The sequence below is a fragment of the Biomphalaria glabrata genome, chromosome 4 (assembly GCF_947242115.1).
Source record: "Biomphalaria glabrata chromosome 4, xgBioGlab47.1, whole genome shotgun sequence".
In the NCBI taxonomy this organism is placed as follows: Eukaryota; Metazoa; Mollusca; class Gastropoda; family Planorbidae; genus Biomphalaria; species Biomphalaria glabrata.
Genome location: NC_074714.1, coordinates 15,799,658 through 15,871,746, shown reverse-complemented (window position 1 = coordinate 15,871,746; position 72,089 = coordinate 15,799,658). Strand labels below are relative to the sequence as shown.

Sequence of the window (72,089 nt, the reverse complement as noted above, 5' to 3'; positions counted from 1 at the left end):
ATCTAGTTAAATTTTATTGCGTAAGATCAGGACATTACGATATAGTGACATGTAATTTCATAGACTAGGTAAGTAAGACGCATTCCATATACTTAAAAACAGGTAGGTTTAGGCCTGAAGCGGAAAGTTTTGGCAACGGACATTTTGGCGCTAGATATTGTAGATATAACATCATCATTATCTTTCCTTTGCTTTCTTCGTGGAACATAGGGCCTCAGTAAAAACACGCCCTTCTCCACGGTCTCTTGCTAGTTTTTTAAAGGCTTCCCAGCTCTTCCTGTCCTCTCGGCTTCATCTAGTACACTGCGTCGCCATGTTCTTTTTGGTCTTCCTCTACGTCTTGTTCCCTGGGGGTTCCACTCTAAGGCATGTCTAGCTCTGTTGTTGTTATCTTTTCAAACGGTGTGACCAATTCATCTCCACTTTCTAGGATCTGCACCTCTATATTTTTTCTGTCCACATAGCTCCCACAGCTTGGTGTTTTCTATTTGTCGTACCAGCGTATTTTTAGGACATTTCTCAGACATTTATTGATGAAGGTCTGTACTTTGTTGTTGCTGCTGCAGTTAATTGTAGACATATAAATTACTTTAATTACGTTTTTCCAAAGTTTACTGCATGCTTAAGTTTTGTTTGTGTATTTCTGATTCTTGTGTACATTTTATGTGTCAACCTATAGGGTTGAAAATTATAGCTTGCAAAACCATTATATCGTGATCTCATGTCCAAATTGTTTTTTATAAGTTTATAATAAATTTAATGCCATTCATTACAAATTCATTAAAAGACTTTTATTTTGTGTGTGTGTGTGGACGGAAGGAGTTTTATTCATAGTCCCTTCATTGTGTTCTCGAGTTACAAATTTGTCGTCTTAATTTGTTTTAATTATACCTGAACTATTTAAAAGTATTTTTTTTAGTGAATGTTTTGCTCTTTTTATATATTCAGGTCTTTTGTTTTCGTGACTGTTACCTACCAGATTGAGTTTGGTCTTTTGCTTACATTGTAGCCTATCTGCCAGCGGCGACGGCAATTACGGAGGACGATAGTGGCTTTTTTTTTTTTACATAAATCCGCAATTCTTTGTTATTTTTTTCCCGCTAAACAAACATTTATACAAACAAAAGTTTAATAGAGAATGTAAATTTATAAGATTTAACAATGTAGAATTTTTTTGTGTGCAATTATAGAGGTCGCCGTGCGTGTGTGTGTCTGTGTGTGTGTGTTAGAAAAAAAAAAAAGAGAGAGAGAGAGAGAGAGAGAGAGAGAGAGTATGTATTTCATCACATTGCTCTACACAGCCTATTGTATATTAAGCAAATTTTAATGGCCTAATTGGAAGCACAATTATATTGTTACGTATTTCTGATTTTCTGGCTAAATGTACTAGGCACACAAATAAAAGAAACACTGCAAAGAACTTGACGACTCAACTTTCAGCTTTATATAACTTTATTGAATTATAACTATAACAATTCGTCACTGTAACATGTAGCGTATACGTCTTACATCGACTGTATCGACTGTAACGGCTCAAGTCCACTCTCTTCTACTGTCGACGACTGTACTGACTCTTTTCACATGAACTCTCTGGTTTATAAAGAGTCCCTAATCGCTTGTCTATTGTTGCAAAAACACTGCTAGTACCCTCTGGAACAACATGGGAGGAAACATCACATCCTGTTGTTGTTTATACATGTCGATTCCAGAGGATGCCTGCTGCAGTGTCATCTCGCCGAGGTCACACGTAGTGACCTCTAACTGTCACTGTTCATTTGTCACAATGCCCCCCTTCGTAAATCTGTTCGTCCTCTGGGACAACACGTGAGGCACGTCCCATCCTGACATTGTTTACATGCATAGATTCCAGATAACACTCGGTGCTGTGTCATCTCGCCGGGGTCACACATAGTGACCTCTACCTGTCACTGTTCATTCGTAACAATATTTTTTAAAGACTTATTATTGTAAAAGTTCTAATATATGGGAAAATAACATTGTTTTCTTAAAGAGTTATTAAATTTAACAATATTCCAAATGTTAGATGTTAGGGGAACTGGGTGTCATAATTGGTACTGGCATTTGTACGCAATCAGTCCCACTGATTGTGTAAGCTTGATAACATCGAAACTAAGCATGCTTGCATGTATTTACGTAGCATGATCTACAATTAGTGAGCTAGGCCAAATACATAATTGGTGCAGTCAGCCGTTATCCGCCGGGGGGGGGGGAAGGGGGTCTATTTAAGCTTTCGTCTTCTGCGCTGGTCTTCGGCCAGTGCTTTTCTTTGGGCCTCAGATGTGTGTCCCGACATTAGATGAATATAGTATTTCAGATTTGCTTGCAAAGATGGATCCTCTTACTTGTATTCAATAATTCTCTTATATAATCTAGATTGAAAGTCTCATTATTATGAGCAGTCAAAAGTCTTCTATTCTATACACAATTTCTACACTTGTTGCAATTATAAAGCTACATTTATGAATTTATGAATCATTTTTGTTTTTGTTTTTTAAATCTTAAGCTAACTTATCTTTAATAGTAAATAAATTAGTACGCATAAAAGTATTGCAAGTTTCTTCTAATAAATTTCTAGCATTCTAAACATTATTATATTACCATTATTTCGTTACCACCATTAAAATGTGACATACTCTACATTTATATGCTTTGTAAAGCAAAAGTAAGTAATATCTTCTCCATCTAAAAGTCAGTGGGATATTTCCTTTGCCTTTGTTGGGATGTGCCTTTAATCTTTACTATAGAGTAGAAAGTAAGGCGTATGTATGTATGTATAATACAAATAGAAATCAAAACCGTGTCACCAATCTTGATAAAACTTGGCAAAAATGTTCCTTGGGTACCAACGTGGACCGTAGTGTATGTATTGTAGCCTTAAAACAAACTTAAGACCCTCAAGAAAAATGGTTTTCCAACTCTATGAAAGCATTATAACTTCATCGATCTAGGCTATGTTTACTATATTTACATGAAAAGATCGAAAGGATCTAGATCTACATCTTATTTTAGAAACTACACTTTGCGCAGATAGTCTTTTACTTTAACACATGAAAATACAATATATAATCTATTGATTTCATTATTTAATAAAATTAACCTTCAAATTTGTGTTTCAAAAGCATTTTTTACATACATTTTTTTCTTATATCTGCGAATTTAGAATTCCTGATGAACATTCTTTCATTAGACATTACAGAAATGTTACACATCTCTCTATTCCTAGGTCTAAAAGTCTATTTCAACTCTAAGATGATGGAACTTCTCTTCGCAAAGATAGTTTTTTAATTAAACACATCAACATTTTAATTATAGTCCATTTATTTCATATTTTAATCAAATTAACATTCAAATTTGTTTTTCTAAAGCATTGTTACATAGATCTCATTCGCTCGCCAATGTTTTCATAAAAAATTGAATTCAGGTTAATTAGCTATTTTTAGCTCCATTCATAATATTTTGTTTATTCATGAATTCATGCATTCGCTTTACTTATAACATTATTATTTTCTTTAATTGTTTCTAATGTACTATATCAGTGACTACATCAGCAATACGCAAGTTAGGACCCGCGGGCAGCGGGTAATATCTGTCTAGTGTATATATATATATATATATATATATTTGTGAATGTGTCTTTAAATTCTCTTACAACTAAATCTTTCTCCCATTTAATCCTATTAACTAAATGTTGCTATAGCATTATCAAAAACACATAAGACAAACAAAGCTAGTTTCAGGGTCTCACAACAAGTAAAGTAAAACTTTCCCAGAAATTATTCATAGTTAATGCGTTCATTTGGTTGTCCTTTGCTTCCTGCTGCAGACACGTGGAACTTCTCAACCATCACTCACGTGCTTATATCGCCCAAGAAACGAACTGCTAAAGCTTTGATCTTTTGATGTCAATGTCTTTTGTTACTTTTGAAGAAGAACATTTCTTACGACACATAATTTTTACAGTTTTTTTTTTATGAGGGGTGTGTTTAATAGTAATCAAGAGTCAATGTTTCTGAATCTCACAGAGTCGTTGTTAAGTTGTACGTGACGCTTATTGCCTACATCATTTTCCATCGTAAAAAACCATAGTCAACCATGAAGTGTCATCATCTATCTATCAAGCTGTAGTGAGCATGTGCTATTCACCATAACTGAGTTTTACCAGCACAAAAAAAAACGACAATCAAATCGTGAAACTGTGCATTAGGATTCTGTTGTTGGTATTTATTAAAACATTGTGAAATCGCTAGTGAGACTAGCAGATTTATACAATATAAGCAGATTAATGGATCTTATAATTAAAGTGATCATGAAAATTAAATATATTAAACAAAAATAATTGCAGTTGGAGTTAATAAAATTAGCATAAAATTTGTCAATATTCATCTATAAGTCGTATTTTTTCCACATTTATTATTGATATTTTTTCCATTTCTTGAAATAGTATTACATTACCACGTGACCGAGCCTCGCTCGGCTGAATAATTTCTTAAGGAAGGATATATACCTGAAGTCATTTTGGAAACATTTTTGTAATTACAAAAATGAACGATCGGGTAAAGACTAACAATCTGATGAGTTGCTTTGTGTTCTGTTAGTTCTAAATGTAATAGTTTATACATGGCGATTAGAATAGAAAGTCCATTTACACCAATAACACTGTAGAAAAACAACAGCATCTACACTGCATCTTTTGCATAAAACTATTGACCTGTTATTGGTTTGGAAGAAAATCTTTGCAGTGTAAAGTTTCAAATGTTTACGTTTAGACATTTAATATTGTAATTAATATATTAATTATGGCTATAGTGCGAATTATCAAGGGATGCAAAATCTCTGTTATAGGGTAAAACACGCAATTTGTAACAAAGTAAAATGGAGCATTTGTTCCTAAGAGACTTAAGAACATTGCGTTAGTATTCAAAAGAAGCGTTTCCTTGGGAAATCTCTGTTAAGTCAACCACCTTTCAGCTCACTAAAAAAGATTGCTTCTAGCATATGTTCGTTGTCCATACTGGATACGAGCCCTGCCCAGCGTGACTGTCGGACTTTAAGAAGTTCATACTGACATTGGCAAGAACATCGCTGTTTGTAGTGCAGTCTTGCCACCGTATGTCCATGCTGGTGTTCAAACATCTTGGATGAAAGCTTTCAAGAAGTTTTAGTTGCTTAGTCTTAGCCTTGGATGGAAACTTGGTGGACACTGATCTCAAAAATGACTCTAACGATTTTCCTAGACATTTGACAGTTGCTGTTCATCGTTGGGAAAAAAATTGCTAGCACGTTGTCTACACTAGGAAAAATATAGTTTGACCAGACATTCAAATCATTCCTAAATTTAAATTTGTCTAGAGAGTGAGAAAATGTGTATCTTGAACTAACTTAACGTCTTCGACTATTTCGGCATGTAGACATTCTTCATTTTAATAAATTAATGTTCAGGGACATTTTGCGCCTCGTCATCTAAGTGTTGTCTTAAAAAAATATTTGTAAATGTTTTTTCATGTTCTTAATTTACACCAACTAGAATGAACTACACTGCTTATTACACCCAATATTTTTTTATCATGATTTTTAGGAGGCCCTGTGTCCATCTAACTCTAATGGCTACCTGGCATTAATTGGGGAAAATAAAGGCGATTGGTCGCTGTGCTGGTTACATGACACCCTCGTTAACTATCGGCCATAGAAACAGATTGCTTTTACATCATCTTCTCAGTAGATCCCGAGTCTCAATGGGGAACTTTATTTTTAAAACTTTAGTTTTCAACTCTTTTATCGTATTAAAGTACGCTAGATAGAAGAGCTAGTAATCTAGATTTATTAGTATTGAAAGGTCACATTGTTGCGCCTATGAATTCCCATATCCTGGTCAGACATTGTCATTTATTTGCGACAGTGAATGTGTGTGTGCTGTTTGTGTGGCTGAAATGGGGAGGGGGGGTTAAGTACAGTAACATGTAATTTTACATGGTAACACATGCGATTGTCTGCTTAAAAAAGGTCTAGGGCACAACTAAAGCAAACGTTGTTTAATTGGGTCATAAAAGTAAAAAGTAAAGTTCCCCTTTCAGACATTGTGGTCTATAGGGCAGATGATGTAAAGCTCATCTGTTTTTGTGGCCCACGGTTAGCGAGGGTGTCATGTGGCCAGCACAACGACCAATCGTCTTTACTTTTCCCCAACTAATATCAGGTACCTATTATAGCTGGGTGGACCCAGAGGCGCCAAGGATCCCGAAATTAAAAATCACAGTCTACATCAGGATTCTAACCCGGGACCCTCGGTTCGGAGGCCAAGCGCTTTAACGCTCAGCCACCGCGACTCCTATTGGGTCATGGGAACTTTATAAGAGTTAAATTAAAAAATATATAAAGAACTATTCAGTATAACGTTAAGATAAATTTAACATAACATATTGGAAAGCTAGGATGTTAACACAAATACACTTATACTGTGTGTTATTTCATATCAAATCAACATAGTGACAATGTGATGTAATAAACGAAAATGGTTGCAATTAAAGGATATATTATTTGCATAAAAATATACCAATATACATCTTTTTGTCTAGCCGACCTTTTTTCTCTACGGATATACTATAAGGTAAAGAATGTAAACAAAGTATATCGTTTGATATGAAGTGAGAATAGTAGCCCTTTGTTGTTTTAGTTGATGTTTACAAAGTAGGCCATTGAAGCTATGTACACAGGGTAGGTCACATTAGTATATATAAGCAGCGTGGGTCATTGTTGTTGATGTATGGAGGGCAGGTCATTTAGTTGATGTAAGTATTGTAGCTCATTGTAGTTTTGTAAGCAGCGTAGGTCAGTTAAGTTATTTAAGCATTGTAGCTCATTGTAGTTATGTAAGCTGCGTAGGTCAGTTAAGTTATATAAGCATTGTAGCTCATTGTAGTTATGTAAGCAGCGTAGGTCAGTTACGTTATATAAATATTGTAGCTCAATGTAGTTATGTAAGCAGCGTAGGTCAGTTAAGTTATATAAACATTGTAGCTCATTGTAGTTATGTAAGCAGCGTAGGTCAGTTAAGTTATATAAACATTGTAGCTCATTGTAATTATGTAAGCAGCGTAGGTCAGTTTAGTTATAATAAGTAATGTAGATCATTGTAGTTATGTAAGCATCGTAGGTCAGTTAAGTTATATAAGTCTTTTAGCTCATTGTAGTTATGTAAGCAGCGTAGGTCAGTTAAGTTATTTAAGCATTGTAGCTCATTGTAGTTATGTAAGCAGCGCAGGTCAGTTAAGTTATATAAGCATTGTAGCTCATTGTAGTTATGTAAGAAGCGTAGGTCAGTTAAGTTATATAAGTCTTTTAGCTCATTGTAGTTATGTAAGCAGCGTAGGTCAGTTAAGTTATTTAAGCATTGTAGCTCATTGTAGTTATGTAAGCAGCGCAGGTCAGTTAAGTTATATAAGCATTGTAGCTCATTGTAGTTATGTAAGAAGCGTAGGTCAGTTTCGTTATATAAATATTGTAGCTCAATGTAGTTATGTAAGCAGCGTAGGTCAGTTAAGTTATATAAACATTGTAGCTCATTGTAGTTATGTAAGCAGCGTAGGTCAGTTAAGTTATAAAAACATTGTAGCTCATTGTAATTATGTAAGTAGCGTAGGTTAGTTTAGTTATAATAAGTAATGTAGATCATTGTAGTTATGTAAGCAGCGTAGGTCAGTTAATTTATATAAGTCTTTTAGCTCATTGTAGTTATGTAAGCAGCGTAGGTCAGTTAAGTTATATAAGCATTGTAGCTCATTGTAGTTATGTAAGCTGCGTAGGTCAGTTAAGTTATATAAGCATTGTAGCTCATTGTAGTTATGTAAGCAGCGTAGGTCAGTTAAGTTATATAAGCATTGTAGCTCATTGTAGTTATGTAAGCAGCGTAGGTCAGTTAAGTTATATAAGCATTGTAGCTCATTGTAGTTATGTAAGCAACGTAGGTCAGTTAAGTTATATATGCATTGTAGCTCATTGTAGTTATGTAAGCAGCGTAGGTCAGTTAAGTTATATAAGCATTGTAGCTCATTGTAGTTATGTAAGCAGCGTAGGTCAGTTAAGTTATATACGCATTGTAGCTCATTGTAGTTATGTAAGCAGCGTAGGTCAGTTAAGTTATATAAGTATTTTAGCTCATTGTAAATATGTAAGCAGCGTAGGTCAGTTTAGTTATATAATCATTGTAGCTGATTGTAGTTATGTAAGCAGCGTAGGTCAGTTAAGTTATATATGCATTGTAGCTCATTGTAGTTATGTAAGAAGCGTAGGTCAGTTAAGTTATATAAGCATTGTAGCTCATTGTAGTTATGTAAGCAGCGTAGGTCAGTTAAGTTATATAAGCATTGTAGCTCATTGTAGTTATGTAAGCAGCGTAGGTCAGTTAAGTTATATAAGCATTGTAGCTTATTGTAGTTATGTAAGCAGCGTAGGTCAGTTAAGTTATATAAGCATTGTAGCTCATTGTAGTTTTGTAAGCAGCGTAGGTCAGTTAAGTTATGTACGCATTGTAGCTCATTGTAGTTATGTAAGCAGCGTAGGTCAGTTAAGTTATATAAGTATTTTAGCTCATTGTAGTTATGTACGCATCGTAGGTCAGTTAAGTTATATAAGCATTGTAGCTCATTGTAGTTATGTAAGCAGCGTAGGTCAGTTAAGTTATAAAAACATTGTAGCTCATTGTAATTATGTAAGTAGCGTAGGTTAGTTTAGTTATAATAAGTAATGTAGATCATTGTAGTTATGTAAGCAGCGTAGGTCAGTTAATTTATATAAGTCTTTTAGCTCATTGTAGTTATGTAAGCAGCGTAGGTCAGTTAAGTTATATAAGCATTGTAGCTCATTGTAGTTATGTAAGCTGCGTAGGTCAGTTAAGTTATATAAGCATTGTAGCTCATTGTAGTTATGTAAGCAGCGTAGGTCAGTTAAGTTATATAAGCATTGTAGCTCATTGTAGTTATGTAAGCAGCGTAGGTCAGTTAAGTTATAAAAACATTGTAGCTCATTGTAATTATGTAAGTAGCGTAGGTTAGTTTAGTTATAATAAGTAATGTAGATCATTGTAGTTATGTAAGCAGCGTAGGTCAGTTAATTTATATAAGTCTTTTAGCTCATTGTAGTTATGTAAGCAGCGTAGGTCAGTTAAGTTATATAAGTCTTTTAGCTCATTGTAGTTATGTAAGCAGCGTAGGTCAGTTAAGTTATATAAGCATTGTAGCTCATTGTAGTTATGTAAGCTGCGTAGGTCAGTTAAGTTATATAAGCATTGTAGCTCATTGTAGTTATGTAAGCAGCGTAGGTCAGTTAAGTTATATAAGCATTGTAGCTCATTGTAGTTATGTAAGCAGCGTAGGTCAGTTAAGTTATATAAGCATTGTAGCTCATTGTAGTTATGTAAGCAACGTAGGTCAGTTAAGTTATATATGCATTGTAGCTCATTGTAGTTATGTAAGCAGCGTAGGTCAGTTAAGTTATATAAGCATTGTAGCTCATTGTAGTTATGTAAGCAGCGTAGGTCAGTTAAGTTATATACGCATTGTAGCTCATTGTAGTTATGTAAGCAGCGTAGGTCAGTTAAGTTATATAAGTATTTTAGCTCATTGTAAATATGTAAGCAGCGTAGGTCAGTTTAGTTATATAATCATTGTAGCTGATTGTAGTTATGTAAGCAGCGTAGGTCAGTTAAGTTATATATGCATTGTAGCTCATTGTAGTTATGTAAGAAGCGTAGGTCAGTTAAGTTATATAAGCATTGTAGCTCATTGTAGTTATGTAAGCAGCGTAGGTCAGTTAAGTTATATAAGCATTGTAGCTCATTGTAGTTATGTAAGCAGCGTAGGTCAGTTAAGTTATATAAGCATTGTAGCTTATTGTAGTTATGTAAGCAGCGTAGGTCAGTTAAGTTATATAAGCATTGTAGCTCATTGTAGTTTTGTAAGCAGCGTAGGTCAGTTAAGTTATGTACGCATTGTAGCTCATTGTAGTTATGTAAGCAGCGTAGGTCAGTTAAGTTATATAAGTATTTTAGCTCATTGTAGTTATGTACGCATCGTAGGTCAGTTAAGTTATATAAGCATTGTAGCTCATTGTAGTTATGTAAGCAGCGTAGGTCAGTTACGTTATATAAATATTGTAGCTCAATGTAGTAATGTAAGCAGCGTAGGTCAGTTAAGTTATATAAACATTGTAGCTCATTGTAGTTATGTAAGCAGCGTAGGTCAGTTAAGTTATATAAACATTGTAGCTCATTGTAATTATGTAAGCAGCGTAGGTCAGTTTAGTTATAATAAGTAATGTAGATCATTGTAGTTATGTAAGCATCGTAGGTCAGTTAAGTTATATAAGTTTTTTAGCTCATTGTAGTTATGTAAGCGGCGTAGGTCAGTTAAGTTATTTAAGCATTGTAGCTCATTGTAGTTATGTAAGCAGCGTAGTTCAGTTAAGTTATATAAGCATTTTAGCTCATTGTAGTTATGTTAGCTGCGTAGGTCAGTTAAGTTATATAAGCATTGTAGCTCATTGTAGTTATGTAAGCAACGTAGGTCAGTTAAGTTATATATGCACTGTAGCTCATTGTAGTTATGTAAGCAGCGTAGGTCAGTTAAGTTATATTAGCATTGTAGCTCATTGTAGTTATGTAAGCAGCGTAGGTCATTTAAGTTATATACGCATTGTAGCTCATTGTAGTTATGTAAGCAGCGTAGGTCAGTTAAGTTATATAAATATTTTAGCTCATTGTAGTTATGTAAGCAGCGTAGGTCAGTTAAGTTATATAATCATTGTAGCTGATTGTAGTTATGTAAGCAGCGTAGGTCAGTTAAGTTATATAAGCATTGTAGCTCATTGTAGTTATGTAAGAAGCGTAGGTCAGTTAAGTTATATAAGTATTTTAGCTCATTGTAGTTATGTAAGCAGCGTAGGTCAGTTAAGTTATATAAGCATTGTAGCTCATTGTAGTTATGTAAGCAGCGTAGGTCAGTTAAGTTATATAAGCATTGTAGCTCATTGTAGTTACGTAAGCAGCGTAGGTCAGTTAAGTTATATAAGCATTGTAGCTCATTGTAGTTATGTAAGCAACGTAGGTCAGTTAAGTTATATATGCATTGTAGCTCATTGTAGTTATGTAAGCAGCGTAGGTCAGTTAAGTTATATAAGCATTGTAGCTTATTGTAATTATGCAATCAGCGTAGGTCAGTTTAGTTATAATAAGTAATGTAGATCATTGTAGTTTATATAAGCAGATATCTCATTAGCTTGACAATTGAATCATTACCCTCATATTTACCTTGACTCTTCGTCGAAGGGGTGCTATGATAGTTCACGTGACCAAATCCCTCCACTTTTGACGGTCAGCCGTTGAACTTAGCATGATATCAAGAGAGACCTGTCCGTTTTTTTACAGTGTCCAGAAAACTGTTCTTTGTGCTCCCTCCACTGGACACATTTGAAACTGAAACTTATTGGACTGGCTATTTCCTTCCATCTTGTACTTGTTACTTGTTCAATAAAACAGCACACAACAAAGAAAAAATTGTGCAGGTTGTTAATGTGTCTTTTCATGATTCTTTTACTTAGTCAAATATGGCTTTAAATATTATATGCTTATATTCAAACCAACGATATACCTGAGCTGAATAAGATTGACGAATATTATTGAAACGTATACAAATAATTGAAGCTCTTATAGTCTTATTAGCTAAATTATACATTACACGCTTACTTTAGTTTTTAAACATTATTACTTCATGTGAAGAGGACATGCCCAGCATAATTAATTACCCCAACGATAAATGCAATGTTAATTAATCTCCTGTTACGTGTCGTAACGTTGAGAAAAAGGATTGGTTACGAGAGGTTTCCGGATGTAGCATTTCCAGGTAAACAAACACAAAAAATAGTATGCAAATTCGAATGTACAATAAAAAGGAGTTTTCTTAAGTCTTTTCTGATACCATATTGAATACATACATGTTATTTTTGAACTCCACTAAAAAGAAATGTTAAAAGCCCTTGGTAAGTTTATTTGTCAAAAGATTTACTGAATTATATAAATTTTTTATGTATGAAATTTCAACATTATTTATCAATGTATTTATTACACACTACTACACAGACTGTACTACTTCTTAGCCTACTTTTATAAACGAATCCATGGGCTATAGGTGCTTTGCTCTAACCTATGTGAACAATTTAACTCTTTGTAACAGAAAAGTACAGTATATATTTTGGGGCACTTTTTAACACTAAATAAAAGTTTCTAAGCTCTTTTGCTAGTAACAAAAGTAACATTTTGGCAACATTGTTTCGTTGATCTAATTTCTTCCGAAATCACCCCCCCCCCTTTACACCATCTTTCCCTCTGCAAACGTTATTTTATGTTTAGGTTGCCTCACCCCCCACTTTTATCGATATTTTTTTTTCTGTTACTATATTACTATATCGTATAGTTTAAATAATGTAAACCTAATCGAAAAATCAAATTATAAGCAAAGTAGAGATTTCTGTGTTTAAAATGTGTTGCCAAAATGCCCATTATTGGAACACTATACCACAGTTCACCTTGATACACTTACTGATAATAATAAAATAACTTGGCTAAAGTTATGAACAAAAAAAAAGGTGATGTTAGTGTCAATACACCAAAGACATTTCAATTCTTGGAAAACTTGGGTGAAAATAGTTGAAAAATCATTGACGTTATCATAACTACAGACTTCCTTATATGTTCAAGTTATATATATATATATATATATATATATATATATATATATATATATATATATATATATATATATATATATATATATATATATATATATATATATATATATATACAGTTTTTTTTTTCTAACCTGCTTGCAACTGATCTATTTTTTACCCTCTCTCTCTTTTTCCTTCTCTTGTTCTCTCTCTTTTCCATTTCTCTCTTTTTCACCTTCTCTATCAATTTCTCCTTCTCCCCCTCACTCTCTCTTGCGCGTTCTCCCTCCTTTGTTCTCTCTTTCTCCTTCTCTTTCTTTGTCTTTCTCTCTTTCCCTTCTCTTGTTTTCTCTCTTTCCCCCTTTCTCTCTCTCTCTCTCTCTCTCTTTCATGCGCATCCTACTTTGTTTAGTTCTTTATGTATTCACGTTCGCACTTCAGCATGAAGGTTTAAATCTCAATCCTTATCTAATTCTGAAAATGTTACAGACTAACATTTTTTTGTGTAAGGAAGTCTTTAGGCCCTTTATTTTGTTGTTGACCACAGACATTTTTAGGTAATTTCACTTACAACTCAAATAGATCTAATATTTTTAATTTATTTATTACTCCAATTTATCTAATAGCAAAGAAATTGAACTTAATTATAATTTTATAGTCGTTTATCAAATTTGTTCATTTTTCGTCTGATAATTTATAATGTAAAGATCTGATTTATATATATTTTTTTCTACTGTGTACATTCTCATTACAATTTTTAAAAATTCAGGTTTGGATGTGAATGTTTGGCGCACTTGACGACATCGACCATGAAGACTTCTTTAGCAGCATTGTTTAGTGTTTTAATGTTCACAACATTGGTAAACGCAGGTATTATAAATGACATGTAAATGAATGTTAATAGGCCTATTGTGACATTCTTATAAAATTTAAAGAAAAGAAAATCTTATATATTCTTATATAATGTATAGAAATAAATGAATACATATTTCAATATTTATCTAGTAAAAAAACATTATTTAAACATTCGTATAAATTAGATATTAGAAATACGTATTTGCCAAATAAAACGGCAGAATTTCACCAGAGCGTTCCTTTGTTCTGTTGACGTGTTCTTTTGACCTAATCTTGCCAACTGCAAGAGGGTTTGGAGAACATGAAGATAATCTTTCGATTCCACAAGATCCTCAATTATCACATAAACTTTAATATCGCCGACAAAAATAGTAGCATCGAACCCAACTAAAGCCTAATCAACTACTTACCTTTAATTTTAAAAGGGGTAATAACGGTAGAACGCCGCAAACAGCAAGACATCGCACAAAACGTCTGTGCCTCTAACATTAAAACGATCATCTAGCAGGAGTCAAGGACGCTCTTTTTTTTTTTCGGAAACAAACGACGAAAACTTTCTGGTGCTCTATGTGCAGAGAATGGCGGTAGGAGTCAACAAAAGACAATACCGAGGTGGGCAGTAGTTAAAAAATTCCATTTTACTTAGCTTATAGATGATATCAAATGTTAAGTGGCAGATATCAACTAAAAACACTGCGGCACTGTCAAATAACTCATATCTAGATTGAAAGTTTCTTAGTGAACTAAGTCTCCCCTTTCAGACCTTGTGATCTGTGAAGCAGATGATGTATAGGTCATCTGTTTCTATGACCCACGGTAAATGAGGGTGTCGTGTGGCCAGTACAACGACCAACCGCCTTTACTTTTTCCAAACTAATGTCAGGTACACATTAGAGCTTGTTGGACACTAATTCGACCTAAACATCCCGAAAGAAAAAAAAATCTCAGTCTTCACCAGGATTCGAGATAAACTTTACATTTTTATTTTTCTTATTTTCAAACTAGAATCATGCGAACAGACCTAATTAAACATAGAAGAATAAACCTGTTTTTCATTAGTTTTACTTTCAAATAACATAATAATGTAAACAAGAAATTGTTTTACTTTCAGTTTATTATTATAAAGTACCCGACTGTGTGGTAGATTTTATACAGAAAGTTAAGACTGGTCAAAACTTCTGTCTGTAAGTATAAATGTGACACTTTCGAGGTCTGAACAGCTGTTCAACTCTTATTAATCTTTATTTTTACACTTTCAACAAATAAAGACTATATACAATTTAAAAAGGAAAATGACTTTCATAAGTTAATGTTTTCTCTACTATTAAATCTATGAGCTGTCTTTAAGTTGAAAAGCATATACGATCAACATAAAATACTGTCACTCTACTCTGTGTTACATGGAAAATGTGGGAAAATAGTCACACTACACAGTGTTACATTGATTGTGTGGGAGAATATAGTCACACTACACAGTGTTACATTGATTGTGTGGGAGAATATAGTCACACTACACTGTGTTACACTGATTGTGTGGGAAAATAGAGTCACACTACACTGTGTAACATTGATTGTGTGGTAAAATAGAGTCACACTACACTGTGTTACATTGATTGTGAGGTAAAATAGAGTCACACTACACTGTGTTACACTGATTGTGTGGGAAAATAGAGTCACACTACACTGTGTAACATTGATCGTGTGGTAAAATAGAGTCACACTACACTGTGTTACATTGATTGTGAGGTAAAATAGAGTCACACTACACTGTGTTACATTGATTGTGAGGTAAAATAGAGTCACACTACACTGTCTTACACTGATTGTGTGGTAAAATAGAGTCACACTACACTGTGTTACATTGATTGTGTGGTAAAATAGAGTCACACTACACTGTGTTACACTGATTGTGTGGGAAAATAGAGTCACACTACACTGTGTAACATTGATTGTGTGGTAAAATAGAGTCACACTACACTGTGTTACATTGATTGTGAGGTAAAATAGAGTCACACTACACTGTGTTACATTGATTGTGAGGTAAAATAGAGTCACACTACACTGTCTTACACTGATTGTGTGGTAAAATAGAGTCACACTACACTGTGTTACACTGATTATGAGTTAAAATAGAGTCACACTACACTGTGTTACATTGATTGTGAGGTAAAATAGAGTCACACTACACTGTGTTACATTGATTGTGTTGGAGAAGAATCACACTACACTGTGTTACATTGATTGTTAGGGAGAATAGAGTCACACTACACTGTGTTACATTGATTGTGTGGTAAAATCGAATGACACTACACTGTGTTACATTGATTGTGAGGTAAAATAGAGTCACACTACACTGTGTTACATTGATTGTGTTGGAGAAGAATCACACTACACTGTGTTACACTGATTGTGGGAGAATAGAGTCACACTACACTGTGTTACATTGATTGTGTGGGAGAATAGAGTCACACTACACTGTGTTACATTGATTGTTCGGGAGAATAGAGTCACACTACACTGTGTTACAATGATTGTGTGGGAGAATAGAGTCACACTACACTGTGTTACATTGATTGTTCGGGAGAATAGAGTCACACTACACTGTGTTACATTGATTGTGTGGTAAAATCGAATCACATTACACTGTGTTACATTGATTGTGTGGTAAAATAGAGTCACACTACACTGTGTTACATTGATTGTGTGGGAGAATAGAGTCACACTCCACTGTAATACATTGATTGTGTGGTAAAATAGAGTCACACTCCACTGTGTTACATTGATTGTGTGGTAAAATAGAGTCACACTAAACTGTTACATGAATTGTGTGGGAGAAGAGAGTAACACTAAAGTGTGTTGACAAGGGCTGTGTGGGGGGAGACGTATCACACCTTTTATTATTAGATTGTCTGTGTGTTAGAGCATTGAGAAGAAAGCTTGTTACTTTGAATAATCTTGCTGAAATTATTTCATTGCATTTCAGTGCAGCCAGGACGTATTCAAATTGTTCAGTGGAAAGTCTACACTTACCAGCTTATGACAGTGAATGGGTTTATGATGAAATTCTTCAGAAGTGGAGAAGCATGGGGGTTAACTGCTGTAAGGCAAATTTTACATTATACACTTGACACTCCATACTGTGCATTATAAACTTTTCTTAATACGCTTTTTATTATTTGCTTTACACATGTACACTGTAGCTACATTGGTATCTATCACTTGTTACACTTTTGTTAGACAACGTAGGCATGTTTGTATTGGTTGAATGAATTCTGATGTAACCATTACAAAGACAGGTTATAAATAGGAGTGGAACAGCTGATTAAGGACAAAGTGGAAGTCGGAGACAGAAAGACAGAAAGTCGAATGTTTATTGTAGTTTGGAAGTGCATTGAAGTTAGAGATTGAGAGACAGAATGATTTATTTCCCTTGTTGGTATCAAACAAAATAATTAATTAGCAGTAATTAATTGACTAATCAGTAAATTTCTTTATCGATTAATGTCTTGCTACGCCAATGAATAATTGTGCAAAATTTCAACTTGATCCAAGAATGACTATAGGAGAAATAACGTGTACGTACTTTTTATCAGACAGACAGTCAGACAGACAGAGTTGATATAAGCTTTGAATGGTGAAGCTCTTTTAAGTTTTATTCCAGTTCAGTTATTATAAAATAATACAGTATTTTTATATGGTCTGTCTGAAGCTACACATAGAAGATTGCGTAAACAACAACTCTCAATTACTCCATTTTTTATAATCATGTTTTTTTTTTTGTAATATTATATTTTATGCATCATATATTAAAATCATATTATAGGCCGACACATTCAATAATTAATTTTAGGGAGTATCAAAGAAAATAACAATAAGACGTAATCTACGTAGATTATTTGTTACTAGTCGACCCGCGGCGTAAGATACGCCGATATTTTGCAGGGCTGGCCTTAGGCCACTACAACCTATGCATTCGCAGTGTGCCCCACACTTTCCTAGAACCCGAACTTATTCTAGGTGTATAAATTATTAAATCAAACCATTCTATAACTTATAACAGATTTCCCGCGGAATTCTGACTTACCAGGAGTTCTGGAATTCTCCTGAAATTATTAAAATCTTTTGTAAACTCATACAAATCTCATGAAATATATAGACAAAAAATGGCATTTTGGGGTGTCATTCATTATGGAATCCTAAGCGCGGAAAAAGAACGGCATTATGCAATACCCGTAATTGTGGAATCTGGTGAAAGAAGCTTCTAGTACCTTAAACTAATGAAGAATAGCCTGAGGTCAAAAATTCTCGTAGATAGATTGAAACATTTGGTAATTCTTGCTATTGAGCGTGATCTATGTAGGAAACAGAATTTTTATGATATACTGTATGACTTCGCTACACGCAAAGTAGTTCTGCACGTAGTAGAAAATGAATAAAATACAAAGACGAATTTATTTTCTAATCCAAACTCTTAATTTCCACTTATTATTCGTATCCCTACCCAATCTTGGCGCCGCGAAATCCGTTTCGCATAGGGCTCATAACGGTTGAGTTCGGCCCTGCTAATTACTGACGGGGGAATACAGAGTAAATTACTTGTTCTCCTCCCCCACCATCTTTTTTTTTCGCCGTTAAAACTACCTGTGGTAGAAATAAAAAGTGTGATCTTTTCATGACTTCTTGGTCACAACAGTTAAGTCCGGCCCTGCTATTTTGTGACGGGTGAATACTCCTTGTTCTCCCCCCCCCCTCTTTTTTTTTGTAGGGTAACTCTAGTCCGACTTGCAGAAATAAAAGAGCTATATTTCTTTTACTTTTAGTCGAAACTCTTGAGCCATGAAGAGAATTATCTATAGAGATTATTACATCAATTATAATTTTTTTTTTACTCTTTTAGCCACAACTTTGACGGAACTACATGAACGTAAGTATTGTTGTTTTTTTTTTACTTTAAAGTTTTAGTTTTCAGAGGGTTTTTTTTTTAATGTTTTTTGTTTAGAAGTGTGGGGTTCTTGTGGCAGAGTGGCTTTGTCTCATGTCCCACAAAGTCTGCAAAAGATTGTTTTTGAGAAGTTATAAAGATACAAGTTGAAGTCATGCTCTTCGTCTATTCTTAGTCTGTTGAACCGTTTTGGGCACCAAGAACTTTTGACCGTCATTCTCCATTCCCCTTTCATTTTTCCTTGGATAAAATTTATTTCAATGACAGATCTGTCCATTCTTTTAAGTTGTTTGTCCATCGCTTTCTCTGTCTGCCTCTTCTTCCTTTCCTGGTACTGTTTCCCAGAGGAAGGTCTTTGCGAGGCCTAAATGCTTGTGATATGGCCATAAAGTTTATGCTATCGTTTTTTTTTAATTAGTTAGCAGGTCATCGTGTGTTCCAGATGCTGTATTAATCCTGTGTCTAATATTTTTATTTATGATGCAGTCCTTGTAAGTGATACCTAGAAACTTTCTGTAGTATCTCACTACGTAACGTATCTTATTTTAATAGGATAATTAGAAGTTTAAATACATACAATAATCATTCATAAATTTAAACATATTGTTATCAATGTTAACATTTTATTTCAGGTTACCATGGAATGGAATTCCTTGATATGATCATTCCAACTTCGATGGAAAATCCAAACTCTGGGTCGAGCTTACTTTTTAAAAGCAATGCATTAGTCAAAGCTTTATATTTGGGATGTGTACTTTTTTTTTTTACATTAACTTACTTCTAAAGTCCCTTTAATAAATACAGTTTCTGTTAGAAAAATTATAGCTTGCTTGAAATAAACTGTCTGGCCTAATATTCTAAGGTGTCTGTTGTTTGACAACTTTTAATGTTATTTTGATTTTTAAAAAATGCATTATAGCTAAACTTTGGACTAAACAATATATCATGTATCTAAACCCCTATCCAGCTTTTGATACTGAATTTTATAGTGCACTCATATGAAGAGAGAGTGAGAGATAAAGAGAGATGGAGAGAGAGAATCTGGAACGATCTAATACGATTAATTAAATTTTTTCAGGATACATTTTATTAAAATTAGGTGTACCATAACTTGAGGATAGATTTTTATACAATCCTTTGGTGTTGAGAAGTTATTTTCCTTAAAAATTCCATTACATAATATTAATGATTTTGAGATTTTTGTAACGTTTTAGCTCTAAAGTTAAATGTTGTGTAAGATTGAAGTTCGATTTTATACAATTATATGGGCCTTAAAATGTTTTTCATAAAAATCTGAAAATACTGATTTTTTATAACGAGTTTTAGCGACGTTTTGGGAAAAAATTAATTGTTTTATATACTACAAGACCGTTAGTAAGGTTTTCAGAAAGAAATTCGGAACAATCTTTCTCTGTTAATCAAATTATGGCTGATGATTTGTGAGAAAATAAAAGTAATAACAGGTCAATGTCTCTTTAATACAAGATCCAGAATATTCTTTACCGATAAGTCTTTAGTGATTTTTTCAGCATGAAAATTAAATGTAAAATAAGTCTAAAGAGTTAATTTTAACAATCATTGTAGTAAATTATTTTCTCAATTTAAAATTAATATTTTGATTTAAATTCGAAATAATTTGGTATCGATCATTAAACTATAGGGACTTATAGTCCAAGAATATTGAATGTAATATAAGTCAATTATGCGAATTCAAAAAAATCATTTGACGTATTTTTTTTTATAAAACAATGATCATGAGTTTTTGCAACGCTCACGCAAGAAAATCAAATGTCATATAAGTTAGAAGAGCAATACCATACATTCGTTGGCATTGATTTGTTTTTCACAAAAATATCCGGAACAACGCCCAATAGATACTTAAATCCATTGCAATGATTTGGAAGGAAAATTAGCCTAAAGGTTAAATGAGGTTTTAAATAGCTTTTATTATTTTTATCTAAACGTAACGACAGACAGATGTACAGACAAAACGCACAAAAGCGCCTTTTATCCTGACGGGGGCACTCAACAAAAAATAAAGATAATATGATTATTTTAAACATTTTGAGGGAATAAATCTAGCATAATGAGGTTGCTGCCGTCACGCTACTGCATATAAGTCGCTGCATGCGAAATCGATTTTAAAAAATGTGCTTGACATTTACATGCAAAGTGCATTCTTAGCCTTTTAAACAAACATAAATGTTTTCTTTTAATTCTAGCAGTTAATGTACCAGAAACAACACAGTTAACTAATATTAGGCCTATTAGGTACTTGTTATAAACATTTCTTGTACATTTTATAAATATATTTGGATTAGTGATACTGAAAATACACCCAAAACTATATTCTTTTTAGTTCATATATTGTAAACATAATCTCCCTTATTTTTATGCATTGTTTCAGAAGCAGTGTATTTTTTATGAAAAAAATCGAATGCATAGTTAATTTTATAAACTAAACGGTTTGCTTTTGAAAACAAAAAGTAGCCTTTGCAAACCACAACGCATGGTGAAATAATATTTTTCATTTCTTTTCTAGTTTTTGAGATCTGAGTGTGACAAACAAACAGACGCACATTTTACACAAACCTAATAGCGGCTTTTCCCTTTACTGGGGCTGCTAAAAAGTTGAAATTAATATCGCTCTTTAAAACTTTATTTTCAATGCTGAACATCTGATCAAAATTTAAATTTAAAACTCTAAGCAACCACCCCAACAATGTCTAGGTCTAACCTAAATGTACGCTCCATTTTTTTTTTTATTTTAAATTTGCATTTTTGTATTTGAAAAAAACAAAAAACAAAAAAATAATAATTTCTGCCATCTTTCAATTGACTTTATACACTTTACATTATAAACGCAAACTGGTAACGTGGTAGCAGTAGCAGAAGTAGGGCAGACGTGAGCACAACAGGTTATATGTGTGTGTATGTTAAATGTAGACCAGGAACCAGGCTCAGAAGTAAGTTTACATTATGTCATGGGTCTGGACAGAACAGAGCAGAGCAAAGTGTTTGAAAGACTGGCTATTAATTTAATGCTGTAAGTTTTGAACCATTTCTACTCTATGTACTAGTTAAAAGTTTAATGTGCATATCAACTATGGATACAACATAAACGTAGGGTATGAACACGGAGGTGGTTAATCATTAATTTTTAAAGAAACTACTTGAAACATACATTATAAATAAAAAATTAATCTATACTTTATAAGCTTATTATTTTCCTTATTTTTTTTTTATTAAAATATTTTTAAAGCAAATAATAATGCATTGTGATATGTCTTATCTGGATCTATAGAGTTTGTATTAACTATTTCTATGTGAGCAGTATTACTTTACCTGAGCTCGGATTGACAGATACACAAATAAAGACATACACAAGATAGAAGTAACACTGAATAGACCAAGTCAACCGCCCTAGACCCATTACGAATGTTTAATTTAGAACAGTAACGGTCTAGTCTTAGTCACTATCACGTTGAAGATGTTACTAGCCTAGCTTCAACTGTCTGTTTATCTATATCTAATGTACAGTCACGCTTTCAATTAATGTCCTCATAAGTGCTCGTTCTATAGCATTTACCTAAAGTGAGTCTTTATATATATATATATATATCGGAATTTCAGCATTAAAATTTCATTAATATATTTTACATTTGAATGGGGGGTGGTGGTTAGAATGTGCTAGAAATGGTTCACCTGTAGTTATCGGTGGATATGGTCTTTGGATATCCACAATGAGACAAACATTAACACGATTAGACTAAAACTTAAATATATAAACATAATTTTAATATGTACTTCTGAAAAGTTAAAAAGAGAATGATCGAGTAAATGGAATTTCTTTATCTATGTTTCAATAAAGCATGGGAATGCCAGTCTCAGAAATACGTTTTAACTAGTTTAGATAAACATTCATTCTAGACTCAGTGATGTCCCATCAAGTGATGCATTGTGTGCTTCTCATATCTCTGACACTCTGGCAGACTTTTATAGTGTCAGGGAAAATCATAGATCTTTCTCATAAACATGGACCCACGACATTCATGGTACCTGGCTTCAACCATTACAAAAGATCAAATGTAACAGTAACCAACCGTGGCAATGTCAGGTAAAGCATAACTTTGTTTAATTATAGCATTACATTTTTACCATTCAACGTATTTAACTGTTACATTTATGCGTGTATTATTACAATACTTGTATTTAACGCATAAATTCAAGGAACCTGAAACCATGGGTGGGTGAGTGGAACCTGGAAGCAGATCTCGAAAACGGCTCAAGTAAATTCATTGAAATTTACAGTAGCTGTAAAGCGTTGTAAAAAGAATAGCTAGCTCATTGTCTACACTGGGAAAACTCTAGTTTGACAGTTTTAATTTTCAAAGTAAAAAAAAAAAGGAAATACATTTTAATTCCGCTAGAGGACAATAAATATTTATCTTGAAAGGACTATACGACTTCGGATATTTCCGCATGTATACATTATTCATTCAAGAGTTTAACATTTGCGCATAGTCTTCTAGGTCTAAATCGAAAGACCTATCATTGGAATATAATAAAGTCAGGTAGACTTAACATTTTCCTAACCAGAAATTTATAAGCTATTAAAAGAAAACTAATCAATAGGGGGAATAGTATTTTTTTTTCTTGTTTTCAAATAGAGTAAAGAAGAAATAGAGAGTCCGAGATATATAGGGGATAAGCTTATTATTTGATGTGATAGCCACACGTTACATATATTAACATTCGGCATAGAGATATGTCAACATACTAGAATCTGAAAATACTCTTCCACTGCTAACGACACTGGTTCATGTGCCACAAGATAATCAAATATTGGATCCAGGAACTTTTAATTAGCCTTTACACGTTGTTGTTAGTTTTTGAAAAGAAAGAGAAAAAAAAACAACCGCTACTCAAGTATCTTAATGTAATATGTTGCTGCTGTAAGAGTGGTATTTATTTGAAGAATCACAAGGGTATGTTAAAGTTTACCTGTTCGGGTACATTATGATGCAGAAACTCGAGTTTGTAACATTAAACACAAATAAAGCTCAATTATGATTTGCCTATAGATATAAAGGGATTATAAGTTTTCATATGTTTAATTTACAATTGGTAATCTGTTTATGTCTCTGTCGCTAATGAAATAAAAATTAGAAATTTTGAAGAGTTAGTGCTATGTTAAAACATGACTGCCTTCATCACCCAATGCATACGGACCTAAATGTCGTCTGAAAATATGTGTGTGTGAATCAGAATTAACATTGCATGACTTTCTTTCTTCCACACGTAATTTCATCACATCTCATCTCTGCCTGTGGTCCCTTCTGGGGCATACTCCACCAACCAGCTTCCTCCAGACGTCTCGGTTCTGGGCGAGTCTCTCCAACTGGCCTCACGTCTTGCCCACCTGCTTGGCATCTGTTTTCAGATCGCGGAGCCATATATTCTTGGGCCGTGCCCTATTCATCTTTCCTTAGGGGTTGCAGGTTAGGGCTTTCCTTTGTTATGTTGGATGCAGGCTTGCGAAGATTGTGACCTAGCCATCTCCATCGTCTCTGAAGGATATCTACTTCAATGGGATGCTGCTTTGTTCTTTGCTACTATTCCTCATTCAAGATTTTGTCCTGCCAGCGGATCATAAGAATCTTCCTCATGCAGTTATTGATGAATACCTGGATTTTTTTTCATGGTGGTGATGGTAGTTCTCCATGCCTCCGCTCCATAAAGCAATGGTGTTGAAGAGCCTGATCTTGGTGGTGGTGTTTATTTCCCTAGATCCCCAGGTGTTCTTCAACTGATTGAAGACTGCTCGGGCTTTACCAATGCGGGTTCTGACATCTGCATCTTTTCCTTCATGGTGGTCTATGATACTGCCGAGATAGGTGAAGCATTTAAACACAAAGAGTTGCGGTAGGTACGGTGATCTGGGTCTCTTACTTACTGATGTGATTAACATTAAATGATCATCTATTTTTAAGTGGTTCTCAAACTCTGATTTTTTTACTCATGAACCCCTGCTATAGTCAAAACTTGCTCATCGATGTCCTAGTGAATAAGTAACATAAATGTGTAGTATAAAATAACTTAAACAAACACATTTAATAAGTATATATTTCTCTCTCTCTCTCTTTGCTCTCTCTGTTCTCACGCATACACAAACTAAGAGCGGTTCTTCCCCTTATTAATACCGCCAAAAATCATTTTGACTTTTTATTTGATATTATGTTTGTTATCAAACAGGATTGAAGCTGGGGACTACTCGTCTGCTGAACATGGCGGCACTCACCTAGATGCACCAGTACACTTTTCAGAAAGTAAACTAATGCTTTTCTTTCTTTCTTTCTCTTTCTCTTTTTCTCTCTCTTCCTCTCTCTTTCTCTCTCTCGTCCTGTTCCTGTTTCACTATTTCTCACTCACACACACTATTTCTCCTTTTCTCTATCTCTCTCTCTCTAATTCTCACCAACACACACAAGCTCTATTTCTTTATATGTCTCTCTCTATCTCTCTCTCTTTTTCATTCTATCTCTCTCTCTCTCTCCTTATCTTATTTACGGTAAGCCAATTACACAGACTGAAAACTAATATACCTTGGTGTTAAAATTAATTTAAGGTAATCATGAAATCTCTTATACTTATACAATTAATCAGAACTCAAATAATGCATTAAAAGAAATGTTTGTACATTCCAACTGGATCATAAAATGCTATTTAACTTTTGTTGGACCAATATTTGAATGTGTACCCTCTGTTTCAAACTCCTTTACTCAAGATAACCTCAAGACAGTAGAGAAGACAAATAGAGCTGTGATATTTACAACAAATGAATACTTACATTTGACCGGAGTAACGCCATAAGTAAAATCCCTAAACTTAAGGACGTTTCGTAACAGACAACTTAAAAGTAAAGAAGCTATAAGTTTTTAAAATGCAAAAAAAACTTAACCTTATAAAAAACTCAGAAAGACACAAAGGCTAATTTCTTATTCCATATGCTAAGTCAAATTTCTATAAGTCAGATTCCTATAAGTCTTCCCTAGTACTATTGGAGTATGCAAGGGTTGACTCCCAGGGAAACCAGTGACATATTTTATATCTCAAATTAACATGTATGACTGCATCGACACATGAATACGCTTAGGATGTAATTATCTTCTGCTTACAAGGAACGTCTGCAATTTATAAGATTTTTTTATTAATTTATTTTTTATTTACCTTGATATCCACTTTTCTAATCATTTAATATTACACAAACGAACCTGCTAATTGATGTCTGACATTAAACTGTTTTGTAGTAACGTAATACAGATCATAGTGTATGGGAATCACATTAAAAAAAATAATTTTAAGAATTTGCGAGATAAAAACATCTGATGTTATGGTTATCTGTTTCTTTGGCCAACGGTAAACGAGCAAGGTGTTATGAGGCCAGCACAAAAAAACAACAACAACCGCCTTTACTTTCTCCCTAATACAGTCAGGTACCCATTAGAGTTTGGTGGACTCAGGGGGTGCCCTAAAAATCCGTAAATTCAAAACTCAGTCTCAATCGAGTTTCGAATCCAGGACCCCAGTTTCGGAAATTAAGCGCTTAACCATTCAGCCACTGCGCAACTCGGATCAAATAAAATGGCAGTAGAATGTTATGTTGTCCAATTTCAATACAATAATGCAGTAATGCCCAACCTAATTCGACCCGCGGGCCATTTTAATTTCCAGCACTCGTCTCGCGGGCCATATGACAGAAAAGTTACAAAAACTAATGAAATTGTTCTGAAACTATTTTGGTGAAACCTCTGATTTTAATACTTAATTAATAGGCAATTATATTTTTGTATGATTCAAACAAATAGCTTCATTTCCCTACTTAAAATGTGAGCAACAGTGCAGGTAGCTTTACCAACGACTCACCTTATGGTCTCTTTCCCATGTATCTTCCAATCTCTAGTCGTAGATTAACAATCTTTTATTCGCGACTGAAACTCAAACAAAGAATACAGCCATATTTATTTTATAATGCCCTTTTTATGTTGTTGTTTTATTAGACAGCCACACTTTCTTTATAAAATAAATATGTTGGCTAATTATCATGTTCAACAACAAGAAAAAGTAAAGATATGTTCACAATCTACCAGATTCTTCCTTCAGCGTCCCATTTCATAAACACACAAATGTTAAAGGTTATGGTACCAATCCATCAGAGAAAAACTGAGGGCCCAAACGTAGGTAAAGATACACTTTTTTCAACCTTTTTTTTTTTGTTTGGAAGGGAGATTTCTTCACTTTGTGCCGACGTTTTGGCGGGCCGGGTGAAACCACACCGCGGGCAGGATCTGGCCCGCGGACCGTAATTTGGGTATCACTGCACTAATGTACGTAGGTGAAACACAGGGCTCTTCCAGATCGGCACTAACGATTACGAGAGGGGGGCGCAAAGTGAGCCTACATGGTTGGTTCACATGGATGGGTCCCGATTCGCACAGGATAAGAACGCCAGAAGCGGGAGGGGAAGGCAAGTTCTTACAACGCTGCAGGGTCTGGTGATTACACAAGCCTAGCTATCGAACGTGGACGTGTAACAAGAATTAGTCTCTTTAGTCACGTGAGAAGTTGTCAAGACAGACTCGAAATTAACTAGACGTAAAATACTACATACTCATCTGGGATAATGTCTTGTGTAACTTCACTGCTATTTCCTTAAATTTTCCTCATTAGCCAAAGAACATTATTGGTTAACAAACTAGACTTGATAAAGACTTTGCATTACTGCAAATGATACTTTTACTCACAACTGAGAGATCTGTCTAGTCTTCTTATCCGTCGTTACTTATGTATCTCTAATACTAAACAACCTTCTACGCTATCGTCATATTGTTCTTGTTCGACTATTCTCTTACGTCATACGTCTGTCTTACTACGTCACTACTTTTACCGTCGCTAAAAAAAACAGTACACAATATATTTGTCTACCGAAACTAACATGCTCTCTAAACTAATACATAACAATATATAACACCATACATTTATTATACTCCAGATGGCGTAGCGCTTGATGATCTACCAATAGAGAACACTATAGCAGACGGCGTAATGATAGACGTAGCAGATGAGGCTAGCAGAAATATAGAATACAAAGTACCATTATCTAAGGTAATTAAGGGATAGAATGTCTAAGTGCCTAAATCTACAATTCGATTTCGTTCTTTCTACTTTCATATTTCTCTCTCTCTCTCTCTTTCTCTCTCTCTTTTTCTGACATTTTAAAAATCAAAGAAGTATTCTTCTGGTTAGTACTGCTGATCTTGAAATATTTTTCTAATTAATACCAACATTATTTTCATATTCTAATTAAACGGCTTCAACAGTCTGTAGATGAGAGGCTCAGAGAAGAACAAGCAGGCTTCTAAGGAGGCAGATCATGGGCAGAGCAGATGTTCGTTCTACGAAATATCATATCCGAGAAATTTAACAGTCGATGTATATCGCTGAGAAGAGAGTTACTAGCTCGGTGGCCACACGAGAAAAACTCTAGTTTGACCGTTATAATTTTTCAAAGAAAAAAAAAAATAAATGAAAATTTGTCTGAAGACAATAATGAGGTCTAGAGTCAATAAGACGTAGTCATCCGTATACCGTAATTATACCATAACTGAGTAAATTTAAAGATGCTTCAATTTTATTGAAGTTTATAAGCAAGTTTTTTTTATAAATTTTTACGTAAATCTAATATTGATTACATCTAAATTCTAGATCTAAAAGTAGATCTAGACTAGATCTTAAGACTTCTAAATCAGAACTTTAGGTCTAGTGTTAGATCTAGATGTCCATATAATGCACATGCCAATAAATAATGGCACAAATATGCTGGCTAAAGAAAGTGCATATTTGTTTGCAGCTGGTGGAGTTAAGGGTTCGATACACGAATCGAAACAAAACAGGTTACAAAAGACAGTTTGTGTGGAAACACAAACTCAAAATCGCCCCCCGAAGTGGTCCACCCAGGCAGGCTTCAATATTTTCAGAAAGAACATCCGAATAAAATTATATCAAAGACAACTGAGAGATAAGAATGGAGAAAGAAGGTTAACAGATCTTGTGTAGTGCCCCAACGGTCCCGCAGATCAAAGGATAGGTGAAAGTGAATGTAAAGTTAGATGAGAACCTGGTCTAACTAGTTCCCCTTTCAGACCTTATGGTCTATAGGGCAGATGATGTAAAGTTCATCTGTTTTTGTGGCCTACGGTTAACGAGGGTGTCATGTAGCCAGCACAACGACCAACCGCCGTTACTCTTCCCCAACTAATGTCAGGTACCCATTAGAGCTGAGTGGACTCAGAGGCGCCCAAAGATTCCAACGTTGAAAATTCCAGTCTTCACCAGGATTCGAACCCAGGACCCCCGGTTCGGAAGCCAAGCGCTTTACCACTCAGCCACCGCGCCTCCCCTGGTCTAACTGATGTCTTATAATTGATCTAATTGTTTTCAAAAGGCTCAATCTCTTATTCGAATCCTCAAAAAAAATAAAAAAATTATAATTTCCGCAAAAAAAAGTTCACAAAAATAAAGTTTACAAGATTACTATTCATTTTAAATTAGGTCTAACTTGTAATGCATACTAATTAGCTTTTTCTCATAAAAAAAAACTGCTTGCGTAACTGATTTTAAAAATTAGATTTTTTGCTTTCAGAAAAAAAAAAGTAGCCGTTGCATCAGAACTTTGAATGTTCTAAAATATTGTGATGTCCGATTTTCAATATCTTTTCTAGTTTACGAGATCTAAACGGGACGGACGGACAGACGTTTCGCACAAAACTAATAGCGTCTTTTCTCCTTTCGGAGGCCGCTAAAAATTGTTAATATTTTATTTTATTTTATTTTATTTGAAGCTTAATAATGAAAGTATAGTCTTTTATAAATTTTAAAATCTTTTTCTAATTATTTTTAAACTCAAACCTAGGTCTAAATGAAAATTCCATTACAAAAAATATGATTAGGCTACTTTTGCAAATATTGTAGGTCCAAGAATGGGAGAGAAAAAATGGCGATATCCCACAAGAAGCGGCAGTCATTTTTAATTTTGGCTGGCATAAAAGATTCCACGACAAAAAGCTTTACGTCAATACAGAATCTAACGATTGGAAGTAGGTTTCTGTTGATTACATGTACACTATGTTGGATACAAATAAAGTAATTTAATTAATAACATTGCATGTTGTTATTTGTTTGGTAACTAATGCGGTAAAAGGTAGATTTCAATATTTAAAGTTCAAATATTGGAGACTATTGTATATGATGTGATTGAATGATTGTAATTACATTAATTTTGTAGGATGATGTAGGTATCTTTCTCGTGGTCTTAACATCTATTGTAATTAAAACTTTAACTAATAATTTCAACTCTAAGTAATTCATTTGATTACATACTTATACCTTCTTCTCTCAACTCCAAAACACATTGATACTTTAAACAATTATTTATTGTATCTGAAAAAAAAACATAAATCAATAAACAAAAAAACTCAATTAGTCAATTAATTATTATTATTTCGTTTGATAATAAATAAGGAAAATAACTTGTCCATCATTGGTAGATAAAGTTTTAATAAGTTCTTCCCCCTTAGATAAGCTCTTTGGTTTAAAAAAAAGAATAGTTTAAACATTTTGTTTGTTTAAATTACAAAGCTTCTTTTCCTTCTTTTCTTTTCTTGATTATTTTCAGAGACTTGAAGTTTCCATCAGTTAGTGAAGAAGTCGGAATGTATCTCTACGAGAAACGTAACATTAAGATCATTGGCACAGACACCATGTCGCCAGATCCGCCAAACAGTGGGAATCCAATCCACGTCAGATACTTACCCAACAACAAACTTATTGTCGAAAATCTCAACGCCACTGACTTGTTGCCCCCAAAAAATTTTCGATTCCACGCCGCGCCTGTCAGATATGTCGGTGCCTCTGGGGCTCAGGTCAGGGCCTATGCTATTATATACGAGACTCAACGCAGCGGGTCTAATGCAATTTATTTAAAGTGGTCTCTGGTGTTAATCAGTGCGTTTATTCGTGTGTTTTAGTAAAAATTGAATGTCAAGAAGCTTCTTATAAAATATATATCAGAGTATATAATACATCTACTTTGTATAACATATAGTTTAAGTTAGACTTATATATAATACTATATCTGGACTGGACAATGTCGTGAATTTTTTAAAAGTTGAAACAAGGCGTTTGTTTTGTGAAGTTGTTGGTTGTTTTTTTTTCAACTCTAACCTATGTAACCTATAATTTAATTTTTAGATCTAGATCTAGTAATTGAGCATCAAATATAAGAGTACTCTCGACCCATAATTATTATTTTGCAATTTTGAGATACTTAATCTAGAAAGATCTAGGTAATCAATATATTTAAATGTACATAAGATGATTAAAATCAACAGACATGAATTATTTCGATCTAGAATTTTTGAAACATTATCTAAATGGAAACTAAGAAAATGGTTTTGTTTCATATATTTGTGTGAATATATGGATCTGTGATTAATAGCCCATTTTGAAGAAAATCCGAGAAATGATTTTGTGTTATTTCTAAACTTTGAAATCTAAAGATCATTACTTTTCTAAGACAGAAAAGATTGATTGGGGCGACTTCCCTTAGAGCTTGAAAAAGAGTTACGTACATAAAAATCTATATATATATAGGTCTGTGAATCGATCAATCGCGGATAAGAATTTGTTTCCGGTTTTTAGTCTAGATATAATAAATAAGTCTATGTTTATTAATGTTTATTAAAACATTCTGAATCTTGCAACATACAAAGTACGTATTTTGAAATTCTTCTTGATATTTCATCGGTCATTAAAAACAATGTATCAAATACATCTAAATGCAATTATTTATTGACATGACAAACGAATGCCATTTATACTTCATTTTGCCATTAATTGAAAGTCAGTGTAAACGTTTATCCAACAGATCTGAGCACAAGCATTGAACCAACAGACAAGTACATTTCATTTTGTACATGATTTTGACCTTAATAACAGACCAGTGCATCTCTATTAGCATTTATATGTGCTATGTTTCTTTGCTCGATCGGAAGTGTCTCGTTATACTATAGAGATTTATTATATTTTCTATTTCTCATAAAGCTGTGTGTATGTGTGCTTTTTAAGTAACATCAATTTTAATTACCTAAAATAAGACTAAGACTGCTTTATTGATGCTTATGGAAATTTGTTGTGATTACAAGGGCTCTTTTCCCATATAAAGACAACACAACAGAAACATACACATAAATACAACAGACACAACATAGAAATTTCATTCAGCGACTACACACAGGCATCTTGGTCCTTTTCATGTTTCCTGATCAACGAGTTATTGTTCACTTAGAGAACTATGCCTTTATGTTATTTTGTATATTTTATTTTCTAACACGTTAAAGTTATCCTAAAGTTCATTAAGAAATGGGTGGCTAGGACCAGTGTACGAGATACTTACGGCACTGAAGAGAGATTTAAATCCTGACAACGTTAGTCTTAGTTTAGACATACACTGTAACTATTCAGCTATCGAATACCAATACATTTTTTTTTAATTTTCTAAATGAATCATTTGCGAAGCGATTCACACCAGTTCGAATCTATATATTTAGATCATTGATATTCTTAGGGAACTATATTTTGTATAAAAATAGTTCATAAGGACTAAATAATTATTCTTACGTGGTCTAAGGTGCAGTGATAGAAATAGATACGGAAGACTCGGTTGATCACAGATGGAATAAAAAGACAACATGAAATGCACCAAGATACCTGTTTGTAGTCGCTGAATGAACTCTTTATGTTGTCTATTGTATTTATGTGTATTTTTCTGTTGTGTTGTCTTTATATGAGAAACGAGTCCTTGTAATCACAACAAATTTCCGTAAGGACCAATAAAGCAGTCTTAGTCTTAGTCTTAGTCTTAGTTAATTTATGTATAGAAGTCCTAGCGATTTAGACAAACTTCCAAGAAGAAAATTTTCACAGATGCAGTATATCTCATACTAGATTGAGATCTATATTGTTTTGGATCTATCGCATGAGGCATCTTTAATTACTTTGAACTAGGTTCAGGACAGGAAGATCTACACCAAACACAATATGCACCTGACATATGGAGACCTGTTCTGGACAGCGGTATTAGGCACAAACTAAAATACAAATGCATTGCCAAATTACGACACTGAAGGATTCTCACTCTATATGAAGATGTATATCAAAGTAATACTCTTTTAAAAGTACAGAGAAGATATAATGACCCTTTTGAAAAGGTCAGGATTTAATTTTGGGGCTTCCCCCCCGAAAATCTAACCTTACATTGGAAGGCGTTTGTAAAATTTAGACGTTCTTACATATTGAAGACAAAGTTCAGCTATAAAAGCAAGTGGTAATGTCTAATCTATGTACATTGTCCAGAGTTTTTTGTTCAGTGAATTTTAAACACACGAGACAAGTCTGTAGTTGGACTAAAGGTAATATAGTTGAAAATATGTATTATTTTTATTATACTCTTATCACTTGTCTGGACCAGTTTTTAAATATATTTGTATAAAAAAAAAGTGAGCGACCTGAATTCGAACTCGAGAGTTAAGGCCTTTTCAAGCCAATATGATAACCATTGTTCGAGGGAGCTGATTATGAAAATAGTATTATAGTTATTTATAGTTTTCTTTTTCTACAAACAATAAAGGAGACTAATTCAATTTATACTACTTTATTAGTTTGGGATACAAAACTAAACAATAAATTAACTAATTTGTTAATTAAAAAAAATGATTCTTGTGTTAACAGGTAGACAAAAATAATTGTGCAAAATTACAGCTTGGTTGTTTGTGAGAAATATCGTGTACAAACGTTTAACAAGATAGACAGACAGCAGACAAAGTGAGTAGAAGCTTTGTAAAAATAAGCACAAATCACAAGAATCATTTTGTTTCAGGTGCTGAAAAAAGCGCTCAACCAATTAACGCCAAGGGTGTAGATCTACAACTTTGAAGACAGACAAAAGACAAGTGACTTCGTTTCTTATTGAGATTCAGAAACTAGCCCATTGAAAACAACTATGGTTGAGAAGGAAAACTCTGCGGAACAAATGAAAGACATTTCCCTATAACAAAAAAACTTGTTACTTTTATTAAATAATGCGGTTAAATCTAAAAGCCAGAATGAAAAACTATCTTTAGCCTAACAGCTGCACCAACATTCCGATCCCAGAAACCGAAAGACTATGAACACTGCTTTATTGTTAGCTTGTAAAGAAGGGCACACATTTCTAGCCAAAAGCCTATTGTTATGTAACATAAATGTCAACTGTCATAAATGTTAATAGAAACACCCCATTGATGATTTGTGCCATGTATGAATTCTTAGATATTGCTTGAATGCTGATACACAAAGGCGCTGGTATCAAGTGTACACATACATACGGAAACACGGCATTACCTCCCACTAAAAAAAAGTATGTTATTCGTACGCTCTATGATTTTAATTCGGCTTCTCAATTCGACCTATATTATGTCTCGACCACAGGATATATATAATCCATCCATCCCTGTGACGCTACAGGCCATGGAGGGTTCTTGCCTGCTTATACACATCCTTCCATTCAGATTTCTCCAGGGGCCTTTCGTCTCCATGCCCAAACCCAGGGCCGGTCCTACATATTGCGGGGCCCTAAGCGAAACGGATAGCGCGGGGCCTAGTCTGGGTAGGTATAAGGATAATAAGTGAAAATTAACAATATTTGTAATAAAATAATTCGTTATTGCATTTTATTCATATTTTACTTCGTGTAAAATCACGGTCAAATTAAATTACGTGTCATCTACATTAGAATGTAGTTTTCCAACATATGAAAGTGCGGGGCCCACTGCGGCCGCATAGGTTGCAGTGCCCTAAGACCGGCCCTGTCTAAACCCAGTCTGTTGTAGATCTGCCTCCTCATGATTAGTATATCGCATTCGGGATCTGCCTTTGGGTCGCCTGCCTGCCTTGCCTTTTGGTTTTGACATGTTATATATCAAGCATAAACAAAATATCACTCACATATTTAAAGACGTTCTACTAATCCCGTCAGTCACAAAACAACACATTGTTTCTTGAACTTTCTATTCTCTAAGTTTGTTTTAAAAAATTCATATATGTACAGTGTCGAATAGTTGGATAGTGAGTACTGAAGCATTTAATGTTCAGGTGTAGGGTTCTTACAATATAAATAATAGGCCTAATAAAAATTGTTAATAAACTTACACTATGCTATCATCCTTATAAGTGCTTGTTTTGTAAAAAAAAAAATAGGTGCCGGTACTTTGTGATAGATTGACTAACTTTTAACTACTAATAAAGTAATAATAAACGCTAAAATACAAGAAAAGTAATATTTTTTTCCCTACATTGAAAAAGATGCCGATACGCCGTACCGGTGCGTACCATCATAAAAAAAAGCACCGATCCCTATACATTATATAAATTAGCAGAATATATATGTCACTCACAAGGGCAGCGGGATACACATTTGAGACCAAAAGAAAATCCGCTGCCGAGGACAGACGCAGACGGCAAAAATAAAATCTTTATCGACCACCCTCGGAAAATGAGGCAAATTATATAAGTCACAGCTGGGGATGCGTAGCCACGGGAAATACTGCACTCCTCATTAATTTTCGGACTCGTAGACAAGCCTTATTATTATCATTACTATGTTAGAAAAGAACGATTATTCATTTTCTGGCGCTACTAGTGCCGAGTTTTTGATGCATAGAAACAAAATTCGTCGTAGTCCCTTTATCAGTTACTACTGAAGAATTTTCTGGTGATATGGCAGGTCTGCAGCAGTACCGCCCTCTTACAGGCAACGAGAATGTTCCTAGGAATGCCAAGGCCCTTGAAGGTATCTGTGAGGACAATTTTTATGGTCCCCTCGGTTGATATATCGATGGCCCCGATGGGGTATATTGCTGTTTTAGATAACTTCCATAAACACTTAATCTCCAAGCAAGTGGCGTAGCTACCAATGTGCGGGTGGTGCGAGCCGCACAGGGCACCAAGTAGAGAGGGGCACCAAAATTCCCCCAGTGTGTATTAATTTCCTATTTCCCTGAGCGTTTCAGTAAAATCGACTAATTGTATGGACACGAACAAACATAAACTACTGTATTTTAAACATGAACTAACGATTTATAAACTAGTCATGTCGCTATTTTGTTTCATCTCCTTGACTATTTCTTCCATACAATGTAAGCTATAGAACAGTTTGAATCTAATTTACTAGATTTATTTCGGAAACACGGTACATGTTGTTACTACACTGATCAATGCTCTGTAATATAAAGAAGAAAATAGGCCAACCTTTTTTTACTTCATTGTTTAGTCCATAGGTTTAATCTAGATATTGAGTTTACAAATATATTTCTAAACTCTAGCTCTAAACAATTGTCTTAGTTTATTCATTTCTTTATGATTCTTTATAGTTTAATTTTTGAAATTATTCTTTTGTAATGTCAATATTTTAAAATAAGCTAACCTTTGTTTTCTACGAGGTTTTTTAAACTAACTAGTTAATTGTAATACTGTAACGTAAACAAAATGATGAACAATGCTCAAGACTGACTAGTCTGGCTGGCGCCTCAAAACCCTTTTAAGCTCAGACGGAGAAATCGGCATCTCTGGTTCTGTCCGGTCTGGGTAGACTATAAGGGCCCCATACCAGATCTATCGGGGTCCCTTATTACCGACCCATCGGTATAACAGAAAATGGCATCTGATGGGTAGGACATTAGTGTAGCTGATGCCAAGTTTTGGAGTATGGCAGGTGTTAATCGTCCCTTGGTGGCTCCCTCTTGCCCTATAAGGGACATGCTTATGTGTGGGGCCGACTTCTCCTCCACGGAGGGCAAGTACATATTCTTCTAATTGGGATTCTGTCAGTGGAGAACCCAATGATTTTGAAAAATTGGCCGCAATGTGGAGGAACGATCGCATTTTATGCGGTTCCTCTCTCTCCACTGTCACACTAAAATTGAGGAAGGTAGCTTTATAGCGCTCATAGGCTGTAAGTACCGCCCTCTGCCTCCTTAAATGTAAGGTGCCACGTTTGTTAAGATTTCAACAGCGTTTGTTGGGCTTGTCCGAAAGGTGCCACAAATGAACCTTAGTGCCTGTGATTGTACTCGGTCGAGTAATTCGAGGGCAGTTTTACTAGCATATACTTGAACTGTATAGCTGTACACAATTTGTGATCTGACTGCCCCTAAGTACAATGTGTGTAGCATGTCAGCTTTGGCACCCCACTTTGTGTTGTCCAGCTTTCTTAGTAACGCTAACTTCTCCGAGGCTTTTCTTTCAACTTCCTGGACGTGCTGGAGCATTGACAACTTTCTATCCAGGGTTACCCCTAGATATTTGGCATGTTTTCACGTTGGAGTCGCACCGAGTTGAAGCTCGAATGGAGCCTTAAGAATGTCGATCCCTAGGCTGAACAGGGACCAGGTCGTTTTGGCAACGTTTATCTGAATCTGTCATTTGTCGCAATACGAGGAGATGGTTTGGAGGTCTGCTTGTAATGCCGCCTGTATTTGGTCGGCTTTCTTGCCGGTTGACCAGAGGACAATGTCATTCGCATAAAGCATTTTCTTTGACTGCAGTGAGGTGCGTTTCTTAAATTTCTTAAGTCTAAAGAAGCATCGAGACAATTTCAAGTCACATCACTGCCAGAGTCCACCGACTATAGGCGAGCTGTTAATGGGTATGAATTAACTGAACAATTAAAAGCAACAAAGCAAGATGAGACGGTTATCATTGAATCCAGAAAAAAATGATGAGGCCGACATCGTGAAAAGAAGAAAATACTTCAATACCGCAGGTTCTAGAGACTAAAGGACAGCACACAAGCATGTCCTCAAAAATTCATACTGAAGAAGCTGAACCATCAGACAGTGTAAACAATACAGATAGCAGGATAATAAACTCTAGACTGAACAACATTGGAGATTGGCCTGATGTCATCACTGATAATATTCGCATACACCTTCTCACTCAAGGATCTGAAACAGTTCAGCGTATGGACTGTCATTTCAGAGAGGCGTATAGACATCAAGAATCAGCACAAGGAAAGGCTAGAAAGCTTTCAATGGCTTGGTTTTTCCAGCAAATGTCAAACGGCGAGAAAGTTCTTAGAAAGTGGATGTGTTATTCGCCAAAAAAAAAAATCCTTATTTTGCTTCCCCTGCACACTCTTCTCAACAAGATAAAGTACCAAATCTTCATTTAAATCCAAAGATGGATTCAATGAGTGGTGGAGGTTATCCCCGAAAATAGAAAAAACATGAGACCAGCAGAGCTCACATTCAGTCATCGCTTGCTTGGAGGGAACTTGAAGTTCGCCTGAGAGTAGGAAACAATATGGACAATAAGGCCCAAGATTTGATTATACAAGAGACGAAAACCTGGAGAGTTATTAAATTTACTATCAAAGTACTATCCACTCTTGAGGGAGCATGTGCTTTGAACTAAGCTTTGTTCCAGACCGTATACATACATGTCTCCACAAATACAAAATGAATTTATTACAATATTGGGAGATCACGCTAAAAAACAAATATACAAGCCAAATATTTCTCTATTATTTTTTACAGTACACCTGACATCTCAAAGCTGGATCAAATTTCCCAAATTTTACGGTATGTTGTTATGGAGAATGACGGGGTGCAGGTTCGTGAGTCTTTTGTTGACGTCGTCGACACAAAGGACAAGCATGCTGCTGGAATCGCTGAGATGATTCTAGAGAAATTGCGTTTGGATGACTTAGACATAATGGACTGCAGGGGTCAAGGCTATGATAATGCTACGTTAATGAAAGGTCATTAAGGTCATGAAAGAATTAACGATATTTGATTAATGAATACATATTATTTTGAAAAAGTAAGGTTTTGCAATGTTATTAATTAGTTAGTTTGTTTTTTTTTGGGGGGGGGGGGCATTAAGATAAGGTACCGCACCAGGCATCATATACTCTAGCTACGCCACTGTTTCAACCTCAAAAACTTTCCTAAGGAAGATTTTAGACTCAAAAGCATCTGGAAGGGTTTTAAACTTAAAAGAAAATCCATCTGGAAGAGGGAAATTAAACTCAATCCGCCCCATTGGCATGGCTAAGCTCTTAGCATTTCGAGTTGTAATTTGCTTTTTTTTAATATTGAAGAGGTAATTTTTAGCATCAAATCCCGCTGAAAGGGGTGCGGTAAACTCAAAACCCCCTTTGGCTATTTTCATAGCATTTTGAGTGCGTAATTTGCTTTTTTTTAATACTGAAGAGGTTTTTTTTAGCTTCAAACCACTCAGAAGGGGGTTTTGAAAGGGGGTTTTTAACTCAAAATCCCCTTTGGCTAGACCCATAGAATTTTGAGTACGTAATTTGCTTTTTTTATATTGAAGAGGTATTCTTTAGCTTTAAACCCCGTTGAAGGGAGGCTTAATCTCAAAACTCTTTGGCAACGCTCAAATAATTTTGAGTGTGTAATTTTCTTTTCTTATATTGAAGATATGGTTTTTAGCTGAAAACTCCGCTGGAGAGGGGTTTTAAACACAAAACCCTTCTTGGCTACGCTCATAGAATCTGATGACTGATGTATGGATAGTCTTATATTAAAGAGGGGGTTTAATAGTAAATTTTGAAGGGGGTTTTAAAATCAAAATTTGCCTTAGCTATGCTCTTGGAATTTATTATTAATTATTTTTACTTTTTTTTTTATAGAAGAGGGTGATTTAACTCTAAAACCTCCCTGTTAAGGGGGGGGGGGGTTAAACTCAAAACCCCTTGGCTGCTCTGGGGAAAGTGATGGTTTAGTATTAAAATCTTACCTAAAACATACAAATTCAAAGCAAAAGTCAGTCACTAAATTCCGATTCCCCCCCCCCCCCCCCCCAGGAAAGAATTTCATTTCTGATAGTGCAAAATGTTCTATATGCAATTTAAAAAAAAACAAAAACACCTTATAGTTGAAATATTAGTTTTACATTACGTAATAACATTTAAATATTTTGATCTGTAAGGAGTGAGATTCCTAATGGTTCATTTTTTTTAAAAGCTTATATCACCTCACTGTCAGTTTCTTTATCTGTCTGGTATAAAATCTGTACACGTTATTTCTCTTACACCTATTGTTTGATCAAGAAACTTTGCACAATTTATTTTTTGTACCTGACAAAACAAGAAACAATATAAAAAAAACAATTAGTTAATTAATTATTGGTAATTAATTATTTTTTTAGAATTGAACCATAGACAGAAATTGTACTTGACTGATATGGCGATAGAAGTTGAATTTTTCCGCTTTATACTTTGTCAATACAAAGTTTAAAACTAACAATAGATAGCTATGAAACCTACTGTTTTCAAAAGCACTTCGTTGTCACAGTGTATCGGCCTCAGAAGGCTTGAGCAATTGATTTCAAATTCAAGCATAAACTTTTTTTTTTAAATACATTTAAAAAGCAATCACGGTAACCTTTACAGTGATAGCCCTTCTTTCTACACACTAATTGATACAATTACACTTAATATAATCATTGTTTTAAATAAAGATATTTTTTAATATTTATCTTATTAGATATTAAATTCAATATGTTAATATTTGAAAAAATAATGTTTAGTTCATGTAAAAAAACTAGATTGTGTCTAGAATTAAGAAACTAGAAGAAACACGAAATAGAGAAGTGATATTTAAAAAAAAATGTACATTTGATTAGAATAAAACCTTTAACATTTATCTCATTCATGGTAAACCAGTAACACAGACTAAAAACTCAAAATGCCTAGGTGTTAAAATAAATAAAAAAAAACGGATTGATGAAGTTAAAAAATAAACTATAGGGTTTATTTAAAAGATGTTTTTACAAATGAAATAAAAACATAAAACGAAAATGTTTATTTAACCTTGGTTAGGCCAATAATAGAATATGCATCCTCTATTTCGGACCCCAAACATTACAAATTTGGAACAGACACAAAATAGAGCAGTGAAATTCGTAACAAACGAATGTTCACTTTTGATTAGAGTAACACCTTTAGTAAAATCATTAAATTTAGAGACCCTTCAGGATAGAAGACTTAAAAGTAATATCAATAATACAAAAACATTAAACCATAATCTTCAAATACAAAAAAGAAACTTTATACAATACTCAGAAAAAAAACAACACAAATAATAACAGCATATACACTGTCCTACATGCTAGTAAAAATTTGTGCAAATAGTCCTTCTTCCGTAGTGCTATTAGTGCATCGAATAGGCTACCCGAGTCAGCCAGGAAAACTAGTGACTTGGCGGAGATTAGTAATTAATTAGCATGCATGATCAGATGACCTAAGGACACGTTTAGTACGTAATTATCTTCTTTTTTAAGTAACGTCTGGGACGGTCTGTATATTATAAGATAAGAAAAGATAAAAATAATATTGTTGTAACTCTCTAAGGCAGGCACTCAACGAAAGACAGGTCGACAACAGTAAACGATGTATTTATTTATTATAACTAGTATACGCATCAACAAATAGTAATAGTTGCTAGTTAGACTTGGACGTCTGCTATAAAGTCACAGGGAGTAATATGTCTAAGTTCTAAGAGTCCTACTTTATACCAGAACACAGAACAGACCACCGACACACTTCCCAGTGTCGTTCCAGGTCTCCCACACAGTTTCCTAGTATCACACAGGACAGCACTCAGCACCAGACTGTTTAGACTCCCATGACTTCTAGCCGGCTCACAACAGTCCTTCTTCCTGTCTCAATATGTCTTTCACTAGTCGTGTTCAGTAGTGCTCAGATGCGCACCATTAGTGTAGCGCGGGAGCGTGGTTACAACAATATGTTGGTTTAACCCCCAAAACTTTATTACTGAATTAAATAAAATTTCTTTTAAATATCAATTTCTATTGGTCAAACTAAGATACTGCAAAAAGAATTTTTGAAAAATTTCATATAGTAAAGATTCTGTGAGAAGTACACTGGCAGTGTACGTAGCAGTAAGTGGCCCCGTGAGGAACATTATATAAAAAAAATAATATTTTTTTACAATCTTTAATTGAAAACAGATTAGTTAATAACATTGAAAAACACACAAGCATTTTAATGCAAAAAAAGTATATTTTAATGCTTTTTTTTACTAAAAAATTATAACAATATAGTAAAAAAAAAATAGGCATCAAATCTTCAACATTATCTGGTACTAACCAGTACTATCCAGAAATATCTTTTACAACATCAAATAATACTACAATAGTGAGATATTCAAAGATCATGTCCATAAGCAAAGATTGTAATATTTGAAGTGCGGTTGAACCAAACATACTTTATATGTTCGTATATTCGTATGCTTATCAGTTATGTAACAATCATCAATTCCATTTTTTTCTTATTCTTTTCATTGTGTCGCAGTCATAATTTTGGCATTTTCAAGTTTGTTAGCTTTGATAAAGTCTACAGACTCAATTCCCTTGTGATATTAGCTCTGCTAATTAGCTATACTAAATTGTGACTAAATTGTAAAAATAAGTATACATAATAAATAACGGTGTCATAGAGGTAAACATATTATGTTATGATATAACACAAGGAACTAATAACAAATTATAAGATTCTAATGTCATTGAAACTCAATCATGCTTTTGTCTAATTCATTTATTTATTTATTTACTATTAGATATCAGGTTATCATCTTGATTCTTAATGATGACATCGTGAACTGTTAATATTTACTTGAGACCCTAAAAATTTTTTATAAATATCTATAATTATTTTTTTTTCACATAACCATACATCAATAGGATTATATTTGCTAATGGGACAAATATTTTTCTAAGTAGTCAGTTAAAATACTATGGCCTAGGAGAACTGCATGAAGTAAAATAAAACAAAACAAAAGAAAATTTATAAAAGGAATTATTATATTATTGTTTATATGTTTTCAAATAATAACCTTATAATCATCATAATTAGTTCTATAATTTGCAATTATGAGGATATCAATTATGTATAGCAATAATATATGATAATATTGGTTAAAACAAACAAATCTACGTTCTAAATGAAGTCTTGATCTATTTCGATTCATATATCAGTCATTGATTCCTACAGTGGCATATCCTGCCATGTACACTGGGAGTGTACGTTACAAAAAATTAAAATGTGAAAAGACCATGCTATAAATGTTAAATCTATTAATTAATTATAATACTAGGATACTTTATGTTTCTAAATTAAGTAGTTTTATTTGAAAATATTTATATAAATGTGTTATTACTTACATTTTCCGAACAGGTTTTATTTTTTTCTATTTTTAACAATGTTGTCACTTTCAAGAGCAATAAAATAATAAAACGCAACTGTAAAAAGTCAAACAGCAGTTTCAAAATGTAGACAAACATGTTCTTCAACGAAAACAAAAGAAAAAATAGAAAAAACTTTAATTTTTTTTCAATAAGTTTTTGAAAAACGTACACTGCCAGTGTACAAAGTAGGATATGGGTTTTAAAACAAGTTACTATTGGATTATTTCCGCGTGAACAAAATTTTGGGAGGAAGACTGTTATACTTTTGATTATTTCGAAGACCGGAGTGACCAATTAGTCTATTTTTTTTTATTTTTGTGTGTAATATATTTCAATTAAATTCTCTAGTGCAGTGCTAGGTAACATTAATTTATGTACAAATCATTCAAGGCAAAACAACCAGCAAAACTTTAAATTTGTCTCTCACTACGAAAAGTTTGAATACCTCGATTATAAGTCTCATATTGAATATGAATGCAAACAAATAACAAAGGATTTCTAACATTAATGCTTTTAATTTTGTATTCATATATCCAACATGCACATTCATTCCTGAGAAATCTATCAACCGTAGATAATTGTCTTCAGGTGAAATGTTTCGATACAAGTATCAAGTAGGTTAAATCCTGTTACACATTCCTGGAAACGATACAAGTCAATGTGACCTTGCGATTTGTTTCTCTTAACTTCATTCCTACAATTTATTTAGCATTATCACTTCTCTGGTGCATTTACAAAGTCTGAGTAATTGTCATACAAGTGACATTCTAAGCTTTGTAGGATGTTTTAAGTTACAGAAATACAAAACCGTTAAACAAAAATTAGGCATACAATTAAGTGCATACAAGTGAAAGGAGCAATGTCAAACGTCAGTTTACAACAATCTTAGTTACAGAACCAAAGAGGTCCAATCGACAGTATAAACAGGAAACATAAAATGTTAGTAATTTTTTATATCTCGGTGTGTGCTAATATAATTTGAAACTTGACATTTTTTTATAAGAGCAAGAACGAGATAGCTGTCGCGGTGCGCAGTGGCTAAATGATTAATCGTTTGGCTTCCTACGCTGGTGTCCTGGGTTCGAAGATTTTCAATTTCAAGATTTTTCATGCGCCACAAAGACAATAAATCTGGGCGATTAGAAATATTTTTACCAATGAATAATTGTGATCATGGGCGTAGTCGATAGGGGGGTTTAGGGATTGGACTTTCCCCGCCATCATCTATCTATCTATCTATCTATCTATCTATCTATCTATCTATCTATCTATCTATCTATCTATCTATCTTATATATGTGTGTGTATGTATGGCTCCTTTTGTCTCGAAAGGCAATGGATGCGCCCAAATGAGTCACTGGTTTTGGCTTAATCTTGAGACGGGGCAGAATCTGGTGTGGCTAATCAAGCCAATTCTAGAACGGCAGACTTTGCCACAATTCGTACATGTGTATGCCTCTGATTTAGGGCTAGCAGACAGGGCAGCTTTCTTTTTATCCCTCTTGATTAAAGCCGCTTCAATTCTTTTGTTCTCAGCAAGGGTTGTCCCAGCACGCACAGTCTGTCTCCATGCACTCCGGTCTTTGGCTATGTTTTCCCACATACTTTCGCTGATGCCTGAGGCTCTCATGTCTCGCTTGCAGACATCTCTATATGTTAGTCTTGGGCGGCCCTTGGGTCTGACTCCTTCCACAAGCTCAGCATATAAGATATCTTTCGGGATTCTGCCATCTGGCATGCGGGTGACATGTCCGAGCCAGCGTAATCTTCTTTGTGTCAGGAGAGCATACATGCTGTTCATATTGGCCAATCTTAAAACTTCCTGATTGGAGACATGGTCCCTGCAAGAGATGCCCATTATGCGTCTCAGGCAGCGCAAGTGGAAACTATTCAATCTGTGCTCTTGGTACATGTATGTTGACCAGCTCTCACTGCCATAAAGGAGAGTGCTCACAACACAGGCGTTGTAGACTAGGATTTTGGTCGCTGTGGTCAATTTACCATTTTCCCAGACGCGCTTGGAGAGTTTTGCCAATGCTGTGGTAGCTTTTCCTATCCTATTTGTCAGCTCGATGTCTAAGTCTAGGTTACTGACAATTGTTGAACCCAAGTAGGTAAATTCCTGCACCACTGAAAGGGTGTGGTTCCAATTTGTATTATAGGTATTTCTGCGACGTCTTGTGCCAGGATTTCGGTCTTGGAGAGACTTATAGTAAGGCTAAACTCTTGACAAGCAGCTAGCTTCTGTAGACCTCCTTGTGAGTGAGATACGAGTGCCGCGTCATCGGCAAACAGCAGCTCCCTTATCAAGATACGACGCCTTTTCGTTTTGGCTTTAAGACGTGCCAGGTTAAAGAACCTTCCATCGGATCTGCTATGGATGTATATTCCGTCTTCCATGGATTTAAAAGCACTGGATAGTACGACTGAGAAGAAGATGCCAAATAGTGTAGGGGCCAGTACAGATCCTTGTTTGACACCGCTCTTAATGGAGAATGGCCTGGAGGAAGAACTTTCAAACTGAACGGTGCCCTGCATATTTTCGTGAAAAGCTGACACTAGTTTTCTTAACTTATTTGGGCAGCCGATTCTCTCTAGTACAGCAAACAGACCGCTTCTGCTAACAAGGTCAAAGGCCTTGGTCAAATCAATAAATGCTATGAAGAGGGGCTGATTTTGTTCTCTGCTCTTCTCCTGTAGCTGCCGAAGAGAGAAAATCATATCTGTTGTAGATCTACCTGCCCTAAAGCCACACTGCGACTCTGGATAAACACGATCTGCTAGGATCTGTAATCGCTTTAGTAATACTCTAGCTAAAGCCTTTCCGACTATGCTAAGCAGTGAGATGCCTCTGTAATTGTTACAATCAGAGCGGTCGCCTTTATTTTTATAAATTGTTACAATGTTGGAGTCTTTCAATTCCTGGGGGACCATTCCTTGTTCCCAGCACAAGCTTAGCAGTTCATGGAGTGGTTTGATTAGGGCATGTTTTCCAGCCTGAATTACTTCAGCAGGAATGCCATCTCCTCCGGGTGTTTTCCCATGTGCAAGCATGTCAATGACAATGCTCAGCTCCTTTACTGAGGGCGTTTCGTCTAATTCCGTCAAAACTGGAAGTGATGGGAAGTTGGAAACAGCATTTGGTGAGATGGCGTTTTCAATCTGGTAGAGTTCTGCATAGTGTTCAACCCATCGTTCCATTTGAAGCGCACGATCGCTGATGATTGAGCCATCTTTTGACTTGAGCGGAGCACACTTGCTGGTGTGAGGTCCAAAGGCTTTTCTCATGCCCTCATATAGTCCTCTTATGTTACCACAGTCGGCACAAGATTGAATATCTTCGCATAGCTCCTGCCAGTATTTGTTAGCACATTGTCTCGCTACTCTTTGGGCATTGTTACGTGCAGCTCTGAGCCTTTTTAAGTTGCTTGGGGAGGGATTCTTCTTGTAGATTAGCATGGCTGCTCTCTTGTTCGTAGTGGCAGTTTCCATTTCTGGTAGACTAGCTTCAAACCAGTCTTCGCTTTTCTTGGTTTTGTTTCCAAAGACCAGTGATGATGTTTGGTAGATTGTATCACGCATAAACGTCCAGCTTTTTTCTACCTCAGTCACAGAGAAGTTTTTAAAAGCTTCCTCTAATTTGTTCTCAAATTCGGTGCAAAGATCAGGATTTTTTGTGCTAGTAGTATTCAGGCGTGATTTTCTTTTTCCCTGTGATGTGTGGATCTTAGTTGGCAGCAGTCTTGTCCGGCAGGACACTAAAGTATGATCAGTATCACAATCCGCGCTTTGGTAGTGTGTGTATATAGGTAATGAATATTTCGTCTTCCGGACGTTGTTTTGTACCGTAGAATAAGTCCTTAATGGAATTAGTTGCCATCGGGGTCTGGAGCGGAGCCCTGGCGCCAAACTTTTTTTCGGCATTTAAAAGAAAAAAAAAGCATATTCCGGGGTATCAGCAATTCATTATCCTGTTACCCTTCTATTTGCAGTTCAAAAGCAAAATCTGCTATTCAATGCACTTTATTTATGGAACCCAGCGACTGGAAGAAATTAGTAACTATAGTTTCGCTTAAATTATTATTTGAAATTTAGTAATTGTAGCTTTGCTTTCCCTTTTTTAGGAATGTGTGTTGGGGATTGTAGTTTGGTTTATATATTTTTTTTTTCGAAAAGGAAATTTTTATCCTCAAAACCATCTGTTAGGGATTTTTAAACTTCAAACCCTAACAGCTATGCTCATAGATTTTGGTGATTGTAGTTAATTGCTTAAGTTTAATATTGAAGTGGGTATTTTTAACCTCCAAACTTTCTGTAAGGGGGTATTAAACTTCAAACCCTCTGCAGGTTTCTTGAAATTTTACCCCCCCCCCCTGGAGGGGATTTAAAACAAAAAAAAAACCCTCTCTGCTAAGCTCATCGAATTTGGTGACTGTAGTTTGCTTTAGAATACTATTTTTAGCGGCCCCCGAAAGGGAAAAAGACTCTATTAGTTTTGTGTGAAATGTCTGTCCATCCGTACTCCCGTCCCATTTAGATCTCGTAAACTAGAAAAGATAGTGAAAATCCGGCATCATAATATTTTAGATCATTCAAAGTTCTGCTGCACGACTATTTTTTTTTCTTTTCTAAGATCGAACAATCTAATTTTTAAAATCACTTATGCAAGCAGTTTTTTTCATAAAAATACACCACTTTTACAATTATTCACTATTAATAGTAACAAACACGGGAAGCTCTTTAGTCGGTAAGCAATCGACATATCATAATTTTAACACATTTATGGAAACGGTTTTAGATTTATTAGTATGCATAGATGTGGAACATAATTTAAAACAACAATTAATAAGTAGTTTTTCATATCATCGCGTGAACTGCAGAACTGATATATCAATATAGAACAATAAAGTAAAGGATTTTTTTTTACGGAAATATTTTTTTCTTGAGGATTTAAATAAGAGATTGACCCTTTACAAAAAAAAAAATTACATCAATTAGCTATTCAACATCAATTAGGTCAGGTTCATATCGAAATTCACATTCACTTTCACGTAAGCTTTGGTCTGCTGGACCGCTGAGGCATCAAACGAAATCTGCCAACATTCTTTCTCCATTCTTCTCTGTAATTTGTCTTTGATAAAATTTCATTCTGCTGTTCTTTCTGAAAATATTAAAAACCTGCCTGGGTGGACCACTTCGGGGCCGATTTTGAGTTTCCACACAAATTGTCTTTGTAATTTTTAAAATATATATATTAATATATTTTATTCTCAAAAGCCACTGTAGAAGATTTAAAACTCAAAAAGTTCTGAAGGAGTTTTTAACTTAAAGCCCTCGGGATTTAAACTTAAAACCCTTCTTGGCTAAGCTTATAGAATCTAGTGACTGTTGTTTGCTTTATTCTTATATTGAAGATAGGGTTTTTAACGTCAAAAACTCTGGCGGGTGGTTTAAACTTTAAAAAAGTCCCTTGGCTACGCTGATGAAATTAGGTGACTAGAAGAGAGGGTTTTAATCTCAAAACCTCCTTGGCTGGGGCAACTAATGGTTTAACATTCACCTACCATTATCAAAATTAGAGCAGAAACACCGTCACAAAATTCTACCCCCCACGAGGGGGAGGGAAATAATCTCGGGAGGGGGGTTGAACACAGAATCCCCTCCTCTGGCTACGCCCATGTATATAATATATATTTTGACGATGTAATTACAGATTTGGGCAATACACTGATTAAATGTAATTCTAGCAAACATTTATTGAAGAGCGAATCATCTGGCGGATAACTTGCCTTTGTAAAGAAATGTTTGGTGCACTGATTTGCGAGGTCATGAACAAATAAAAAAAAAATTCCAAACTTAAATCGAATACACATTTAACCAGCATGGACAGCGCAATGCTGGTGAGTTAATCAATAATACTAAGAAACAATATCTTAACAAGAAAATCTTTACGCATCAAGTAACATTTAGGTTTAACTTTGACCTATTCTTGGAAAATATCGATTGCTTTTTGAAATGTTCTAAATTGAAAAATAGGTTGACCCTATTATTAGCCTGATCTCTAGATTATTGCCATGTTCACCCTATAACTGTGTGGACATATCATTTCGCTGGTTCTTACAAAATGTATAAACCTAAAATGGTGATCATGGAAATAAGACCTTTTAACATATTTTAAGATCTTACGTTTTAAATAAATAGAAACAACAATATAAACCCAGTGGCTAACTCTGTTGTTGAGGGCTTAGCTGTTAGAATTAATTGATGGGTAATCACAAGTAAATTATCGTAGTCGATCTACTACTATATGTTACAGTTAGAAGTGATATTTCATAATTTCATAATCACATGCTTGCAGTGATGGCTCCAAAGTCTAATGTCTAGGCATTCTTTTTCCTTTTTTTTTGTCTTTTTGTTATATCTACGCTGAGATAAGGCAACTATTAAGCATATACAATTCTCAAAATACAAGACAATGCTCATTAAAGTAACAAATAAAAAGCAACAATAACGAAACAAGATCTATCAGGGACGTATTTTGAAAACAATACGTATGAAAATGGTTATCAACAATTCACTACTACTTTTAGCTGTTAATATAAGAATGTATCAGACAACATACATTGTGCTTTTTACAAACAAAAAGTCACTGTTTCTTGTTAAGAAAATATAGAAGTGATTTAAGTTTATAACATTGGTTCTGGAACAATGAAGCAGCAAACTACAAGGTATTTTGTAGACAAAATTTACTGTGTCAAGATATACATCGTAAAAGTTCTTACATTGTATTTTCTATAATTTTTATAGTATGTGTATAAAAACAAAGGATTTATCTTTTATAACAATGTTGTAGCTAAATGGGGTTTCGAATTTAAAGAGATTTTCTAGTTTAAAACCCCTCAACAGATGATTTTGACAATACAACTTCCCTTTTCGATATAAAATCTAAAGCAAACTACAGTCACCTAATTTCAAGAGCGTAGTCAAGAGAGGTTACACATTTCTACCAGTGGCACGGCTCCATTAATAAACTGCAGTGAATAGTCATCTGCCGAAATTGAAAAACAAAAAATGTGGCTCAACAAAGATGGCTAAGACAGATTTTAGGAGTCAGTTATAGAGATCGGGTCTAAATCAAGTAAATCCTATGCCGAACTGGTAGTCGCCCCCTTAGTAATGTTGTGAAAGAGCGTCGAATGAGGTTTTCAGAACATGTTCTTCGGTTTCCGGTCATTTCATCCCCTGTCAATTCATCTCCGGTCATTTCATCCCCGGTCACTTCACCCCCGGTCACTTCATCCCCGGTCATTTCATCCCCTGGTCACTTCATCCCCTGGTCACTTCATCCCCCGGTCACTTCATCCCCGGTCATTTCAACCCCTGGTCACTTCATCCCCGGTCATTTCATCCCCTGATATTTTCATCATCTGATCATTTTTATCTAACAAATTTTAATTTAAAAAATCATGAAATGAGCAATATTTAATGTATTCATTTTTTATTTAAATGACAAAATTGTAACACGTTAATGTTTAAAAGGAATTAAAGCAAAACTTATACAGGCGACATGATATCCCGAGGATGGGTGAACTCCGCCTTTTTTAGAAAAAAAATAAAACCTTATTTCAAGGCTAAAAATGACGCGCCCATTTTCAAGAAAGAGAGATTGAAAAATAAAATGAAGTGAAACATGGTCGTACTTTCACTACACCTTGGCCTTTGATGATAAGTTATCAGCGGCATGGTCATAATTATTGTAATCGCTCTTCTATCTCTCAAAAGATTTCCACTACTTGCACCACACCTTGGTCTTTGATGATAAGTTATCAGCGGCATGATCATAATTATTCTAATCGCACTTCTATCTCTCAAATGATTTTTTACTACTTCCACCAAACCTTGGCCTTCGATCCGGATAAAATTATGATATTACAACCCCCACGTTCAAAAGAAGCGCTATAGCTAAGTACACACCCAGATTTACAATATAATATAAGATTTCTCATTAAGAAAACAAAGTGGAAGAGGAAACACTATAAACGCTTAAGTAACAGGTCATAAAATGTCAAAAAGCATTCTACATAATCATATTTATAAATAAAATATTTAATTGGGGATGAAATGACCGGGGATGAAGTGACCGGGGGATGAAGTGACCAGGGGATGAAGTGACCAGGGGTGAAATGACCGGGGATGAAGTGACCGGGGGTAAAAAGACCGGGGATGAAGTGACCGGGGATGAAGTGACCGGGGATGAAATGACCGGTCACCTGTTCTTCGACAAAATGAATTACGCATAATAAGAGTTGCGATGACATCCTAGTACAACTTGGCGCCACACTTTCATGAAGGTCCTTATAGCAGGTGGGAAGAGACTTCAGACATTACCAGTGACAGATTTTTGTGGAAACAGCTTGCCACCAAATACGCCGAACGGCGCTGGAGGGTCTAAGTCTGTAAGAATAGCAGATTAGATTTTGAAATAAAACTTTTTAATAGCAGGATAATGCACTGTAGATACCTCAGAATATGCATTTTGTTGGCTTTCATTACCGGAAATAGTGCTTGGCGGCTCACAGCACTCCAACAGACTCCTTTGCTGGCAAGGACATGGAGTTTGCAATTTTTCCACTAAATCCAGGAAGAACCTATTCTAGAGTACAATAAACGTCTTCCGAAAGAATGAAGGGTCAGAATGTAATAAATATTAATTGTGTACACACACACACACAAACATATACATATATATATATATATATATATTCTTTATATATATATATATAAATATATATATATATATATATATATATATATATATACATATATATATATATTTATATATATATATATATATATTCTTTTTTGAAGTAACGTCTGTATTATATAAGATAGGATAAGAAGATATATATAATTTTTTTCCGGTAAGGGGGGTGGCTGGTGGGGGGTAAAAAATTTCCCCCCTAACCCCCACCCCCGAAAAAAATCCTGGCTACGCCCATGATAGATATGTTTGTGTGTGTTTGCGTGTTTTATTACAGTATCGACAAATTCAACCTGTCGTGTAATGATATATTGTAAACAAATATAACTGGCTACTGGCTAGATGTAGAGTCTAGATCTAGTCACTCTAGAATCTAGTAGAAGCTGTAGGTTCAAAACATCTGTAACTAGATCTAGATATAAATCTACATAAAAGCAGCAAGTTTTTATCATTTATGGAATCTAAAATTTAAAAAGTTTACAAAAGACAGTTTGTGTGGAAACACAAACTCAAAATCGGCCCCCGAAGTGGTCCACCCAGGCAGGCTTCAATATTTTGATAAAGAACATCCGAATGAAATTATATGAAAGACAAATGAGAGATAAGAATAGAGAAAGAAGGTTAACAGATCTTGTGTAGTGCCCCAACGGTCCAGCAGATCAAAGTATAGGTGAAAGTGAATGTTAAGTTAGATGTGAACCTGGCCTAACTATTTCCCCTTTCAGACCTTGTGGTCTATAGGGCAGATGATGTAAAGTTCATCTGTTTTTGTGGCCTACGGTTAACGAGGGTGTCATGTAGCCAGCACAACGACCAACCGCCTTTACTTCTCCCCAACTAATGTCAGGTACCCATTAGAGCTGAGTGGATTCGGGGGGGGGGGGGCAAAGATTCCAAAGTTAAAAATCTCAGCCTTCACCAGGATTCGAACCCTGGACCCCGGTTCGGAAGCCAAGCGCTTTACTGCTCAGCCACCTCGCATCCCCTGGCCTAACTGATGTCTTATAATTGATCTATTCTTTTCAAAAGGCTCAATCTCTTATACGAATACTCAAAAAATAAATGTAAATAGATCTTCGCATTAAACATGATCAAGAAAAATGGAATTTATAAGATTACTATTTGTTTTAAATTAGGTCTAACTTAAAATGCATACTAATTAGCTTTTTCTCTTGCATAACTGATTTAAAAAATTAGATTTTTCGCTTTCAGAAAAAAAAAGTAGCCTTTGCATCAGAACTTTGAATGGTCTAAAATATTGTGATGTCCGATTTTCAGTATCTTTTCTAGTTTACGAGATCTAAACGGGACAGACGTACAGACATTTCACATAAAACTAATAGCGTCTTTTCTCCTTTCGGAGGCCGCTAAAAAGGGGCAAAATTGGCTGTTCTAAGCCAACTTTGTACCGATCTAGATCTAGTATTTCACATTCACGATAAAGCCTACAATTCTGTGAAATTGTTAAGATACCTTTAAATATCCCTATGCACATTAAAATAAAATCAACTGTTAATGAAGCTGCTTACAGATCTAGATTTATTCTAGAGAAGGGCAGAGGTTTTCATTGAAGAAATATTGGTTGAGCTTAATCTCTCTCTTAGCATGATAAAGGGAATCAAAGTGTTGTTCTCTAACTTGCTGAATGTATCTTCTGTGGTAGATACTGTTATAATCACAAGCGACTAGCTAGGTTCCTTTACTTATGTAGGACTAAATTAAAAGAATGAAATCAGGGGCACTGTGGAGGATGCCAAAGCTTTCATTGCTAACTCAGCAAAAAAATGTATGGAAGAAGAAAATCTGAGTGTTATAAAATATTTTCAGCGTCTGGATACCTTGTAAAAAAATTTCCTATAAACAAAACTAATTTTATAAAACTAGATGTCACTGATGGAGCTAAGCATACCATTACATCTGGTTTAAGTATAATTTCACTTGTAACAAAAATTCCCATTATTTTGAATGAATTTTCTGTTGCCGCTATTATGGAATGTGAAGTACACTAGAGACATTAGGATCATAAGATCATTACCAAGTGACAGGAACGTTCTTGTTCTAACATAGTCTAGAAAAGTCTAGGACAAAGACTACAAGTGTAAGTGACAAATTTGTAGAAAATGTCTTATATAACTTGATGCAGTGTTAACTTTTGGATGGCTGCCTTTCGTGTATGTTATCTTAGTTGTGTGCTTGAAGGATTTACATGTTACGTAAAGATAATTAAAAAACTCGAATAGTCAATCTAAAATTAGATCCTGTTCTAGGAAATACATTGTCTTACAATTTGATCATGGAACGACCTCCCTATTTAAGATTCATGTTCAGTGTAAATAAAAGCAGCGTACGCACTCAAGCACCGAGCAGATCTAACGGGATATTAAGGTTTAGTAACTCCTAGATATCTTTTTGCTCCAGTATCTGTCTTCGTCGTGACCTTACAACATGATGCTTCAGTTCACAGTGCTGATTCTTCTTTTAACAGGATACGTACATTGCTGTAAGTATTGCATTATCTTAACTTTTCTCACAAAAAAATAAAAAATTAAATTATAGCGTTTAAATAGCACTACTTCCATGCTTTTAGCATGCTCAGAACGCTATGGTCTAATAACATTAGTGGACTGGTTGGGGAGGGGTATTTGGAGAAGGTTTTTCCGTGCTGCCTTTAGGCGCTAAGTAAGCTCAACTCAACTGGGGTGTCGAACCTCGAGCCCCCTTCATAGGTAGCCAAGCCTTTTGACCACGCATCCCAGTAAGCTTTGGGAAGGGGGGACTCGTTAACATTGGTTGGTCACACACATGAGGAAAACTGCCTTGTTGCTATACCCAATTAGTTAAAAGCTTCGAAAGTCAACCATGAGGAAATAATCAGAAGCGTGTGGCCCTTATACAGATTGCAGCATACTGTGCTCTACATAGGTAATACCTGCCACACATCTGATCCTAAAGTGTATCAATATCAGCATTTCCTTTGCTTTACAGCTGCGTGTGAGCGACATCGTCATCATTTGACAACAGCTAATGCCCAGGCTTTCATTTCATTTCTATTGGGAGTATTAAAGTTACTCTGCAACTGAAATATGCCATAACAAAAAATTTAGCTGTAGACAGACACATTCATTGATCGCGACTAAAAGACTTTAGTGGGAAACATTACGAAGTTATAAAAAATAAATTCATTGATATATTTTATTACTTTCATAGATTGTACGGATTATATCTTTTCGCTGAGCTGTGGGAATTCTTTTGTTAGCGACCTAAAGGGAGGAGCTACTCTGTGTTCGTAAGTTCTTATTCAGATATTTTCCTAGCAATGTTAGATATCTTAATGAAAAATATAATAGATGAGTTTATTATATTTGAATATTTTACATCGCAAATTTTAATCCTCTTTGAAATTAATTATTATATAAGAAGTTTATACCGATATTAATGCAATTTGCTATAAAAATGCTAATTTAAAATTCATCCACTAAATTTATTTATATCTAGTTCGGAGGAACTTTGTTAATATTTCATGTCATTTGTCGGTTGAGCAGTATTGATTGGTAAAAGACAGTTTTTTTAGAAAAGGGATCGCAAGGCCGCTGAAGAATATTTTGAAAAACATTATAGGACATTTAAGTCAACATAAGTATAAAGTTAAATGAGGAGCTAAAGAAAGATTTGACAGAGTCAGCGCCGCCAAAACAATTCTTGCCACTGACACACCTTAATATCGAAAGTCATCAACCAAAGAATAAAAGATTCTAAATTCATTTAGCTATTGCATGAAATACGACAACATTCTGTAAATTTAAGTAAAATGATTGATATTGTAATGACACTCACTATCCAGGCTCTCTGACCCTACAAAAGTTCTGCCGTGGATAGCTGAACCGTCGTATTAACTATGTACTGTTGTAACAAGAACGCTTTTGGCGTCTTCGTACCTTGTGGAGCTCTGTCGTAATGTAATGAATCGTAGATCGTAAAGTTGTGACTTACTCGACTTTGACACGTTCGCTCTTTATTTAGGGTCCCTAATGGCCTTCCATAACCGGACGGAACATCGCTCGACCATTCGAACTATTTCCGGCGTGACTGGTCTGAGTACTGTTCAACTCAAAATCCCCATTGGCTACGCTCATAGAAATTGTATCTGTAATTCGCTTTTTTAAATATTGAAGAGGTGGTTTTTAGCTCCAAATCCCGCTGGAGTTGGGTTTTAAACACAAAACCCCTTTTGGCTACGCTCATAAAATCTGGGGATTGATGTTTGCTTTAGTCTTATATTACAGACGGGGTTTTATTGTAAAAAAAAATCGGAGGGGGGCTTAAAATCAAAATCGTCCTTAGCTATGCTCTTGGAATTTGGGCATTGTCGTTTGCATTTTTAAATAAAAGAGGGAGGTTTAACCACAAAACCCCCCTTGGCTGCGCTGAGGCAAATGATGATTTAATATGAAAATCTCACCTAAAATGAAACAAAATCAAAGCAAAAAATCAGTTACTAAATTCAGCCTCCTCACACCCCTGAGGGAATTTCATTTCGCGGGGGTCTGAACCCCAACTCCTCTTGCTACGCCCATGCTGCCAGTTGTTATGTTTGTCAGCTGACTGTGACATATCGAGCATCTTTTGGAAAAATCCTGTCAATTTTTTTCCATTGTAATTTGTACAAGACAATTATGAACTTTAAAAAAAAATTACTAAAACAACCTAAAACATTGTATACTTTTTAGTATTGTAAAATCTAAAAAAAAATTAAATTAAATTCCAGAGCTCTGAGCACATACATAGATTGCTTTCTAAGTGATTGCGATTTGGATGCAACTATGAAAGACAGCATTTACAATGGTGTATTAAAAATCTATGCACAAAATGGATACACTTGCAGTAAGACCTTTTATAATCAGCATTATCCTTTTTACAAAGCTTATATCAACTTACTCTGTCTGTATGGTAAAAGGTTTGTACACGTTATTTCTCCCAAACCCAATCTCGGATTAAGCTGAAATGTTGCACAATTATTTCTTTCACCTGATAACACACGGATCAATAAGAAAATTTGACTAATTAGTAAATTTACTATTGGTAATTAATTATTTTGTGTGTTATCTTGAACAAGAGAAAGACGACGTGCTTGACAGATGTGGTGGTATAAGTTGAATTTATTTTCTTTAATGACTTTTGAGCCATGAGTGAACATTTTTCTTTTATGAATTAAAAAAAAAACGACGAACATGTAAACATTTACCAAGATGCCTTCTTATCCCTCTTCCTTTCCTTACTGGTTCAGACAAGTGATAGAATCATAATGCATTGAGAAAGCTAAAAGCTTAACAAAAAACAATTGGTAAAATATTTCTAATCTCACAGATCTATTACGTCTTAGTCGATCGTGTATATATAATTACATGAATGATCCCAAAAAATTGATACAATAACATTTAATATAAGATTAGTTTTTATGCATGTTTTTCTTGTTTATATTTTGCTGAAAATATACGATTTTAAAACTTAAAGCCCGGTTAACACAGAACTATAACTTTTTTTTTAAAAATAAGGTAAATGTAAATATTTATAATTATATATTTAAAGTAAATGCTTGACTAATCTATTGTAAAACATACTCTTCATAGTACTTTCATATTTCATTTTAATATTTTTTTCTACAAAGATACTAAATGGAATGATTTGGACTCACGTAAGTAGCACACTTTCAATAAGAAATTGATATAAATTTGTTTCTAACTTTTCTACACTAGACTCTAAATACATTATAAGGAAAATATGTTTTAAGTAAGAAAATTGCACTCGGATAAAAGGTCACATTGTCACGCAGTATTTGATTGAACATTACAAGAAGGATGTTTCCAAATAAATTCCAGATTTACACACAAATTAGAATTTAAAATGTAGCAAATAATCATGAAATCAAACTAAATATCAGCAGATAACCTATATAGCACACTGATTTTTTTTCAAATAATATACATGACGTATTTGTCATGAATATAGGACTATGTATTCAGTTTATGTTATATCTAATGCGAGGTCATTAAACGGTAAATTAAACTTGGAAATGTTATCACTAATACTGTTGTAGCGCAACATGGTTTGAATGAAAAAATGTTGCGAATGCGTGTATTGAATGGAAATGACGTCAAACAAAAAAAAACTCGAAAATATCAATCAAATGGCATCACTAGTGGGGTGCGGACCCTTAATGGGTGATACCCAAGTGGTAAAAATGCACTTTTGAATAGAAAAAAACAACAACAACACAAGAACAGATAACTTCGAAAATGTGTCAGTAAAAATATAAAAAAATATCAGATATCTTTTTAAAAATTCAAAAGCAATACGTTTTGTCACTTTTTTTTGGATTATTTTGATAATAAGTAGACACGCTAAAAATAAGAAAATCAAGAGAAGACTAAAAATCATTTATCAGACTTTAAGATTTTGGACTTAAGCTACCAAAAAAAATTGACCTTGAAGTCATTGCTATGATCAACGTAAAGAAGGAGAAAAAAGGAACATATTGCACAGACTGCTTGATATCACAATGTTTCTTGAAAAGGCAGCGATGTGCACTAACATGTTACTTTCAGCCTTGTACCAAATTTTAAAGAGTTAATAAATCTTTTAACAAACCCCATAAAATGACAAATGATACAAAGTACTGTGGTATATTGTATCATAGAACACCTAACATAATCTCTGAAGTTATAAGATATTTTAAAAAGATAACCGAAGCTGATGGTACCAGTTCTGATATCTTAAAATGGCTAGAAAATGGGCATGATTCATTGATGTGTTAAGCTCATTGGTATGATAATACAGTTACAATATCTAAAAATCCATGAAGGAGTGCAGGTGATAATATAATGGATGTGTACATTGTTTATTTTAGCCATGTGGTCGAAATTAGGAGAATACTTCCTGCATGACATTTTATGTAGACTTAAAAAATTCTTTTATCGCTGCTTTTACCTTTCCATGGGATACTTTCAATTAATCACAGTGGAGTATCATTAATATGACAATAAACAACTCGCTGGAGCGCTCATCATACTACTATTAGAACCGTGAAAGAACATTTTGATGGATTCGTGACAGCGATTGAAGCTCTTTAGCATCGCACTGAAAATACAGACACTAGATGCTCAACTCATATACCTTTGCCAGCTTTCTGTGAATACACGTATACCTTTTATTGCTTTACTTTTTGGTGCAAATGTACTTGATAGAAGGCAACATTACAGAAGAGTAACTTCAAATTAAAGGCTTAACTAATGCTAAGCTGGAGCACTTTAATGTTTTCTCTACGAAAAGTGTGGCACATTATCTAAAATGCTATTAAGATAGCTTTTGTCAATTACAACTAGCATGTTATTGCAACAGAAAAACAAATTTAAACAATGTAAAAAAAAGTCAGGAGAGTAATCTCAAGATATCACTATTCAAGTAGAGAACGAGAGGTTAATGCTTGAGTGCATTGATCCCAGACGACAAGATATTTGAACAGAAAAGCGCAATCTTTCGGCAGCAAATTTTAAAATTTAAATGGAATAACGATGGGATCTAAGGAACTTTCACCAGCCCTTTGATTAAGTCTTCAACTGCTTTTTGCCAAATGCATGTCAACGTGGTGTCTTTTGAAAGAAGCTTTTTAAAACCAAAGTTAATTAAGAACATTTAATTAAGAACTTTTAGTCATGAATCTCAAATCTGGCAACTTTGTCCATTGAAAACGAAATCGCTAAAGATATTGGCTTTTATTTTTTTAAAATAAGTTTTCAAGTTTGAAATCCTGAAAAGTTCTTGCACGCTTTTAAATGCTAAGCTTAATAATATTATCAACTTATCAATATTATTTTCTACTAATTGGTAGAGAAGTAGCTCTATAATGTTTAAATGTATTCGTTAGCAGTTATTTAAAGTCTACTATGGAAAAGATGTTCAGTTGATGTTAAATATTTTTCTAATTTAAAATCTTGAATTTTAAATTCTGCAATTGCTAATGAGAAACAACGAAATTGTAAAAAAAAATCGACAATTTTTTAAACGTTGAGTAATAACTATCAATGAATGTGAGTTATTAGCTCAGTGTATTGTGGCGCAACAAAAAGAACTAAACAATATGTTTTTATTGGGAAGATTAGTGGGGGAAAGCTGAGGGTGGGGGGGGGGAACTTGAACTTACTGCACCGGGTGACACCCACCCTAGTGACGCCACTGATTATAATCATTGTGTATTATTTCTAAAAGAATTAAGAAAATTATAACGATAAAAGTTAATAGTTACTAATACAGAATATCTTTTCATACCAATCGCTCTGAAATTAAAATATAAAACTGTCACGTAGTAAAAAGTAGCTAAAGCACTATGTTTATTTTTAGTTTTCTGCAACAAACTGCAGAGAAGAGTCATGGTTTATTGTCAATGGGTTCTCGAAACAATCATGCTTTCTTGGAATAGAAGCGGGCAAGTTAAGTCCTTAAAAAAAGAGCGTTGTTAATTGTTTCTAGTTGATTGTTTCTAAATATAGATAATAAAGCTTGTCTTAGAGTCCGAAGATAAATGAGAAATGCAGTATTTCCCGTGGCTACGTAGCCCCAACTGTGACCTAATTATTTCGCCACATCCAAGGCAAGCATAACCATTGTCCGATGGCGGTCAATTAAGATTTTCTTTTCGCCGTCTGCGTCTGTCCTTTGCAGATGATTTTCTTTTAGTCTCAAAAGTGTATCCGGCAGCAAGCATCTTTGGGGAAAGCGTTCAAGCCAAGTAGTCTTAGTTGCTTTCTGTAAAATACCCATGTCTCAGATACATATAGAAGTGCTGAGGAAATCACCGTTTGGTAGACATTGATTTTTGTAGGCAGGCGGAGTTATTTATAGTAAATATAGTATGAGATAGAAAAAAAGTCGTTTTAAAAGGACTGGGAGAGTCAGTTGTAGTTATGAGCTTGAACGAAGAGAGTAAACTTGTTTCATTGTATTGTACAGTGAGAATATTTTATTAAAGAGATTCTTAGTTCCAGAATTAAAGCTTTGTAGTAGGATCTTCGTTATTTGAATTAATATTTAACACTTAAATCTCCGGCCTAAAGATATTATTTTAGTGTTCGATAATTGTTTAAACTAGAAATCTACACTGAATTATAACATCAGAAACGCATTGTGTAATCAACACAATCTTATAGTAACATCAAGACATCTCCACATTTAGCACTCAAATAGAAATGTTCGATACAATATTATTTATTCGATTATTATAACTTTATACCAATATTTTTTAAATTTCGCTTTTCAGAATACCAAGGTACTTCTTTGTTAGGAAGTTTTAGTGGCACAGCAGTAAAGAACCGTGCGATCAGTGAGAGATCCCAAACATTCCTGGCGACAGCGTTCGTGTCTCTTGGAGCATTGACTTTCATATTACAGCAATTTTATTTTTAAATAAGTAGTACCTATTCATATAAAAATATTATTTTAATCACTGACTGTAACGACTCGAATAGTTTATGATTTTTTCACAAAGCTTTTATCTACTCACTCTGTCTGTCTGGTAAAAAATTTTGAATGTGATTTTTTCTCCCATTTCCAATTTTCTGATCAAGTTGAAACTTTGCAGAATTATTTGAATCTGACAAAACCAATAAAAAAAGAACCAATTAGTAATTTTATTTATGGGGATTAATTACTTTATTTGGTATCGAAATAAAAGTTACTTAATGAAAGATGTGGTTGTATATATGGATTTAATTTCCTTATTACGTTTTGACAGGTTTTTTACAACAATGATTAACCAATGAAATACTCCATTGGTACTAATTATTTATTTTATTTTATATAGCAGAAAGGGAGCTTAGCATTGACATTTTCAGAGAAATCAATAGATCAATTAGCGGCTCTTTCCTTTAGATAAGCTTTGTTTTTTTTTAAGTATTTTTTTCTTTTTTCTTTTGCTTGTTTGTATGGTGGAGTGTCACAATATTGTTAATAAAATCATTTAATTGAAATTGAAATGTATGTTTTTTTCCTTAATGTAAATATCAATCAGCTAGGCATCTTTATTATAAAGAACAAATGTACTAAATATCTAATACATAAAATCCACTTTTTAACAAATGTAGGCATAACATGGAGATTACATCTTATTGAAAGTTTGTGGAGACAGGCTCATTCCTCGATCTACATGTTTCGATAATTTACAAATAGAAAAAAAAAACAACCTAATAAAAACTAAAAAAAAAATATTAAAAAAAAAAAAAAAAAAAAACTTATAAAGATAGAGATGCATTTCTTACGCCATATTGTAAGACAAATTCGTACAAGTGCTTCTTCTTCCGATTGACATGCGTGACTAGATCGACACATGAAATGCGTAGGACGTAATTTTCTTCTTTTTGGAAGTAACGTCTGAAATCCATAAAATAAATTACACGATAACTTAAAATGTCTAATAAACTTCCTGTACATGTTTACTATTCTGGCTAGAATTTTGAATCTTCGAGAAGCCAGTGTAGACATAAGCTTCCTGTTGACACTTCTTTTGTGACCTTAACATCACATTACTCAACAGCCCTGAATTAAATTTGCATTAAACACATAGAGTATAGAGGATGCCATATACTTATATGTGGTTTTACATTTCCGTTTGGGCATATTAGAAAATGTGAACATTAAAATTATACACTACTTTATAATTATGCATCAATTATACAATTACAATTATATATCAAATTGATATTATGACTGTCACGTCCCTAGTGACACCTCATTGTTTACGAAATGAGGACAGTGTACCTATCTCAAATCAGGTCAGCGCACTCACGCTTTAATGCCAGAAAGACGCCGATTAAAACTTAGTTCAAGCCTACAGCAGGGAAACATAATTGACGTAGGTTGAATTACAAAAACAATTAAAAGGAAAATTAAATGTAAACGGGTCAAGGAGTCAAGGATGGGTATTGAGATGTCACTGTTCGTTATTCTAAAGAAAGATATAAAAGGCGGAGTGTTAGCTTGAAACGAGTGAGAGAGCTAGAAAGTTAGACTTAAAAGTCGCTAAGTTTTTAAGTAAATATTTACTCATTTTATTGAACATTTTCACTGAATCCTGTATCTGTTTTATATATCTTTGTACATACGTTTATTGTTTCAAGTTCAAGTTTTAAATAATTAAAACTGAAGAAAATATATCAGCACTTTGTTACTTCCTTGATTATTATTATTATTATAATCTAGGCACCTCCGAACCCACATGTCACAAGTTTATAGCATCAAGATCTTCAAGTCAAATAAACATAATAAACACATGACAATGACTTTCATTTGAAGTGTTTAAGGAAAAGGGTAAAAATAACGGTTAATAGGATCAAACAGATAGATATTTAATGCGTTGTATAACGATTGCATTTGCATATGGTGTTGCCAATAATGCATAATAAGAGGCGCGGTGGCTGAGCGATTAAAAGCTTGACTTCTGAACCTGGAGTCTTATTGGAATCTCGGTGAAGATTTTGTATTTCAGGGTTTTTAGGGCTCCCCTGAGTCCCCCCAACTGCAATGGGTACCTGACTCAAGTCGTTGTGCTAACTACATGACATCCTGCTCGTTAACCGTTTGCCAAAGAAACAGATGACCCTAACATCCTCTGCCCTATAGATTGCATGTTTCGAAAGTGGAACTTTGATAACACATAATAGAATTTTAGTTGTATGGTATGACGAATTCTAAGTTCATTTGCCGTTATTTCATTGGTCTATTTTCCTATTGGTTAAAGAGCCATTGATATCGTTGTCAGAGGCTTGAGAGTTTTAGAACAGTGGTTCTCAAAATGGTCCGCTGACCCCTGGAACTATCGAATAGAGTTCGCAGAAAAAAAGGAAAGTTGTTTCCAATTAAAATAACTTCTTCGCTAAAAACAATGTGTAAACACGAATACCGAAAATTCTGGTTACAAAAAAAAATTAAAAAAAAAATTCCAATTTTATGACCGGCATTTTGGGTCATTGAAGAAAAGTTTCTGAATGTTTTCATGTAGACCTACTTAGTACAACGTGGATTCATTGCCGTAATGAAGCTCATCAGAAATAAAAGAAACCGACTCGAAATTTGAGCTGGACATAAATACACGCATAAAATCCCAGAAAAATGTCAGTTATTAAAAGTAACAAAAAAAAAAAAAAAAACTAAAACAAAAAAATTCCACTTATCTTATTCATGGTAAACCAGTAATACAGACTAAAAGCGCAAAATACCTAAGTGTTTTAATCAGTGTTTTTTGTGACGTTACGCAAAGCTACGGAGTACCGGCACCTTTTTCAATGTGGGAAAATATTATGACTTTTCTTGTATTTTTACGTTTATTATTAATTTTTTAATAGTCACAAGTTAGGCAATCCATCGATGAGTAAAGACACCTATTTATTTATTTTTTACAAAAAAAAAAGCAAAGGTTATAATAAATGAAAATCTGTCATGGAATCCCCATATTGATGACACTATTAAAAAATAAAACACAGCATTAGAGTTTATTAAAAGAAATTTCTATAAATCAAATAAGTACAAAAAACTAAAATGTTATTTAACCTGGGTAATGCCATTAATAGAATATACATCCTCAGTTTAGGACCCCTCAACTAAAGAAAACATCAAAAAAATTAGAAAAGACACAAAATAGAGCAGTCAGATTCATAACACAAACATCCGCCTACTTATTGGAGCTGTCATCGTTATGCAGTGGGTGCCCTCGCACTGTGGCGTGAGGGGCAATGCCGTGGCTGATGCTGTAGCACGAGAAGGAGCGCTGGCCGTGCCCACTTTCAAGTCACCAAGACGTTCCAACAGGCTACGACAGTAATACGAGAGTGGGTACATGAAAAATGGTTGAAATCCTGGGATGACTCCAACACTGTCAGGGGAGTCTGGCAGCACATGCGGCGCCCAAATCGAGAGGACCCGTGGTGGAGGCTAAAAACAAACAACAATAGCGCAGTGGCGTATGGGACACTGCCCCATAGGTGCGTACTTGGCCCGGTTCCGGCCAAATTTTGATGCCCGTTGCCGACACTGTGGGGAATCAGAAGAGACGGTGGCGCACGTCTTGCAAGAGTGTCCGAAGCTCCGCGAGCTGCGGGAAGACGTATCCAGTGGTTCACTATGTTTGTATGGAAGCTATGAGGCACTACGCCAAACAGCAGAGTTCCTTACCAGGGCACTACGGGAGACCTAGGTCTCCATGCCTTGTCACCAATTGGAGTTCATCTCAGATTCATAACACACGAATATTGACATTTGACTAGAGAAACATCTTTAGTTAAATCACTAAATTTAGAAAACCTTTAGGAGATAAGACTCAAAATAAAGTAGCAATTATAAATAAAACACTGAACCATAATCTTCTAATACAAAACCTAACAAAGGCACATTTCTGAGTTAAAGTTATGAACCAAAAAAAAGTGATGCTAGTTTCAATACATCAGTGACATTTCAATTTTAGGAAAACTTGGGAGAAAATAGTTGAAAAATCATTGACGTTATCATAACTACAGATTTCCTTAAATGTTCAAGTTATATATATATATATATCGTTTCCCTATTCTTTTTCTACAGTATTTTTTTTCTAATCTGCTTGTAACTCATCTATTTTTTTTACTCTCTCTGTCTCTCTCTCTCTCTTTCCTTCTCTTGTTCTCTCTCTTTTTCATTTATCTCTTTTCCAACTTCTCTATTACTTTCTCTTTCTCCCCCTCGCTCTCTCTTGCGCCTTCTCCCTCCTTTTTTCTCTATTTCTTCTTCTCTTTCTTTGTCTTTCTCTCTTTCACCTTCTCTTTCTTTGTCTTTCTCCTTCTCTTTCTTTGACTTTCTCCTTCTCTTTCTTTGTCTTTCTCTCTTTCCCTTCTCTTGTTCTCTCTCTTTCCCCCTTTCTCTCTCTCTCTCTCTCTCTCTCTTTCAAGCGCATCCTACTTTGTTTAGTTCTTTATGTATTCACGTTCGCACTGCAGCATGAAGGTTTAAATCTCAATCCTTATCTAATTCTAAAAATGTTACAGTCTAACATTTTTGTGTGTAAGGAAGTCTTTAGGTCCTTTATTTTGTTGTTGACCACAGACATGTTAAGGTGATTTCACTTACAACTCAAATTGATCTAATATTTTTAATTTATTTATTACTCCAATTTATCTAATAGCAAAGAAATTGAACTTAATTATAATTTTATAGTCGTTTATCAAATTTGTTCATTTTTCGTCTGATAAATTATAATGTAAAGATCTGATTTATATATTTTATTTTCTACTTTGTACATTCTCATTACAATTTAAAACAATTCAGGTTTAGATGTGAATGTTTGGAGCACTTGACGACATCGACCATGAAGACTTCTTTAGTAACATTGTTTAGTGTTTTAATGTTCACAACATTGGTAAACGCAGGTATTATAAATGACATGTAAATGAATGTTAATAGGCCTATTGTGACATTCTGATAAAATTTGAAGAAAAGAAAATCTTTTATATTCTTATATAATGTATAGAAATAAATGAATACATATTTCAATATTTTTCTAGTAAAAAAACATTATTTAAACATTCGTATAAATTAGATATTAGAAATACGTATTTGCCAAACAAAACGGCCGAATTTCACCAGAGCGTTCCTTTGTTCTGTTGACGTGTTCTTTTGACCTAATCTTGCCAACTGCAAGAGGGTTTGGAGAACATGAAGATAATCTTTCGATTCCACAAGATCCTCAATTATCACATAAACTTTAATATCAGCCAGTGTCTCCACTTTACTATATTACACTTTGACCTTCCCTTTTTAATAGGCTGAATAGTGAGCTGTAGAAGTCAGGAAAATGCCTTTCTGCATCTAAATGCAAGAAAACGCTTGGTGTCCGGACTCCATCCAGAATCCCGCTGGGGGATCTTATAGCGCTCCCTTAGACCCCTAGCAGTCGAAGAGATGGGTTACCAACTTATTTTTTGTTTCGAATGCCCTGATACAAAAGTCGGTTAGTCATTGTGGCTTGTGCTGACCCATGACACACTTGTAACCAAAGGCCATAGAAACAGAAAACACATCATAGATCGTTAACTATATTCATAATTACATTTACAAGCAGGGTATTTGTCAGGTTTGTAGGTGAACTATGACACTGGGCTCTGTAGTTCAAAAGGTAGAACTATTGTGTCATAAAATAATGGTTAAACTAACAGAACTGCGCCAAAACAATCAATGATTGTTTCACGAAGTAATGAACAAAATAAAAATTATTCAATTAGAAGAATATTTGTGATGAGTAATAAATAATGAACAAGCGTCGCATGAGGTCTGCTGGGCATGTCCTCCGACAGATTGAACTACGCATTCCGAGAGTTGCAATGACATGGAGCCAATACGAGGAAAACACAAAGAGGGGTGTCCTCCTATAACTTACTGACATACTTTTATGGAGGACCTCAGAGCAGTGTACACTGGCTGTAAAGAGGCTGCAGGACAGATCTATGTGGAGATAGCTGCCAAATGCAACTAACGGCGCTGGTGGATCTAAGTCTAGGTAAGTAAGTTATGAAAAATAATAATCGAAAGACCTATCATTGGAATATAATAAAGTAAGGTAGACTTAACATTCGCTTAACCAGAAATTTATTAGCTATTTAAAGAAAACTAATCGATAAGAGAAATAGTATTTTTTTTGTTTCTTGTTTTCAAATAGAGTAAAGAAGAGATAGAGAGTCCGAGATATATAGGGGATAAGCTTATTATTTGATATGATAGCCACACGTTACATATATTAACCTTTGGCATAGAGACATGTCAACATTCTAGAATCTGAAAATACTCTTCCACTGCTAACGACACTGGTTTATGTGCCACAAGATAAAATAATCAAATATTGGATCCAGTAACTTTTAATTAACCTTTACACGTTGTTGTTAGTTTTTTAAAAGAAAGGGAAAAAAAAACAACCGCTACTCAAGTATCTTAATGTAATATGTTGCTGCTGTAAGAGTGGTATTTATTTGAAGTATCACAAGGCTATGTTTGAGTTGACCTGTTCGGGTACAGTATTATGTTGGATGCAGGCTTGCGAAGATTGTGACCTAGCCATCTCCATCGTCTCTGAAGGATATCTACTTCAATGGGATGCTGCTTTGTTCTTTGCCACAATTCCTCATTCAAGATTTTGTCTTGCCAGCGGATCATAAGAATCTTCCTCATGCAGTTATTGATGAATACCTGGATTTTTTTTTTCATTCTAGGGCACAATAAATGTCTCCGAAAGAATGAAGGGTCAGAATGTAATAAAGATTATGTACACACACACACATAAATAAATATAATTTTTTTTGGCGGGAGGGGGGAGGAGAAAAAAATCCCCCCCCCCCCGAAACCCCGACCGAAAAAAAATCCTGGCAACGCCCATGGTCTCTATATTTAGGCATCAATAAATTCAGATTCAGATTTTAATGCTATAAAATATTAACATTTACTAAATTTTAAGATCCCCTCACATGAAATCATCAAGATGTTTACCAATTATGCATAAATACTACACAAAAAATAAAAATATGAACTCACTTATTCTACCAAAATTAGGTCACTGGGATAGTGACTTTTACACCAACTTTTAGACTTATTTTATCTTTGCATGATAAGATGTGTGTTGCATGTTGGTGTTTTTTGTTTATTCGCTTAATAAATTTTTAATACAGATGATCTTTTGTAGTATAGTACAGGTTAGGATAGCCATTCTTACCTAACTAACTGAATCCTCTATAATATAATCCCCGGCAAGTGTGATCATCACAATTTGTTAATATGTATGACTAAATGCATGACGCTTAGGACATAATCATCTTCTTTTTTGAAGTAACGTCTGTATCGTATAAGATAAATATCTATATAGAAATAGATCTAGATCTTGCTTCATCTAGTCTTGTAAATAAGATCTTAGTCAGTACTGGCTTTAGTTGCAGGAAAAAGTTGTCATTGCAGAATCCACATCTGTAGTGTCTAGACTCTAAATTTACTACATCTAGATTATCTATCTCTATATCTAATCAAGATATCAAGATAGAATCTACAATACATAACAATCATCTCATAATATTCTCCTGACAGACACATGAAGATTTAAAATACTCAAAAAAGAAACAACAACACACTTATAGCTAAAGAAATTTTTAAAAAAAATTGAAACTTATTGCAAAATTAGTACCACTAAATAATAGTTGAAATTATTAGTTGAAGCATAAACTAAACCACTTAATAAGCTTTAAATACTTCTTGCTTAAATTATATGCAAGTCATTAGCAATCAAATGATAAGTTTTAAAATGACACCATTGGTAAAATCACTAAATTTAGAGAGCTTCATGGTAGAAGACTAAAAGTTATAGTAGCTATAATAAATACAACACCAAACCTTAATTTACAAATTTAAAAACAAAATAAAATGCTCAGAAAGACACAAAGATAAAGGCACATTTCTTATTCCACACGCTAGCAAAAATTTGTACAAGTGCTTCTTCTTCCTTAGTGCATGCAAGTAAAAATAAACATTACTGGTCCATTACACCTTTGGATTAAAAATATCTCTTTAGGTAGAGAGCAAGCTGTAATCTTTAATGGCTACAAATCAACAACATTTGTAAAAGGTTTCTAATTAATTCTCTTATTAATATAAATGGCCTTTTTAATTGCTATAATTCTGTGAAAAAAAATTATTTAAAAGTAATTGCTTTGTATATAGAAACATTAAAATCAACATAAACTAGTTAAAAACAAGCAAAATACAATAAATACTTTAAAAAACAACAACAAAGCTTATATTAATTGTAGTAGTGTCAATTAGTTTGGATCAGTCATGTAATTAAATTTGTAATAGATCTAGACTAACAATAATAAATCTGTGCAATTAGAAATATTTTTACTAATTGTTTTTGTTTAGCGTACTTTCATGCTTTTAGTTTTCTCAATACGCTATGATCCTATCACTTGTCAGTTGGAGAGGGTAGTGGGTCATCGCATTTTAAATGTATTTGTAAAAGAAAAAAAAAAGGAGCGACCTGAATTCGAACTCGAGAGCTAAGGACTCCTCAGTCTTCTCAAGCCAATTTGGTAACCACTGAAAATAGGTTTTATAGTTATTTACAAATTATTTTCTACAAACAATTAAGGGGACTAATACAACTTATACAACTTTATCAGTCAAGGAAAATTTCTTTCCATTGTTAGAGATGTGTGTAAAAGAAATAATTGTGCACAATTTCAGCCTGATCCGAGATTTGGTGTGGGAGAAATAACGTGTACACATTTTTTTACCAGACAGACAGACAAAGTGAATTAATGTAAGCTTTGTAAAAAAAAAATAAAATGAATTTCTGATGTGAAAATACATAATTTCTTTCCAACCTGAAAAATGCCATTAAAGAGGAAAAATGACTAAAACAATACAAAGTACCTATCTTAGTATAATGGTAAACCAGATTCTCATAATAAAAATCAAGATGCTATGATACTTGAAAAGTTGTCTTAGAATTCCCATCTTCATGAAGTTATTATTGAATCAATCAAGAGCAGTAATATTAAAATTCTCTGTTTTGGTTTCCAATACTGGTAGCTATAGAAAATGTAAAGAAAGAAGAAGATATCCAAAGTAAAGCTATGACATATATCACAGATGAATAAAGACTCACATTTAACAATACCATATGTAAATGCAATAAGCTTGGAGATAATGTCCAAAAAAGGTCAAGTCTAGTTAGGACATAAAGTCTTTATTCATACTTTTTTTTTGAGGAGGGGGGAAATTATGTTGCTTTAATACTTTGGTACCTTTGCTGTTTGGCCACCAGGGCGTTTGAGAAATTGTTCAAAGTATACTACTGTACAGGCTCCTAAGGCTACAAGGGTTTTAGTGATTTTACTTACACTGGCACCTCTTCTAAATCCTGTTAGAGTAATGTATCTCTGTTGTAATTAGAAATTGAGCTAGGACTAGGGTAAGGCTTCTCAATAAGTGTTTGTGAGCTAGATTCTTGGGAAGGGAAAAACTAATTTCTGCTTTTTTTTTTCTTTTGGGCTTGTAACCACGTGACCCATAAAGATTAATTTTTTTTCTTTACAGATGAGAAGAGCTTACTAAATAAATTAAAAAAATACACGAGAAAAATTCAACGACAAAAAGAAAGAAAACAATGTCGGACCTTTTACATGCAGCAGTTAAAGCAGGAAATAAAGAGACGGTGGAGAAGTTAATTTCTTTCGGTGAAGATGTCAATTTTGTTAGCAATCATAAATCTCCTTTAATGTACTGTTTGGACACTGACATCGCTAATAGTCTTCTCTTGAATGGAGCGGATGTTAAATTAAAATCAGGGGACAGAAATCTTAGTGCACTATTAAATCTGTTTTTAAATGATGACACTGACAAAGAATGCAACAATCAAAAGATCAAAACCACAGATGAAATGTTCGAAGTGACTCTAGAACTGACAAAGTTGTATCTGAATCACGGAGCTAACATCAACGACAAAGACTCTGAGGGTAAAACGGCTCTAATGCTAGCATCATCTTTAAAGGATCATGCTTAAGTAGTCACATATTTGTTGGAGTCTGGGGCAGACTGCACTCCAATGGATTACTATGGTCGAAATGCCTTTTATTATGCCGTAAACCTTGGGTTAACAAATACTGTTGCAGTTTTTCTAAAATTTCCAATTGATGTCAATGTACCATGCTCTTCTACTGGCTTGACTGCTTTACATCTTGCAGCCAAGAACAACGACACAGATATGTTATGCTTGCTAGTGATCTACAAAGCTGATTTGGATGTGGTAGACACACAGGGAAATACTGCCTTGATGAACGCTTTAAAGAGTTCAGGAAAAAAAAAGGATTCCATTCTGTTCTTATTAGATTCCAGTTTAAATATTAACAACCAGAACAAAGACGGTAAGACCGCTATCATGATAGCTGCCGAAATGTCAATGACAGGGGTAGTAACACTGCTGAGAAAGGAGCTGATTTGGGCATCAGAAATTATGTGAATAATAAAAATGTTGTTGAGATTATGCTGGATAGTATTGGCCCTCGCACGATCTTATGCAAGGAAAAACTGATCACATGTACCGACAATTTATTAAGAAAAGGTGGACTGGATGTATGTGTTGAAAAAAAGTACTTCTTTTTTTTATCTTAGATAACGAGGTGAATCTTGTTCAGAGACTTATTTATTGCTGTGTTTGTCCCATGGACATTTCTGAATGTACGTTGAAAGAAGACCGATACACCTTTCACACCCCGGCAAAGACATTTTCTCCATTCTGGTACGCTCTGATGATCGATAATCTACAACTTGCTCGGTACTTCAGTAACATTTCCTTTTTAACACTTTCAGA

General features: G+C 34.4%; 4 protein-coding genes across 6 annotated transcripts; all 4 read left to right on the top strand.

Moving 5' to 3' along the window:
* Positions 1-11,909: 11,909 nt before the first annotated feature.
* LOC106053792 (uncharacterized) lies at positions 11,910-19,387 on the top strand. Of its 2 annotated transcripts, none has more exons than XM_013209412.2 (6): positions 11,910-12,048; positions 13,505-13,605; positions 14,702-14,774; positions 16,574-16,689; positions 18,488-18,514; positions 19,165-19,387. In XM_013209412.2, exons 2-6 carry the CDS (start codon positions 13,545-13,547, stop codon positions 19,314-19,316), a joined length of 429 nt encoding a protein of 142 aa, XP_013064866.2. In that variant the 5' UTR covers positions 11,910-12,048; positions 13,505-13,544; the 3' UTR covers positions 19,317-19,387. The 2 variants fall into 2 exon arrangements, with proteins under 2 accessions (XP_013064866.2, XP_055883324.1); XM_056027349.1 differs by lacking the exon at positions 11,910-12,048 and adding an exon at positions 13,201-13,292.
* A 2,028-nt stretch (positions 19,388-21,415) lies between these two features.
* LOC106053796 (kynurenine formamidase-like) lies at positions 21,416-31,696 on the top strand. Of its 2 annotated transcripts, none has more exons than XM_056027348.1 (6): positions 21,416-21,578; positions 22,404-22,649; positions 24,788-24,861; positions 27,585-27,697; positions 29,564-29,688; positions 30,267-31,696. In XM_056027348.1, exons 2-6 carry the CDS (start codon positions 22,471-22,473, stop codon positions 30,616-30,618), a joined length of 843 nt encoding a protein of 280 aa, XP_055883323.1. In that variant the 5' UTR covers positions 21,416-21,578; positions 22,404-22,470; the 3' UTR covers positions 30,619-31,696. The 2 variants fall into 2 exon arrangements, with proteins under 2 accessions (XP_055883323.1, XP_055883322.1); XM_056027347.1 differs by having other exon boundaries at positions 21,417-21,578; positions 22,463-22,649.
* Positions 31,697-54,031: 22,335 nt separating this feature from the next.
* Positions 54,032-61,955, top strand: LOC129925998 (uncharacterized). The gene is made up of 5 exons (XM_056027617.1): positions 54,032-54,176; positions 54,884-54,962; positions 56,442-56,557; positions 57,342-57,368; positions 60,987-61,955. The coding sequence occupies exons 1-5, from the start codon at positions 54,122-54,124 to the stop codon at positions 61,130-61,132; spliced, it is 423 nt and encodes a 140-aa protein (XP_055883592.1). The 5' UTR covers positions 54,032-54,121; the 3' UTR covers positions 61,133-61,955.
* Positions 61,956-70,886: 8,931 nt separating this feature from the next.
* On the top strand, positions 70,887-71,738 carry LOC129925798 (fibronectin type 3 and ankyrin repeat domains 1 protein-like). Its single transcript, XM_056026378.1, has 2 exons — positions 70,887-71,235; positions 71,392-71,738. Exons 1-2 carry the CDS (start codon positions 70,887-70,889, stop codon positions 71,736-71,738), a joined length of 696 nt encoding a protein of 231 aa, XP_055882353.1.
* The last annotated feature ends 351 nt before the right edge of the window (positions 71,739-72,089 follow it).

Excerpts from the sequence above, each read along its gene's own strand:
- LOC106053792 (XM_056027349.1), top strand. The coding sequence starts at position 13,216 with ATGTTACAGACTAACATTTTTTTGTGTAAGGAAGTCTTTAGGCCCTTT. Across the intron at positions 16,690-18,487 it reads AAGCATGGGGGTTAACTGCT|CCACAACTTTGACGGAACTA; the intron begins GTAAGGCAAATT and ends TTACTCTTTTAG. Across the intron at positions 18,515-19,164 it reads TTTGACGGAACTACATGAAC|GTTACCATGGAATGGAATTC; the intron begins GTAAGTATTGTT and ends ATTTTATTTCAG.
- LOC106053796 (XM_056027348.1), top strand. The coding sequence starts at position 22,471 with ATGTCCCATCAAGTGATGCATTGTGTGCTTCTCATATCTCTGACACTC. Across the intron at positions 22,650-24,787 it reads ACCAACCGTGGCAATGTCAG|GATTGAAGCTGGGGACTACT; the intron begins GTAAAGCATAAC and ends GTTATCAAACAG. Across the intron at positions 29,689-30,266 it reads ACAGAATCTAACGATTGGAA|AGACTTGAAGTTTCCATCAG; the intron begins GTAGGTTTCTGT and ends GATTATTTTCAG.
- LOC129925998 (XM_056027617.1), top strand. The coding sequence starts at position 54,122 with ATGATGCTTCAGTTCACAGTGCTGATTCTTCTTTTAACAGGATACGTA. Across the intron at positions 54,177-54,883 it reads AACAGGATACGTACATTGCT|ATTGTACGGATTATATCTTT; the intron begins GTAAGTATTGCA and ends TTACTTTCATAG. Across the intron at positions 54,963-56,441 it reads GGAGGAGCTACTCTGTGTTC|AGCTCTGAGCACATACATAG; the intron begins GTAAGTTCTTAT and ends ATTAAATTCCAG.
- LOC129925798 (XM_056026378.1), top strand. The coding sequence starts at position 70,887 with ATGTCGGACCTTTTACATGCAGCAGTTAAAGCAGGAAATAAAGAGACG. Across the intron at positions 71,236-71,391 it reads CAACGACAAAGACTCTGAGG|TTTTTCTAAAATTTCCAATT; the intron begins GTAAAACGGCTC and ends ATACTGTTGCAG.